This window comes from Terrapene carolina, unplaced genomic scaffold, assembly GCF_002925995.2.
Source record: "Terrapene carolina triunguis isolate 2854851 unplaced genomic scaffold, T_m_triunguis-2.0 Scaffold714, whole genome shotgun sequence".
In the NCBI taxonomy this organism is placed as follows: Eukaryota; Metazoa; Chordata; order Testudines; family Emydidae; genus Terrapene; species Terrapene triunguis.
In genome coordinates, this window is record NW_020665065.1 from 15,174,638 (window position 1) to 15,245,315 (window position 70,678).

At 50.7% G+C, this 70,678-nt stretch overlaps 2 protein-coding genes across 2 annotated transcripts; both read left to right on the forward strand.

Moving 5' to 3' along the window:
- Positions 1-4,025: 4,025 nt before the first annotated feature.
- On the forward strand, positions 4,026-29,052 carry ALDH4A1 (aldehyde dehydrogenase 4 family member A1; the record flags this gene model as incomplete). The annotated part of the gene is made up of 14 exons (XM_029913571.1): positions 4,026-4,235; positions 4,756-4,848; positions 6,376-6,423; positions 7,798-7,953; positions 9,495-9,644; positions 9,842-9,916; positions 16,519-16,706; positions 18,648-18,721; positions 20,358-20,554; positions 20,959-21,006; positions 22,044-22,196; positions 23,702-23,823; positions 24,588-24,706; positions 24,953-29,052. Coding segments are annotated over 14 exons (1,746 nt in total), but the record flags the coding sequence as incomplete, so codon positions are not given.
- A 14,008-nt stretch (positions 29,053-43,060) lies between these two features.
- On the forward strand, positions 43,061-52,127 carry TAS1R2 (taste 1 receptor member 2). Its single transcript, XM_024217280.1, has 7 exons — positions 43,061-43,194; positions 45,872-46,172; positions 46,651-47,409; positions 48,522-48,734; positions 49,641-49,761; positions 51,043-51,045; positions 51,199-52,127. The coding sequence occupies exons 1-7, from the start codon at positions 43,061-43,063 to the stop codon at positions 52,125-52,127; spliced, it is 2,460 nt and encodes an 819-aa protein (XP_024073048.1).
- Positions 52,128-70,678: the final 18,551 nt, after the last annotated feature.

Below are 70,678 nucleotides of genomic sequence, written 5' to 3' on the forward strand. Positions count from 1 at the left end.
TCCGTGTTCCCACCCAGCCACCCCGCGCTCTGCGCCAGCCCTTGGCACGTGCGCCCCTTATCTGCCCAACACCTCTGCTATCTCCGGCAGGGCTGAGGCTTATCTGCACTTCCTGAGATAGGCAAGTGGCAGCAGGTGACAGGCGGGCGGCTCCTGGGGAAGCAGATCTTGGCAGGTCTCAACCTGTCCTTCTCCTCTTCCCTCCCTGTTCCTGGCTCTGGGGCCCCACCCAGTTCTGGGGTGACCCAGGCAGAGGTGTGTCCCCTTTCGGGGTTCCATGGCCTCTCCCGTCTCTGGCTCATGCAACACGTGTGCCTGGGCCACCCCTTCGAAACGAACTGCGTATTGGCTGCTTTGCGGACATGCGGGTGCCGCCGTGGGGGGTGACGAATGTGGTATCACTGGACGTCTGGTACAAGGCCAGGGTTGCCTGGGTGACTCCGGGGTTGTATTGCCACAGGTTGTGCTGTAAACATGTTCCCTCTGCAATGCAAGCACCAGGATTCATGATGGCAGGAGACGCTTCTTTACCTGTTTTCCCCTGCCAGGCAGGATTCCAGTCAGTTTCCTGCTCTGGTACTATTGGGTATGTCTCGGCTGCACAGTTAACCCAGGCTCTTGCCTGGGTTTTAGTCTTAACTCCCCTAGTGTCCACACAGGAAAACCTCTGAGCCAGGTTTGGAGGTGCTGTAAGCTCTGCTTTTAACTTGAGCTGGAACCCACCCGCTTTGCAGTAAGTACACAGGTTAAATCACTGGAGAGCCGGTAGTCCTCCAATGCCTTCCCACAATTCTCCCCAAAGGACAGACAAGATCTCCCACAATTGACAGGGAAAGAATCCTAGAGCATCTCAGCACACAGAGCCAGGGGCTTTGCCTCCAGACAGAGACAAGCGAGTGCAGAACCGGTAAGGACACAGTAACGTGGGCAGGGTTTTGCCGTGGGGACACTCACACCCATGCTACGCCAACCCAAGCGTTCAGACCCAGCTGCCAATCACACCGGTTAACGGTGCAGTATAGACACAGCCGTTGTGTACTCTGGTCCCATTTCCGGGGGCTGAGCAGAGTTCTGACTCTTGATAGTTACAACTGAAAGAATATTGAGACTCTAGCTTTATAAAATAAAAATATTTATTAAACCCCCAAGGAATACAAACAGGGAATTGTCCACAGTCTTAACAACATGATGTGTCTGATGGTGTCTTTGATTTGATTACATCAGAGCTAACAAATATAAATCTCTTCAAAGTAACTCAGCCTTCCCTTCTCCTAAAAAATATAGGCACATCTCAATCCCAGCATACGTCATTACTGTGGGTTTGTAACAGATGTGGACAGCGCAAAACAAAGCGTTTTGGAAATTCTCATTCCAATAGTTCCAGAGCTTACGAATTTCCTCCTTCATGTGTTGAATAAAACAGTCTTACAAAAACGATTCAGATTTTGTTCTATCTTCTGTAGTTGAAAACATAATATCTAAAGATCTGTATGGGAGAGTGGTCAGGAATCCAGCATGCCAAAGGGGCAGGTTTTTTTTGGGTCACGTCTGTTTTCAAGAATTTCACTCAGTTTGTACAGTGAAAAAATAGGCTGGTTAGTTTCACTTGTTTGTCATTTTCACTTGGTTGCCTCTCCCCTAGCCTGCTGTTGCAAGGCTGGGCTACCGGGGAATGTTTTAAATCCAAACAAAATACTACTTCCAGTGCAATTATAACCAAACAAAACACAGAAATATTTCTCTTCATCCAAGGCTTTGTCACATCTTCTTGAGGTTTGTCCACAGCTAAATCAGTCTCTGTGAAGCTTTAGAAGGAAAGGCAGCTGAATTGTTGGTGTCTGTGCAGGGTTTGAGTGTCTACCAAACTTCTAGGGTCCTTTCTATTTCCGTTGCAGGGTTGAACTCGGAGGTAGTCAGAGGTAAAGGATTTGCAGCAGTAGCTTCATATTTCACTTTAGCTTCAGCCCATGTCATGTGACAATGTTCTTTGCTGCTTCCAGACTGGAAAGCCTGATATGTGACTGCCGTGATCTGAGCCAGGCTCTACCTCGGTCAAGACTGAGCATTGCCCACGGCGAATTGTAGCATCAGAGGATCGCACCTCTATATTAAAGGGGTCATGGCTACGCTTGGTTTACAGGCCGAACTTGGACCATCCCTGTGCTACTTACTGCCACTAATTCATCTTTCATGGCCTTTGCTTTCTCCTGGCATACTTCTCCCCAAACCCACTCCTGGGTCAACATCTTTTCTCTCTCCAGTACGTGGGCTCCTCCCCCTTTGGCTTTTGGTGGCTTGTTTTCTTCTTACTGCTGCTGGGAAATATTGCTGAGGTGGAGAATTTAATGCCAGACGGGGCCTGGGAAATTACAGCACCCAGGGTAATCTGCAGCTACCTGTTGAAGCGTGCACTGTGCGGACAAAACAAACCTGCCCAGCTTCTGCCCCCCTGTACTTTGAACTCTTCTAAAAGCAGGAGTTGCGGTGTAGAGCCATCAGTCCCATGTGGAAGCTGCTGTGTTCTGCAGCAGAGAACCTCCCACCGTGCTGGGATGTTGGTTCAAGAGCAACTCCGATGGAATAAAGCCCCCTACTGAATTGTCAGCACCACTTCCTGCATCAGTCTTCCCTCCTTGGAAGTCTCCTGTCTACGGTTTAACTTTATATTTTCTGGCAGAAACTGTTCTTGTGTCCCCGCATGCATGGTGGTCTTTCGGTTTATCTTGGGTCTTACGTGGGACTAGTTAAGCTGTATTGGAGGTGGTGTAACTCTGTTCTGATAGGAATTACATTGGTGAAGGGTTTGTGTGGGCACAGCCCCGTGTTGGTGTAACTACACTATTACAGTTAGTCCTCCCGTTGGCATCCCACGGTGCATTGGTTCACGCCTGGCCTGGCCTGCCTGGTTATCTATGCGCACTCCGCTGCTCCGGGAGTATCCAGACAGGATGTCCCACCCCTGTTCAGATACCACTGACGCATCAGGGGTACGCAGAGGTCTTCCTGGGGGTACATCAACTCATCTAGAGAGTTGCCCAGTTTTACAACAGGCTACATAAATAGCACTAGTGAAGTCAGTACAAACTAAAATTTCCTACAGACGACGACTTGTTTATACTGCGCTATAGACTAGACACTGAAATGTAAGTACAATATTTATATTCCAATCGATTTATTTTATGATTATATGGTAAAAATGAGAGAGTAAAAGCAATTTTTCAGTAATAGTGTGGCTGTGACACTTTTGTATTTTTACGTCTGGTTTTGTAAGCAAGTCGTTTTTAAGTGAAGTGAAACTTGGGGTACACAAGACAAATCCGACTCCTGAAAGGGGCACCGTAGTCTGGAAAGGTTGAGCACCACTGAGCTACGCCAATGGGAGAGCCCCTCCCATGGGTGTAGCTAGTGTCTACACTGCAGCTGTGCCGTTGTAGCGTTTTAAGTGTAACCGAGCCCTCAGACAGGTGGATTAATGACGACGGAAAAACACCTTCCGTTACTATAGGAAGCGTCTGCAGTGCTTGTAGTGTAGACAGCCAATGGCACCTAAGTAATTTAGGTTCTTTTGAAAATTCTGCCCTTAGTCAGTTTCAGAAAGCAAGTTTAAAAGTAGTTTCAACCCCCAACACCAGTCCTCTGGCCAAATCTTGTGGCTTTACAATCACATTGTCCCGTTCTTTCAAAATGGCTTTTCTCTCCCCTGCTGTTGCGTGAAAGATCCACACCACACACGGGAAGCTGACTAGGCAGTGAAACTGACTACCCACAAAGTGCCCTCAAATGTACGCAGTAAACAAACTGGGGAAAAGAGAGGGAAATTATTATTTATTTGCCACGGAACCTAGGACCCCAATGTGCTAGGAGCTGTACAATCACAGAACAACAACAACAACAAACTTCTCCCGACCTCTTTCAGCTCTAGCCACCGTAGTGGTTCCTTGGAGCAAAAAAACGTTCAGCGGGAAATGCGATCTTTAAGCGGACTGTCTGGTATAGTGTGTACCGCTGACAATAAGGAATGAAACTCAGCAGCAGTGCCTCCGTGGACGCCTGTCTCACTTCACCGGCCAGGACAGCCGCGGTATAGATTGAATGAAGACGACTGTGGCTTCTCAGTGTGTCTCTCTCTTTCCCTTCCCAGGCTGCGATGGCAACACCGCATAGCTGTAGAGGTGACCAACGAACCCATTCTGGAGTTCAAGCAGGGCAGCCCGGAACGAGCGGCTCTTCAGAAGGTACTGTCCTGAGTTGCTTGTTGCAGCCAAGAAACCAGGGCTCTTCTTCCCCTAGTGCAGTGTGTGATCTTCCAGCCTCACTCTAAAGTGGCTGAGTCTTTAGCTGAAGTGGTAGGACACCCTTCCCAACCCCTGATGGTTACCCTCTTGGGGAGAAGCCTTTCGCCCACCCCACCCTTCTTACCCCTCCCTTAACCCTGCAGATGACCCCCTTAACATGGGGATGTTCTCAGTCTGAACAGAGCTTGGTACTGGAGAAGTCCAAGGTTTACTTTCCCTGGGACGTGAGCACAGTGCTGGTCTGGCAGGCAGGTTCTAGAGGGACTCGGACATGGACCTTTGGCAGGGCTGTGGGTAGGACCATCAGGTCACCCGGTTTGAGAGTGTGGTGGGGGAGGAAGGCGGATCAAAGCCACGGCTGGCTGGATACCCTTTCCATCCCCGGGGGCTGCCTTCTGTTCAGCAGAGGGGGAGCTGCCAGGCTCTCACCAGTTCATTTTTGTTCTGACTCATCCGATAGGCGCTAAACGATCTGAAGGGCAAGACGGAGGCCATCCCGTGCGTGGTGGGGGGAGAAGAGGTGTGGACATCAGACGTCCGGTACCAGTTGTCGGTGAGTCCCAGTGGGGAACGCCTGGTTGCTAGGTGACCACTCCACGGCCTGGCAGAGCCCTGGGAACCTGCGAGGAACCTTTCTGACACGACAGGGGGAAATCCCAGTGTGTTTTATTCCCTTCCTGGAAGACATTCCCCTCCCCAGGGATTGCTCCAGCTCATTCACGTATTTCTCCCTCTGGGGTGTAGTTCTACCTAGTGTCCTTGTTAACCGTTGCCTCATAGCAAACCGGCCCATTACAGACACGAGGGCCCTTTCCCGGAGACTTATGAAAGGTGAGCTGCCTTAGCCAGGAGCTGGGTAATGGATGGATCTTTGGGGAAGTCCCTCATGGGACTTGCCAGACTGGCTCAGACCCACAGCACCAAATCCTGTCTCTAACAATGGCTGGTTCCAGCTTAGGAGGAAGGTGTAGGAACCCTGCCGTAGGGAGATTGGGGGGGATAATGTGCCCCCCCGCCCACACATTGGTCTCTTCCTGATCTCTGGGCTACCTCATTCCCCAGAGGAAGCCACCCTTCCTGGGACCAGAAAGCACCACCTGGGAATTGCAGTCTAAGCTGTTTCCCCAAACTGTCTAGGGGCCAGCGCTGACCATCAGATTGCCAGCAGATCGAGGGAAGAGATTATTCCCCTCTATTCGGCGCTGGTGAGGCCACACCTGGAGTATTGCGTCCAGTTTTGGGCCCCCCACTACAGAAAGGATGTGGACAAATTGGAGAGTCTCCAGCAAAAATGAATAGGGGGCTGGGGCACGTGACTTATGAGGAGAGGCAGAGGGAACTGGAGTTATTTAGTCTGCAGAAAAGAAGAGTGAGGGGGGATTTGATAGCAGCCTTCAACTACCTGAAGGGGGGTTCCAAAGAGGATGGAGCTCGGCTGTTCTCAGTGGTGGCAGATGAGAGAACAAGGAGCAATGGTCTCAAGTTGCAGTGGGGGAGGTCTAGGTTGGATATTAGGAAAATCTATTTCACTAGGAGGGTGGTGAAGCACTGGAATGGGTTCCCTAGGGAGATGGTGGAATCTCCATCCTTAGAGGTTTTTAAGGCCCGGCTTGACAAAGCCCTGGCTGGGATGATTTAGTTGGTGTTGGTCCTGCTTTGACCGGGGTTGGACTAGATACCTCATGAGGTCCCTTCCAACCCTGATATTCTATGATTCTATGATCCTCTCTGGGTAGGGTAGACCAGGGCTGGTGCACACGATTCGGTCCCTGTCCACACAGGCAAAACCAAAGCACGTTGCACATGAGTGTCCCCAACGTGGGTCATTGATGCGGGACTCAGGCATCTGGGTGAACCCAGCAGAAGGTGAATGGAGGTTGCTTTGGAGCAGGGTGGGTCCCTGGGGCTGGATACACACCACCTCTGCCTGGGTTTGAGCCCATGTCACCCCATGTGAATGGGGGACTGTTCTGTACGCAGAGGTGTTGCGGGGGAAGAGCAGAGGGGGTGTGTGGAGTTGGGGGCTGGGGGGAGGGCAGCTCTTTACAGCATTAATCACCCCAGGCTCTCCTCCTTTCAGCCGTTCAATCACTCGCACAAAGTGGCCAAGTTCTGCTATGCGGACAAGGTGAGTGTGGCGCATGGTTGTGCCCAGACCTGCCTCCTAGCGCCTGACCTGCAGGGGGCAGGCTTGAGGGCGCGTGGTCATGGGACACCGAGCTGTCCTTTGCCGGTGACAGACTAAACCTAGGGAGGGTTCCCCAGAGCCTGCAGGGGAAAGTGACACTTATCCCCTCTGCTTTAATGCAACTGAGCTCCTAACACGGGGCAGCGCTGTGGGCCTCTGGCTTGCCTGCTGCGGGCGCTTTAAACAGCGTAACCTAGGAGAGCACCTCACGCTGTGTTCGCAGCCGCTGGGCCTGCGCCCTGCACAGATCCAGCCGCACCTCCGTCAGGATTCAGCGCCCCTGCTCCTTGCTAGTGCAGCTGGGGGAGAGTGGGGCGTAGCTGCTTAAAATGAATGTGGGAGCGAAAGCCGGTGCTACGATCCAGCTGCTGAGTCGAGTCGTGTAGGGGGCTCGCTGCAGGAAGCGGGGGAGGCGACGCCGTAGCGGGTGGTCTTCCCTCAGAGCTGGCCCCCGCCAGATGCTAAATGAATCGTAAAACCTAGGCCCACAGTCACAACCCATCCTTGAATGGGGCATCCTGGCCAGATCCCAACTTGGGTTGTTATGTAGGCAGAATGCAAATTTCCCTAGCGGCTTCAGCTGGACATGGGAATCTTCTCCCCTTTCTGCCCTAAAATGGTTACATGGTATTAGACAGCTGCTGCCTTCCAGGCCAGAGGTGGTTGCATTACACTAGTGGCTGAAGAGACCCTGATATTTAGGGTTTGGGTTTTTTTTTAAATGAAATTATTTGGTGGTGCCTTTACCCCCCTTGCTCCTTCCTGGCAGGGTCACCAGGGCAGCTTGGGTGGAAAATTTTAACTACAGAGTAATTCCCACTTACTTGCCAGATAGTTGGAGACTTCCAAGAAATAACACAACACATAAAAATATATTTAACACAATAATTATATTAAACAGGCAACAAATATAACATAACAGGGTGAAACACTTCACCTACCTCGCCCTGGGATTGGGCAGCTTGGGGGATGTTTGAAATCCCTATCAGAACACACAGTGGTGGTATTTATTTAGTGTTGTAACCATTAGCAGGGAAACTGGAAAATCCTCTTGTCTGACCTGCTCGCCTGAGCGGTTCTTGACCCCCTGGTGTTCAGAGTCCTGGCATAATTGCAAGCTCACAACTATGGCCTGCAGCAAAGTCTTTGGGTTATTGCCGGGACCGCATATGTAGCGGAGTTGGGGTGGGGCTGGTTCCTCCCCCCGCAGCTGCTGATCTGAGCCATGAGGCTGCCGCGAGCCCTGGGGTGGGGCTGGGGGACTGAGATTCTGAGAAGCGCTAATCTGATGTGCTTCCATCTTCTGCTCCTCAGGACTTGCTTAACAAAGCAATCAATGCCGCCGTGGCCGTGCGGAAGGAATGGGACCTGAAACCCATCCAGGACAGGGCACAGATCTTCTTCAAGGCGGCCGACATGCTGAGCGGCCCAAGGCGAGCGGAAATGCTGGCCAAAACCATGATTGGGCAGGTAAGGCTGCAGGTGGAATGGTCCCCAGAGAACCTGCTGGGACAAACCATAATGCTTGGAGGGGGTGGGGGGGAGGTGGCAGGAAGAGTCGGGGGGAAGTGGCACAAATATGAGAGACGTCTGTGATTCAATGAGAACTTGGCGTAGCCTGAGTTCTTCCTTTGCGGCTGGAGCCGTGCGTCCGTCCGCTTCTGCTGGGGACGTTGCCCGGCTGTTTTCTAGCAGGCCCCTCCCTGCACCTAGAGAGCTGCGGGGGGATCTTTTTAATGGAGCGGATGTGCGGGCGCTTATCTCTGTCCCTTCCCACGTAGCAGGAGGTGGTTATAATGCCAAGGGTAGGGAGACGGGGCTGTGAGTGGGGTGGAAATACCCAGGAAGTGTGAGGTGAGCAGCTGATTGGGCTCTGGCTCCGCTTTCAGCGCCATGTTAGTGTCGCGTCAGCAGCAAAACTTCCCGGGCCAACCCGGGTGAGACAGTGGGTGAAACAGGGAAGGTGACGTCCAGGGTTGGGCTGATCAGGAGCGGCCAGTGAGACCCACAATTAGGGGGTTAGAGTCTAGCAGGAGCCTGATTTCCCCCTTCGCTTTTGCTGCAAGAAGGGGCTGTATGAATCCTGCAGGGCATCTGGCAGGGATCTGTCCTGATGCACCCGCTTCGGAGCATGGATGGTGTCTTCAAACAAAGGAGCCCCCCACCCTCCAAAGACAAGTTTGCCCTCCCCACAGAAACCCTGCGGGAGAAGAGGGGCCTTGTTCTGTTCTCTAAATCGCGACGGACTCCTGTTGTGTTGACCCAGCGAGGGAAGCAGACCCCAGAACCGAAGGCCCTTTGCTGAGTGCCCCCAGCCCTTTAAATCTGCTACCTTGAGTGCTTCAGTTGGTCCCTGTCACCTCAGCGGCATATGGGGCCGGGAAATGGGTCACTAGGATAGCATGGGGCCCAGGCTCATCGATCAGACAGCACTGTGAGAGGCTAGGAAGGGCCGTGCATGGAGGGAAAGAGAATTAACTCATGTATGATGCCTGGCCTGGCATTGCTGAAATGGACCGAGGGAGCAGCAAGGGGCTGTTGGAGAAGATTCGTGGCAAGGAGAGGAAAAAAGGGGATTTCCTGGGCGCTGATGTAGCCAGGGCACTCCTAGCAATTACAGTGATAGGGTCTGGTCTGTGTTCATTGCACAGGCTGTTGCGTGAAACAGACGTCATTCTGTGCAGGGCTGGTGACTAACTGGTGTGCCAGCGCCGTGAGGGACACCTGGGTTTGATTCCCAGCCCTGATCTTTTGCCCTGTGCTGGGGGTGGTCAGGGCTCTGCCAGGGAGAGGGAGGGGAAAGATACTAACAAACCCAGTCTGAGTCTGGGAGTCTGGCTTTCCTGCTGGTCGTCACCCACCCAGTGAGAGCAAGGGGGAGAGGCGGCATGGGGCAATGTAGCTTGAAAGAAGCCAAGCCCCTGTGTCCGTCAGCCCCTAGGGAGAAAGCCAGGCGGGAGTGTGTTTCGGGGCTGCCTGAGTGCCGCTGATCTCTCCCGTTTCCCTTTCAGGGCAAAACCGTCATGCAGGCGGAAATCGACGCAGCCGCGGAGCTGATCGATTTCTTCCGATTCAACGCCAAGTATGCGCTGGAGCTGGAGAACTCTCAGCCCGTCAGCATCCCCATCAGCACCAACAGCATGGTCTACCGGGGGCTGGAGGTGAGGGGAAGGGTGGGGTAGGGTGGCTCAGACATGCGCATCCAAGGTGTGGGGGGGCGTGAGACATCCCGGCTCAGACCAGATGCTCTCCCTGTGCGTCGCGAGCTGCAGTGGGACGTTTTTCCACGCTCCTGCGGCCTCCCTTGGGGTGTGCACATTACACTATGTAAATTCTCCCTTTCCCCCCCTGCCCGCAGGGCTTTGTGGCAGCTGTTTCGCCCTTTAACTTCACTGCGATTGGCGGGAACCTGGCAGGGGCTCCGGCTTTGATGGTGAGTATGGAGGAGGGCGCGTGGGTTTTCTTTACGCAACGTTGGGGTTTTGGATTAAACGGCTCTTTGCCCAATGAATCGGCCCCATGTGCTACCCCCAGGGATAGCTGAGCAACCAACACTCCACAATCAGGAAAGAAATTTGCTTTAATGGAACGCTAAGGTTGCAATTTCAAACACCCCAATGCTAGGAAATGCAAACATCAAGGTACTCCTAGTAAATTGCACTCCTCATTCCAGTATCCTGTCTCTGACGTTACCAGATGCTTCATAGGAGGGGGTAGGAAACCCTGTAATGGACAACTATGGCATCAGCTGCCTGTAGGGGACGCTTCTTCCTGACCCCCACCAGTTAGTGATTATCTCGTGCCCTGAAGCATGAGGGTTTATTTGCCTTTTATTCTTATTCAAGCCTCCCCATATGGATAATGGGTTACATTCAATGTCTTCCCCCCCCCCAACTCTTGCTAAGCTCTTGGCTTCAGTGACATATTGTGGCAGTGAGTTCCACTGGCTAGCTATGCATTGTGCAAAAATGTATTTCATCTGTTTTAAATCTGTTGCCCTTGACCGTCCCTTTGTTCTTTTATTATTAGAGAAGGTAGGTAGGCGCGCCCAGCTTACCTTGTATATTCCTGGCATGGCTGGGTAGAGCCTCTGCTACAGTGGGCATTTATTGGGGGCAGCCTTCGTGCTGCCCCCTCGCTGAGCATTGCCAGGGGAAAGGTTGGCGTGAGTACTCTGCCCCCTAATCAGCGTCTGCTGTAGAGCAGTGGTTGCATTAGGAGACTGTGAAATTAACTTGTTAATGAGGCTGCTGATTTCACAGTCGGGCAGTGTTACACAGGCGCTTGGGTCAGATCAGGCTGATACGGCAGGCTTTGTGTGAGCAGATAGGATTTCTTAGCGCCGAAGTGCAGCAAGCTGTTACTTGGTAGCCTCAGCTTGAGTCCTGCCTTGGGCATGAGGTGGGATATACCAGGGTTTTCCTAACGGCTGGATTGTGTGGGGGTGGAGGAAAGGCAGAAGAGGGAGGGGGTCAGAACAATCAAACCGCTGCAGTTTTGTGATGGTGGGTTGGCCTGGAATTCCAGCCTTGCGGTAGCCTCCTGGATATGCTTACAAAAGAAAGGGGGTGGGGGAAAGAGAGAAGTATTAGTGTCTAGTGTCTCTCCTGCACTGCGATCTGCCTGACGCAGGGTTGGCGGGGATCAAGGAACGCCTCCCTGATTCCTCCTGGGGCATTTGCACGTGCCCCTGCCCATCAGTGTAAATTAGAGCAGCCTACAGGCTGCTCTAGTTTATGCCAGCTGCGAATTGGTGTGGCTTGTGCTGCCACCTGTGCTTTGGGAGTGAGGGGGAAGTTTGGTGTAGGTGCCAGCTATGCCACCTGCGAGCTCCCTTATGCTGGATAATTCTCAGCTGGCCTGATTTCACCACTTTGTGCTGCTTGGTGTGGTCCAAACAGGAGGAGAGATTCGGGGCCAGTATTTGCAGTGTTTCTAACTAAGCCCTAGCCTGCCCTAAACTAGCCAGTGTCTGTGTTGAGTTAACCCAGATTTCCCATCAAACACGGCCAAAGGACTACAGAGTCCGGGTCAGACGTGACCAGTGCTTTTGGTTGCTTCCATTGTTGGGTGCTCAATTTGAAATGCCACCTGATTTATTGATTTCAAGTGCTAAGCACCTGCCCCGGGAAAATCTTTAAGGCGTCTCCCAGGATGGACACCTACAAATTGAGTGTGCCCTATCCAAAATCAATAGTCCCTCTTGAAAATTTAGGCCCCCTGGAAACATTCTCTCACCCCACCTCCCTCGCAGTAAAATGTCACATTAGTAGCTGCCAAGACTTTCCCTGCTCTCGTTGATATAAAGGGATGTAACCCTCTTTGCTGAACGGCCCCATTCAGCCCGGACGCTGCAAGCTTTAAAATGTCATTTTGCTTCGGTACGATGCCAACACGCCTGCAAAAGTAACAGAATCTGCCCCATTCTGCCCCCCTGTGTGGCTCTGCTTAATGAAGTTCGGGTGTTGGGGCTAAAGGGGTGACGATGATGATGGGGTATTGCAGTCACCATGATGCATGGTAGGCCAGGCGGGTTGTGTTGGGCTTGTCCATACAGGGAAATTCCACGGCATAGCTTTAGTGGAATAACTATTCTGTGGCAGCTGTGCCAGTCTAACTGCCCTAGGTGGGCACTCTGTTGTGCCCTAAAAGTGACTCTATTCAGGAATAATTACTCCTCTCTGGAATTGTTGTGCAACAGTGTCTGGGCCGGGAGTTGTACCAGCATAGCTGTAGTGGAATAATTCTGCGATAGCGATGCTGGTTAATTTCTCTGCGTAGACAAGCCCTCAGATTCTTAGTTTCCTGAGGACCTAGGTGAGGCAGAGACGGATTAAGGTTTCGTGGGGCCCTGGGCCAGAGCAAGTGGGGAGCTCCTCCCCACCCCTTCTGCCTACAATCCCACCCCCGTTCCGCCCCTTGCCTGCGGCCCTGCCCTGTTCCACCCACAATCTGCCCCATTCTGCCCCCCTGTGTGGCTCTGCAACCTGTTTGCTCCTTTCTGCCCCCTCACCCCCCCCCCACTGCAGCCTCATGACTGGAGAAGCTCTGCCCCCCCCTCCCTTCCCCCCTCGGCCACAGTGGGGAGTGAGAGCTCCCCCAGCCCTGCTGCTTCAGCAGGGAGCTAGAGCTCCTCCAGTTCTGGGGTCGCAGCCGGGTTCGGGGCGCTGGGCTTCCCTCATTGCCAGCACTTCTGCCAGGGAGCCGGGTTGGGGTGCAGGTGCACCCATTTTTTCTGGGCCCCCCCAATTGGCCGGGGCCCCTGCACATGGGCCCCGTCAGCCCATTGGCTAATCTGCCACTGAGGTGAGGCGCTCACTGGACTGTAATTATTGAGACTTTCCTTATTTATTTTTTTATTTATTTAAAGATAGAGCCAAGTGTGTAATGCAAAGGGCGTTTCCACTGAATAAGGCAGGCCAAGTGGGGCTCCATGCTAGTGACTTTGGGCTTTGGCTCAGGAGAGGGTCAGGAGAGCGGAGGAGAAATCTCCTCTGATCGTGGAAAGAAGAAGGTGTTTATAATCATGGAAAGGGAGGAAGGGACATACGGGGCTGTCTTTTTGTTCCGTGTTTGTACGCCACCTGCTCCAGGACTGGGGCTCTGTGGGGCTGCAGCCACCCCCATAATAAATAAATTCTGGCTCCTGGTCTAGGAAACGTACTGGTATTAGTTACTGGCCATGGAATGAGGTGGTGTTTGGGAGTTCACCGAGTAAGTAACGGACCATGATATGCGGGCAGTGCCTTCCAGGGTGTAACCCCAAGTGCGGATGAGGGGAAGCCCCTGGATATAATGTACCCAGATTTCAGCTTTCGGTAAAGCTCCCTGCAGGCCACTGAATGAGCTCAAAAATACCGGCAGCAACGGGAGAGGGCCCGAAAGTCACAATAGTGCTAAACTGCATTTTTGAAGTCTTCCAACTGAAAGGATCCCAAAGCGGTTCATCAACTGATGTACGTGTACCACACGTCGGCACTGCCTGCCGCTGAAGTGCAGCCACCTCTGGGGTAGAGCACGACAGCTGTTAAACATGGCACACAGCCGCTTACAGCTGGATGTGAAGAATACTGTGCCCAAGTAGAAGTGCAGCGGGATCGAGAGAGGCAAATGGAATTTGGACCAGGGCACCCGGTTTAACTTTTCTGCTCTAATGAAAAGTGTCCTGGCATGTTTATGGAGGGGATGGTACAATGGGATAGCCTAATTTGGCAATTAATTGATCTTTGATTATTAGCAGGTAAATATGCCCAATGGCCTGTGATGGGATGTTAGATGGGGTGGGATCTGAGTTACTACAGAGAATTCTTTCTTGGGTGTCTGGCTGGTGAGTCTTGCCCACATGCTCAGGGTTTAGCTGATCGCCATATTTGGGGTCGGGAAGGAATTTTCCTCCAGGGCAGATTGGCAGAGGCCCTGGGGGTTTTTCACCTTCCTCTGCAGCGTGGGGCACGGGTCACTTGCTGGAGGATTCTCTGCACCTTGAGGTCTTTAAACCATGATTTGAGGACTTCAATAACTCAGACATAGATCAGGGGTTTGTTACAGGAGTGGGTGGGTGAGATTCTGTGGCCTGCGTTGTGCCGGAGGTCAGACTAGATGATCATAATGGTCCCTTCTGACCTAAAGTCTATGAGTCTCTCTTTAATGACCAGAGCCTCAGACTCTAAATTCCGTATGGAAGACGGTGCCTCCAGCAGCACAGGATCCTGTACTGGAGCTGGAGGGGATTGATTTACGAGGAAAACCAACCCAACGTTTCGCTCTTTTAAAGTGACGACGAAGGTGGGGGGGACCCACCTACAAATGCAGAGGGTGTAAACCCCAAGGGGGGAGAGTGAGTGAGGCATAACTAAGAGGATACTCAGACTGTCAGCTCTTTGGGGCAGGGGTAGGTGCTGTACCATCAAAGGGTTCGTGTCTAGGGGCCCTAGGTGCTCCGGTGATATAAATAATAGCAATGTTAAGAGAGGAAGAACAGGGGGATCCTTCTGGTGGGGCGAGCTGTTTGTCTGGGGGATAGAAACCCCATCCCTTGGGCCATTCAGAGCTAATCCGGTACATAGGGGACAATTCTGGTGAGCTACGTGGTGGCAGATGGGACCTGGCAGGTCTGATCCGTCCCTAACAGCTGGCAGTCTCCCTATTTTCTGGTCTCTTTCCTTGTGTCTGCTTTTCACTTGAGGACAGACCCCAGCAGAGGTGCTGCATGCCAGGGTCTCTGCTTCCATTTCATAGGGAAAGCTGAGATCTTCTCGGCCCCTGGTGCTGGGCTGTTAAAGGGGAGATGGAGGAGGGGTCATGTGGCTCCTGGTATCGGAGAAGTGGCTAGTTTGCCAAGCCTACGTCCCTGCTTCGTGCACCTGGAATTAAAATGGAGAGTTGCGGGCCAACTCTTTATAATGAGTGGACATTAATTAGCGTCATGGTAGTTCGTGCTTTAGTAATTTACAGTGGAATTCCCATGAGATTAAATATCTCGGCCGCATGACTAGCTGGAGAGATCAACGCAATTAATGTGGGAGAAGGATTTCGTAGGAGCAGAGCTTTTGCCACATCAGAACAGACCAGCAGCCTGGCTCCTCTGCTCTCTTGTCCCTGACTGTGGCCTGTATTGGATTTCACAGGGACTTCAACATTTTGCTGAGTGTGATGTAGTTTTCCCACCACTCGGAGTGGAAGAAAGCAGGAAGAGGAGGGGAGGGTTTGTGTCGAGAGGCTCAGGAACTGAACGTCCAGTCCAGATGGACAAATGTTTATGGCCCCTTGTCCCCTCCTTGCTTTCCATCTGCTATGACTGTTGTCTTGGTTCACGACACCACTGCACTGCCGTGAGCGTCCCCGTAGCTCGCCCCTCGAGGGGCTGGCGTAGTGGGCGTAGCACAGAACTGGGTGGAACCTTTCAAACCTGGGAGCTCCCCTGGCTTCAGCCTCTTATGAACGGGAGTCACGCGATGAGGGAAGGTGCAGCACCAGGAGAGGATTAAGGGATCCCTGCTGGTCACATGGCTGCTTGGGGCCGAGTATAAAAGGAAGGGGAAGCTGGGTCAAAGGGAAAGGAGGGGGGGGGGTGTGTCCTCCTCCCCCGGGGGGGGGGGGGGGGGGGGGGGGGGGGGGACACCTCTCTAGGAATTATTGCCCAGTGTCTTTCAGTTGATTCACCCTCTTCTGTGGACAATATATAATAATATATGGAGATATACCTATCTCCTAGAACTGGAAGGGACCCTGAAAGGTCATTGAGCCCAGCCCCCTGCCTTCACTAGCAGGACCAAGTACTGATTTTGCCCCAGATCCCTAAGTGGCCCCCTCAAGGATTGAACTCACAACCCTGGATTTAGCAGGCCAATGCTCAAACCACTGAGCTATCCCTCCCCCCAGTAAAACCAGCCCTGAAGACAGCCTTAAATGGACTGAAGCCGAGAGCTTTATTTCCCTTTCCTGGCTGGTTAAAGCACCTCCTGGTTTACACCCAGCTTCAAGGAAACCTGGCTCGAGGAGGAAGTACAGTTGTGTGGCTGAAGCTGCTGGCGGAGACTCGGGTCCCATTCCCAGCATCACAGCTCGCTCTGTAACCTTGGACAAGTCCCTTATCTTCCCCGTGCCTCTGTTTCCCCCATCTGTAAAACGGGGGTGGCACCTACTGCCTACCCAGCGGTGCCAGGCTCAGCTGGCGGGAGATCTGCACAGGGACGGTGCTAGAGATAAGCAGAGGGTCATTATGGGGTCTGCCTGGTTTCAGTGTGAGCGGGAAGAAGTCTCGAGACTTCAGCTGAGTCGGGCATGAAGCTCAGCGCTGTTCGAAACAGAGACTTGAAGCCAAATGCAGGGGATGGGTGTCAATCCCATGCACCTCAGCGCTGCTGGACCCCCCGTAAACGCAGCTGACTTTCACTGCTCTGACCCCATCTGCTTTGCTGGCAGACAGGGGCTTTGGAGCCCTGGGGTCAGCAGCGAGGGGGTCCCTCATCGCCCGCTATCTAAGCCCATGGCCGCCCTCCGTGATCAATTGATTTGTTCCTCCTCCTGCTCCAGGGAAACGTGGTCCTGTGGAAACCCAGCGACGCCGCCATGCTGTCCAACTTCACCATCTACAGGATCCTCCTGGAAGCTGGTCTCCCTCCAAACGTCATTCAGTTTGTCCCGGCTGACGGAGCTCTTTTTGGAGACACGGTCACAAGCTCTGAGCATTTCTGCGGGCTCAACTTCACGGGCAGCGTGCCGTAAGCGGGCAGGGAAGCCAGCCGAGGGTCGGCGCTTCGGAGAGGTGGTTGGGTCGGGCAGGGTGGGGTCATGCTGCTGCAGCAGCATCTGCTCAGGTGTGATGCAGCCACATACCAGTGTTTTGCAGGCACTGAAGGTTACTTCAGGACTGGTTAATGTCCTGCAAGCAAGGTCAGGATAGAAAGGAAAAAGATCAGCCCTAAGTGGGCCCCATTGTCATCTCCTCCCTACTCCCCGTTTTCTCTGACGGTGTACGAACAACGTACCCTTGACGCATTATGGCAGCTGTGGAATGATGTTAATTTCCAGGGCATAATGAAACCTACGTGGACGTTACCAAAGCCCCCGCTTCTCTAGACTCCGAAAACTGTAAATACCTTGCTGTGGGGACTTCCTGCAGGGCTGCCGGGGGACAAATCCAGACTCCCATTTACACTGTGACCAAGGGACGGGGCCCCAGTTAAAAGCGGTGATGTAGATGGGACCTAACCTAGTCTGTGCGGCAAACTTAAAACTCTGGAGTATCCACCGTTCTTTCCCTACAGGGACTGTGTCTAGCTAAACCCAGGGTTGTGAGTTCAATCCTTGAGGGGGCCACTTAGCAATCTGGGGCAAAAATCAGTACTTGGTCCTGCTAGTGAAGGCAGGGGGCTGGACTCGATGACCTTTCGGCGTCCCTTCCAGTTCTATGAGAGAGGTATATCTCCATATATTGGGGGGGGAGCGAGCGATAGCTCAGTGGTTTGCGCATTGGCCTGCTAAACCCAGGGTTGGGAGTTCAGCCCTTGGGGGGGCCATTTAGGGAACTGGGGCAAAAAAAATAGTTGGGGATTGGTCCTGCTTTGAGCAGGGGGTTGGACTAGATGACCTCCTGAGGTCCCTTCCAACCCTGATATTCTATGCCCTCTAATAGGGAGCCAGGAGTTCAGATTCCTGATCTCATTCTGTGTCAGGGACTCCGGACAAGTTTCTCGAGAGAGGCACAGAGAGAGGTTAACCCTCATCTGTAAATTGGGGGTGATATTTACTTGTCTCGCAGGGACACCAGAGCTTCCGTTAATTGCTCGCAAAGCCTTTGGAGAGCTCCTTGGGAGAGCGATGCTGTAGGAAAGGGATGCGTTGTTTGTTTCACATTCGCCCTGCCGACAGGCGTTAAAGGGATGTGAATTAGCCACGTGAAGGACTCCACGGCCTGATAAAGGGCATTTCTGGCAGGTGCTCCCTTTGTCCATGTAGATTTGCAAACTCCCACTCGTCTCCCAGCACTTCAGGGTGAGTTATTCCCGCAAAGGACTCTGCTAGCCCTCCCCGAAGCGCCGCTCCCAAAGATGACAGACTATTAAAATCCGGGGGCCCCGCTAACCAGCCGAATGACATGGTCTGATGAGCATTGGGCTTTAAAGGTGGGAAGCTCATAAATTAGTATTAGTGGCTCTCTCTCCTGGTGGGAGCGTATTAGCATTTTTATTGTTTTGCAGCTCAGGGGTTTGTCACAGTCAGAGCCAAAAAAGGAGAGAAAGAAAAGAACTGGAAGCCCCTGCCAGACTCTTTCTATTTCTCCTTTATTCTCTTCTGTGCCACTTTTCTCTCCCCTCTTTCACTGTCTCTCCATCTCTGCCTTTTCGGTAGTGCCCATCACCTTGGTGTCTAGGCCCTGGTTCTCAGGTTGTCTCCCCTCCTCTCTCAAGGTATGAGCCAAAGCCTGTTGAAGTCAATGGGAGTTGTTTCCATTGGCTTCGGTGGGCGTTGGATCAGGCCTCTTGGCTGGAATGGGGAGGTGAAGTTTCTTTAGCTCGTGGATCTGGGGCTTTAGGATAATCTCCAATCTTCCTGGGGCCTGAGAGCCGGAGCCTGGTTCCACAGCTCTCGAGATGCTCGCTCCAGTGTGCGCTGAGTAACCGCGGTGTGGTGCCAGGGTCTCACTCTCTTCTGCCTTTCAGAACCTTCAAGCACCTTTGGAAGCAGGTGTCGGAGAACCTGGATCGATACCGCACCTTCCCGCGCCTGGCAGGAGGTAATGCCCAGACTTAGCTCTCAGAGGGACAAAGAGCCACGTGGGCCATGCCAGCTGCAGGGGAACTCCTCAGCAGGAACTGAGCAGCTACTGGGCAGCGTGTGTGGCCAGCTTGCTGTTCACTTCCATGGCTGTGTTGTATTTCAGGTGGTCTCCTACCAAACACGTGCACCGAAATAAAACAGGTGTCTGGAGAGAGAGCTGGGGAGGCGTGGGCTCCAGTGGGTGCAACAGGGAATTGTGAGTTAGGACTCCTGGGTTCTTTTCCCAACTCTTGGAGGCAGTGTGGTTTACTGTTCAGAGCAGAGGCCTGAAAGCCAGGACTCCTGGGTTCTAGTCTCAGGGCTCTGCGAGAGCCTTGCTGGGTGGGACCCTTCATTTAACTGCTCTGTGCTGTGCTGAGCTTTAAGTTGGGGCCAGTAGCCCTTCAGTGCTCAGAGGTTAGGGGAGGGCAGAGGGTGGTGATGTGGACACCGCAGGGGCCTGCGCTCAGGTCCCAGGCACTGCAGGGCAGAGTCCTCGTGTGCCCAGCGATGCAGAGCGGTGTGGGGCTGTACAGGTCTGTCTCCTACACGCTGACTCAGTTGGGACCCCACAGATGTTTTCCTTCCCCTGTTCAGGTTCGCTACGGCCTAGCTGACACCCAGTGTTCCCCCGGCCGTCCTATTCCAGAGCGCATCCTTAGCGGAGCGTGCTCTGCCCCGGCTGAGCTGAACGGGCCGAGGTATTTAGGGAACCTGGTGCCATTTTGAGATCAGCTTGGGGAGGTCTCTTGGGAAGAGCAGCTGGCACCAGCGAGCCTGGGGCAGAAATGGCTGGGGCTGCTCTGACGGGATGCGGTACCCATCTCGCTGCAGGAGGAGTTGGGTAAAGAGCAGAGGATGGGTGGTTGTGGGGCTGTAAGGGGCACCTGGGGCAGAGCATGGGGGGGTAGGGTGCCGACAGCTGGTTGGTGCTGTTGAAGCTATTGAGGTGGGTGGTTTGTAAGGCTCTTGCTCCATGCTGGGTTGGGCCTGCTCCTCTCTCTGCTCACTCATAGGAGCCTACAGCAGATGCTGTACTCCCATATAAACCCATTGCTCCCCTCCTGCTAATGGGGCGATGGTCCCTTTGCTTTGTACCTAGTGAGGGAGAAAGGGAAGAGACGGGGTGAACCCAAAGGATTGCAAGGCTGGAGGGAAGGCTAGGACTAAGGGAACAAGGTTCAGACTCCAGTTCTGTCACTGACCTGCGGGGTGACCTAGTGTGAGTCACTGCCTCAGTTTCCCCAGCTGCAAAATGGGTTTGATAATTCTGACCCTCCTCACCGGGCCGCTGGGAGACACTTGGCTGGAGCAGAGCTAGGCAGGTGGTTCCCATGTTGTTGGTATTTATCCCTCAGATGTGTTTTCGCTTAGAGCCAGCCCTGCGTCCCAACATGCATGGGGCAGGGTAATTCAGACAGGTGAGCCGGGTAGGCAGACGCTTGGCCTGGCTGATGAGAGTGAGAGTGCGGTGTCTGCAGCCTGCGGCTCGAGTGTTAAGTGGGACTGTACACGAAGCCAGCTGGTGCTGGCCGTAAGTTGCTCTGTTTGGAAGGGACGAGGCAGTGACTGCTCTTCCCACATGGGATGGGTTGGTCTGTGTCTCTCCTCAGAGTGCGGCGGGAAGAACTTCCACTTCGTGCACAGCTCAGCCGACGTGCCCAGCGTGGTGAACGGGACCCTGCGCTCGGCCTTCGAGTACAGCGGCCAGAAATGCTCGGCCTGCTCCCGCCTCTACGCCCCCGACTCGCTGTGGCCCCAGATCAAAGCGAAACTGTTGGAGGAGCACGGGAAGATCAAAGTGGGAGACGTGAGTGGAGCTGCTGGGCTTTGCGGCTCAGCGGGTGGCTGATGGGATTAGAGGCTGCAGTAGCCGGCTGCTAATTCCTATTGAACCGAGCTTTTTATCCACTGGTTCTTCCCCCCCTCATCTTTTTAGTGATTAGAAATTAACTTGTAGCCAGCGCTGCGGAGGAACGATTGTAAGGAACTGTTAACGCCACAGCGTAATTGAAAAAGGCCGGCTGCTCCCTCTTAGGGGTGTGGGGATGTGCGATATTAAAGAAGGGACAAGTGTCACTCGGGGGATTTAGATTCTCTTTCTTCCTCCTCTTGCCTTCCGAGCTACCTGCCTGGCGCTCCGAGGCAGCTGATGGCCTGTGGAGCGAAGCAGCCTGCTCACTCTTTCACCAGCTCCCCTTCTTCCTTCCGCAGCCTGCCCAGGATTTCGCGACCTTTTTCTCGGCTGTGATCGATGACAAGGTAAGACCAGTCCCCTGCCCCAGTCCCCTTGCTGGCTTGACCGCTTGAGTCCCTCCAGAGGGCGGGCCCTGGCTGCTACGGGGAGGCTCTGGCATGCAGGTGGGCCTTTTGGCCTATGTGCCATTGCTCCCTGTTGCCCGTTTGGCTTGCCTACCTGTGATCTCCTAAGCCAGCTTTCTTGCTGCTCCCCTAGAGGCCTCACGTGGTTTCCCCAAGCCAGCCAAACCCTCCTGGGTATTGATTATCCCTTCTCCCTCGCCCTGGGCCTCGTCAGGGGCTGCACTTCCTCCCCTTCCGTCGTTCCAGACGCAGCTGAGCTGGCAAGTGCTGTCTTAAGTGTGTTTTCCTAGCTTGTGGGCAGGCAGCTGGCAATACAGGTGGCTTTTTGGCTGCAAATCCCTCTCATCCACTTCCATTGCAGAGAAGGGGCCTCTGCGGCACAAGGCCTGCCCTTGCTGTAAAGGCTTTGGGCAGCCCCTTGCGGTGCCTGTCTCCCTACTCTGTCCTTGCCCCATGGCGTGGCCAGAGCACTCGCCACCTGAGACTGCAGTTGCTCATCTTCATACAGAGGTGTGGCTGGCTATGCTAGAGGTCCCAGTGTGCAATGCTCCACTTTGCTAGTAGTCCTTGGGTCTGTGTCTTCCGTTGGCCGTCTCTCCAGGGCCAGCTGCAGTGTGCAAAGTGTACACGGCTTTGGGTTTCTAGCCAAGTCTGGACACCCCCTGCCTTACGGCACGTGCACCTGTCTGAGACTGCCGTCCCCAGTGGCCGTCCCCAGGGACAGTCGTCATGCTCTTGCCCAGAAGGGGCCTAAGATTCTAAGTGCAGGGATGCTCATGGGGCATCTTCCCGGAAGCAAACCCTGGGGCATGCAGCGAGATACGGACCCAGCGCTGCCTTCTAGGCAGCACTCCAGCGAGTGGCTTCACGTGCTGCAATAGCGCGTCTGCCGCTGCTGGATCCTGCCGGCTCCAAGGGCTAGCGTCGCCGACGGGCAATGCCCCCTTTCAGACTCCTCCTCACACTCTGGTTTTCAGTCTTTTGCACGTATTAAGAAGTGGATCCAACATGCCAAGACGTCGCCCAACCTCAGCATCCTGGCGGGGGGGACGTGTGATGACACCGTTGGGTATTTTGTCGAGCCGTGTATCGTGGAGAGCAAAGACCCAAAGGACCCCATCATGGAAGAGGTGAGTATCCCTTTTCTCTCCTGCGGGGGTCGAGGTTGAATTGACAGCGAGAAGAGCAGGAGGATTAGCCATTGCAGAAGCACAGATCTTTGAGAGAGAGAGAGAGAGAAATCTGGCCATCTAAGCCAGAGATTCCCATCCTCTAGGATTGATCCCATAGGACTCCCTCCCCTTAATGAGTAACCTGCACTGCTCCTCAGCGCGTGTGTTGCTGCCTCCTGCCTAGACTGTAGCCGTCCCATTGGCCTTGAGGTGCTCTCAAGACTGGGCCTCAGAGCAGCGCAAGCTCCATGATGAGCGTGCAGTTAAATAGGAGGCCACCGGCGCAGCGCGGTAACTGGGGCAGAATTGTTCCCCACGCTGTCTTTCCCAGTGCCTTAGCTGCTCGAGTGACGGGGCATCCACAGGTTCCGGGAGGGGTCGGTTGTATAGGCTAGGAAGCCCTTCCTGATTGCAAGCTGAGTGTCATTCCACCACTGCTCTTGGCTCACCCTAGCGATGGACGGAAACCACAGCAAACAAAGACAAGGGCTGTGTCTTTGTGAAAGGCCAGCTGGGCGGGCTCCTCAAACTAGAGCCCATTGAACTAAAGGAGAAGCAGCAGCCTCATCCCGAGCCCGTTCTGTGGGCCCGGGGTTAGGGCTGGCTGCTGCCGCGCCTAGCGTTCCTCTCCCACACGCTGCCACTAACTAATGAAGCTCAGAAGCAGGGGCTTACCGGAGGGCCTTTTGGTGTATGTCTACACCGTGAAGAGAGACCAGTGCCAGATGACTCAGACTGTTGGGGCTGTGGCTGCAGCTGTTTCATTGCTGTGAAGGCTTCCAGCCTCAGGCTGAGCCTGAACTCTGGGACCTTCCCACCTTACAGGGTCCTAGAGTCCTGGCTCCAGCCCAAGCCCAGACGTCTACACAGCCATGAAACAGCCCCACAGCCGGAGCCCTGCAAGCCCGAGTCGGCTGTGTCTAACTGCTGTGTAGACATAGCCTTTGACAGCCAGCACTGCAGTGTATGTGCAGCTGTTTCTTTTCTCCATCCTCTGCAGACCTATAATTATTTACTGAGCCAGAATAGCGCTGATCCTCAGCTCAGGACTGAAGGGGATGGAAGTGTGTAGGGGAATGGCTCTAAGGAACATTCATCCATCCAGGTTGGGAAGGACGGGGCGCTGTGTGGGTGGGAGTCTGGCCCTAAACACCTTAGATAACAATGAAGGCACACTGCTGTCCTTGGCAGGAACGGGCGGGAACTGCCTGCCAAGCAAATACTACACTTGAGCAGCCTGATGGGCTGGGAGATGGTGCTCTGCCTTCCCCCGGAGTCCTTCCCTGCAGGAGTTGATTGTGCTCCCCCTGCTTTCACAGTGCTGGTCATTTCTCCTGTTTCACACCGGCGATTTGTTCAAGCAGCAGGCGCTGCCGTCAATAACAAGCAGCGATTGTGGGCCACGCTCGCAGGCACGCAGACTCGGCTGCTCCTGCCCTGACAGCCTTTGTTTTGCTATGCAGGAAATTTTTGGCCCAGTCCTGACTGTCTATGTCTATCCAGAAAAGCAGTACAAGGACATCCTACAGCTCATAGACACCACATCCCCCTACGGCCTCACGGGGGCAGTGTTCGCCCAGGATAAGTAAGTGCCTGAATTCTCACCGCTCTAGCAGTGTGCGCTAATAGCTCGCTCTCTTTCTTTCCAGGGTGCACTAGGGGGCGAATAATTTTAACCCTTCGGTTTCTGTCATGCAGAACCAGCACGTGTATTACCTCCATTTTCATCACTGTCTTCTGCTAGAAGGAAGTCCTGGGCCAATGGCCCCTTACCCCTTCCTGGGTAGGGCTTTGCACAGCATGGGCCGAGTAGTGATTTAGGGCAGGGAGGCTCCTTGTCTGAGCCCCTTGCCCCTTTTCCCTAGAGGCTCTGAAGGGTAGTTCAGGGGGTTTCCCTCAAGACAACACTCCTACGTCCTACCAGCCCCAGATGGCTCGTTAGGGCTGCCCCATGGCCATCAGAGGTGGTGAACTTTAAGTGGTGCAACTCTCTGGGACTGAATGGTACAGGGGATGGGTTTGGAGCAATGACACATTTCACATCTGGGGTTGAGCCCAGCCTAGGGCAGCAGTAACTAAGAGTTGACCAGCTATGTTGTCCGCTTCAGCACAGAGGCCAGGGATTGACTGGGCTCTGCAGAGTACCCCAGGAATGCTGAATCTTCTAGGCCAGAGCAATATTGGTAGGGTGGGTTGCTTTGCTGGGGGTAGATGTTGGGCTGGGACATCTGGCCAGCACTATGTTCTCTTGCACACGGTCTGAGGCCAGGAGGCCCACAGCAGATTGAAAGGACGATGACCTGAGCGTGTCCTCCTCCGCTGTGTCACTGCTCCCCCCATCTCTCCTAGGCACGTCATCCAGGAAGCGAGGACGCTTCTGAGGAATGCAGCTGGCAACTTCTACATTAACGATAAGTCGACGGGCGCAATTGTGGCCCAGCAGCCATTTGGGGGCGCCCGTGCCTCAGGTGAGAGGGGAATAGCTGTCAGCTGATCCATACACAGTGGGGTGTGAATGTTCCTCTCTGGGAACTAGAGCCAGGCGCTGGGAGTGAGCAGGCCTAGGTTCTACTCCTGGCTCTGTGCCGCCATCTCCTGAGCTGTGGGATGGGGATCTCTCTATGGAACCTCCTGCAGGGCAAAGACTGGAGTCTGCTCCCTACTGGGGAATGACTCCTTCTTCCCGTAAAGAGCCTTTCCTGGCTTTCCTACAGGAACCAACGACAAACCGGGCAGTCCCTTCTACCTCCTGCGCTGGACGTCTCCCCAGGCCATCAAGGAGACCCACGTGCCCCTCGGAGACTGGCAGTACGCGTACATGCAATGATCGCGGCCCAGTGCCTTCCATGCTGGGAGAACGCCCTCTTACTACTGACTCCCAACGCAGAGCGTAGTTGCCGATCTCATTTCCAAGCTACGGCTCTAATAGTATTTAAAGCATTTTGTTTTTTCAAACAAAATTTAACAGACTGTTACCCAGCAACAAGAGCAACCCTTGTGATTTCTCAAGGCCGATGTAGAAGATTAGTCTAAAGCAGGGTTCTTCTGTAGGCTGCAGTTTGTTCACGGTCCTCTAGCAGGAGGAGGCTGCTCATCAAGGTATCTTAGAACAGGAATGCAGCAGCAAGAACCACAGGCCTGCGAGGCAGTAGAGGAGAAACGTTCTGGCAAGAATGAGATAACGGGGGTTCATGCTGATCTGTGCTAAACAAATCCATGAAGCTTGCCCTCCCACTCCACGTCCCATAAAATCATAGAGGAACATGCCCGTGGAGCTGTTCTTGTCCATTTCTCCCCATACAGTGGTCTATGCATGATTGTGGTTTTCCATCTAGATCTCAGGGACAGAGTGTCTCCTGCTGCAGGTATGAAGCCAGTGCCCAGTCTGCCCTTGGAGAGGGAACAAATCATGTTCTTTAAAGGGCTTGGCCATACGAACACTTATTTCTCCGCAAGCTGCGGTGTAAATCTACCCTGCTGGGCACTAAGTGTCTGTGTGGACCTTGCTGCCGCCTGCTAAAAATTCCCTACTGCGCTTTAATCTACTCCAAGTGGGGGTAGATCTAAGCTCCGTAGGAAACTTTTAGTGCATGGTAGATTTACATCCCAGCTTGCCATAAGCTAAGTGTTTGTGTGGACAAGCCGTATGTTTTATCATCAAACAGGGTAGGTGATAAAATGCCTTGCATTAACACTTCTGCTGTAAAACCTTTGCAGAGTTGAGAGGGACGAGGCATTTAGGGGAAGTAATGCATGAAAACAGCAACTGAGTTGAGACTGGGCAGAGCCCTTGTCTTCCAACTCTGTCCATCCTTTTTTAAAAGCAGCCTGTAACACCCATGTCCCTCTCCGCCAGAATTGGGACCAATTTTGCTTTCTCCCCCTGAACTGAGATTCCTGAAATAATTAAAGCAAGAGCTCTGTGACTGGTACTGGAGCAGATAATGGCATTAACAGGATGGGCTTGCCCCTGTTACTTTCAGAGCTGTATTATTTTCCAAACACTTGTTTTTAGTTTAATACATGGGCCATGTTACCAATCATGCTTGTTGGTTAAGAAGCCCTGTTCCGGGGAGTAGGGGGAAATGTATGTGAACTCTGGCTTGAATTGATCCAGAGAACTACACCATTGGACTCTAGCTGCGCACTTTCCCAGAGTTCCTTGCTGTTAAGATCAGAGACTTTGCTTAGGCTCTAGTGTGAATAGCGTAGTGACAGTAGCTCTATTTTGCATGTAGCACTGAGGGGATGCTGTTATCGCGCATACAGCTATTAAACCCCTTGATTTAAAAACGGATTCAGGGCTAGGCACATGTTTCACCTTAGTACAGTCACGAGCTGTGCTAAGCCAAGCCAATGGCAAGGGTTAGCCATACAAATACTACTTTGCAACTGCGTCAGTAATAGGTGCATTAAGACTTTTTAGGTCTGCGATTCACTAGCAGCTATCCCAGTTGGGCAGGCTACTCCCCGGTGAGGTTCCCTGAATGGATCCAGAGAGCATCTCCTCTTCCCTGGCGTGGGTCTCATGTTAGTAACAAGTGCGTGGCAGCAGCAGGAATCTTATCGACTGCTCAGAGGGAAAGAGATCTGATCACAATGTTAAGAGTCCATTTTGCCTCTGTTGGCCTTAGCCGCTTGCCATGTGCACAGTGAACACCCCTGACTGTATGTTCCTGTACAGCCTGGGTAACATATACCCACCTGTTCTGAGGCGCAAAACTGCTCTAAATTGCAAATGCTACCGCAGTCGTCTTAGTAGGTTCTTACGACGTGTCCACTGAGCTCTCGTATCCAACTTTCCGCATCCTGATTGGACAGGACCGTCTAACTTCAGTTCTAATTTAGAATGTTCCTTCAACAGCAAGTTGTTACGGTTGACAATTCCACAGCCAGAATTGTGAAACTGTAGATAATTGACAGTACAGTCAGTTAAATGTTAACCTCTACTGTGCCTTGGCTAGTATTTAGCTTTCAGGTCAATAATTGTCACTGCCACTGAAGTCAATATCCACTTATTGCAAATGCTGAATCATGAGACAGATAAGTTGTTGCCATAACTTAGTTACACAGACTTGTATGCATTTTAAAAGGTAACTCTTGAAGCAAAGGTTTGTTAATGACTGATTCTACTAGCACTTTTTGGTTCTAACTGTGAAAGCTTGAAGGAGTCCACTGTGTTAGATTAAGTATTTGATTCAAAGAAACACATTTCAGATACTTATTTACCTTTTATCGCTATGTAACAAAAGTAATATTAGACAAGATTAATGTGTACCAGTATGCACAATAGCAACAAGGTTTTGCATATTAAAATAAATCAGTAATTTATCCAGTAAATACAAACATTCATGTGATTGATAGCTGGAGCTACTCTATTTTATATAGGTTTGTGAGGTAAGTTTGCATAACGCTGCCGGTGAGAATAAATTCTCTTCCCCTGATTCTGCATTTAGTCCTTGTCTACACAGTACGGCCTACAGAGGTGTGAATTGTAGCACACACTAAAGTTTAGTGCTGTAATTACCCCACATAGATCTTGCTAGCATGAACTAAGAGATAGGGTAGGGCTGTTTTAAATGAGACTACATTGCTATGAACTAGGTACCTTTTAGTTCGAGCTAGCAGGGTCTACTTACAGCATAAAACTTCAGTGTGTGCTGCAGTTCGCACCCCTGCAGTCTGCAGTGTGGAGTCATGTAGACAAGTCCCTTAGAGTATGTCTACACTGCAGTTAGATACCCAGGGCTGGCCTGTCAAGAGATGATGTACCAGGCCATGCCACTGCTGGATCTTAGCCAAGATCCAGGCTCAGGGCCTGTTTAATTGTGGTGTAGACTTTTGGGTTTGGCCTGGACCCAGTTAAACAGTCTCTTACCCCGAACTGAGTCACTAACCGCTGGTTTTTAATTGCACTGTAGACGTACCCTTAGTGCCGAGTGACTTGGGTATCTCTCCTCTCGGCTATCCTTGCCAGGTCTTCACTTCCTTCCTAGCAGCTCTCTCTCAAGTGCTCGCAATAGAATCTACACCCTACCTCTGCCTGCTTCACGGCTTGTTCCATCCCTCGTTCCTTGTTCAACTTAGATCAAAACTGCTGCGTTAGCTCAGTAGCCCCTGCTGTCGCAGCCCTACGGCTCCTAATCCTACCAACTTCCTGGTGCACTGATGTAGTTTCCCTCATTTGATCCCATTCCTTTCCACATACATATGGTGGAATCCGGGATAGGAGATGACCTGGCTTTGTACCTCTTAAAAACCAGTGAGCTTTAAAAGCCCAAAAGCTTTTAAGCATGGAATGACCCTCTTGGAATAACAGGTGTTTCCTAGCGTAAGGATGAAATAGGGTGGTTCTTTTGGACTCACTGATCCTGCTTATCATGCAAGAAAGCACCTGGGTTTGTTTTTAGTTGCAAACTCCGTCCTGCTTCAAGCAACCCTGCCCCAGTTTGGAATCCAGATGAAACTCATCAAGTTAGCTTGAGTGCCACTTTGATTTTTTGGGGGTTCAAAGGAACCCGCACTCTCAGACTCAAGTGGTGCAAATCCCATGGATCAAAACCAAAGAGGTCGCTTGCATACAACCCTGTGGATGCAAACAGAGCCACTGCCACAATAAGCAGCTTGTCGTCCCCTGTGCAACTCACTCTCCGGCCCAGTGTATTGCCGTGGTAGTGACGGAGACGTGCGAAAAACAATTGTTTTGCTCCTTCCCAACTATACATGAATGTCTTCTAATATTAGAAACTGCTGCTAAGAATCCTTTGCTATGTTTGCCACACAAGGAGAAGTAATAAAGTCTTGTTTAATCCTACCCTCCAGTTTGCCCATTAACTCTACCTTCCCTCGCCAAACACTGGCCTTGCGTGATCTATAATGGCAAATCTCCACCGCCAAAAACTGGGAAGGGAACCAGCATTTTCATACTCGCATTATAAGGAGCTGGGGCTCCAGTTGGTTGATTTTTTCTTAGTAATAATTTGAATGCTGTTGTCTACACAAGAACGTGGTCTGTATCCTGTTGATGGCATGTTACCTGAAATGCACTGCACAGAGAGCAGTGTTGATCAGACAGAAAGCTCAGTGGGTGACCAGGTTGTTCATAGCAGAAGGACTTCAGTTTAGTAGGTCATTGGTCTGGCTGATCCAAACAGCTGTGAGTGTTTGCAGATGATTCACTGGTTGTGCTCGTTGGATCGCTCTTTGCTGCAGCTCAACTCGGGCTGAACGCTGCAAGATATTTTCAATGTGAAAGGTCGCGGCTGCCGTCGTCTCACCTGCGTGGGAGAATGTATAGTGTTGAGGGATAAGAATAATACTCAGGATTGGGCAGGTATTGCTAATAAAAGACTTGCAAAGCACGGCCATGACCTGAAGAATTCTTTCCCTTGCCACAAGTTTGGCTTGAGGGTTGGGGATTATTTCTGCCTGACCAAACAGCCGCAGGGCCGGCTTTTCGAAAGGCGTTTCAGCACCTAAAGAGGCAGATGGATTGAAAAATCCCACTAGGTGTCTCTCTGCCTTTTTAGGTGCTAGAAATACCTTTGAAAATCTGGCCTTCTAAGAGACTGTTCCTGTGAGGTGCTGAGCTCTCCCCCACTGCAAGTGCCCCCTGAGTTCAAGTGGATTTCAAAAAGGTAATAGGACACCACCCCAAGGCTGTAAACCAGTAACCAGTGCCTATGGCGTGGGTGTACTGCAGTACTTATACTAGTAGGTTCAGTTAAATAGCTCCTCTCTGCAATCCACCACTCCTTAAGTGAAAGGCAACAGGCCACCAAGCAGCCTTGATAAATTGCCATGGTTACTTTTGATGACATCATCTGTTGTTTCAGAGGGTTTGGAATCACAGAGAAAATCCTAGTGTTATTTACTGGGCGAACACAAGAGATGATGTACCAGGCCATGCTAATGTTGGATCTTAGCCAAGAACCATCAGGGAGCATCTAACAGCTCCTTCTGGTTTTCATGCTCCTGTCAAATCCTTTCAAGTAGCATCTCACCCTTTTAATTCACACATTAGGATGATCGACGTTAATGGCACCGCAATCTCTGCTAACACCTTCTCGGGATCCGGCAGCGGGTTGCTCAGTGCTTACGAGAGAAGCCGATCTGCATGCCGACACGTTTCTCATCGTGTGGGCAAATAGAGGTGCAAGGAGAGCTGGGCTATTAATGGATTTATGGTTTTTTGGTTCAGGGGCAAATCTGAACGAAGATACATTTCAGGTCAAACCAAAAAAACCCTGAAGTTTTCTGAAATTTTCAGCAAATCAAAAAAAGTTTTGGCTGGACAAAATGCTTCATTTTGATTTTGACCATTTAAAACCTTAATTTCCTTAAATTTTTTTTGGTCACACAGTCATTTTGTACAAAAAAAAAAAAAAAAATAAAAAATTTTTAAAATATTTTAATAAAATTTTAATTTTTTTTTATTTTTTTATTTATTTTTTTTACTGAAACAGTTTGGTGAAACTGACACAAACCACTTTGGTGTTGCTGAAGCTAGATGGTTTGCTGAACAATTTTTTTGGTTTAAAACAAAAAACAAAAGTCACCCAATTCTAGTTACATGCAGTAGCTAGTCTCCCCTTTCCCTACATAAACATCACAAAAGATTGGCCCGCTTCTAAAAGGAATTTCACTCTGTAGGCCTGGGACCTAACTCACCCCCTACTAAACTAGCCTTGACTGGATGCCCTAGATTGTGTGGATAACAAAAAATGGCTTAACCTCCCCCCCCAGGAAGTCAGTCACCTAAGCAGAGAATTTACCCTAGATTTCTAGGTCTACCTTGTGCTCATAAAATGCCTTTTCTCCAACCACATTCCAAATGCTACTGAATTAAATGCCAACACCCGTGGGAGGCAGGTATATATCAGCCCATTTTATAGAGGGAGAAACAGGCTCAAATTTTCAAAACTGGTCTCCAAGTTTGGGTGACACCAAGGGCTTGATTTTCAGAGCTGCAGAGCACCCACAGCTCCTGCTGACTTGACTTGAACGTGTGGGGGCTCAGTGCTTCTGAAGATCAGACACAGGGTGCCTCATGAGGGGGGGGCAACCAAAATAACTCGCAAAAGCCATCTTTGAAAATTTTGCACTAAGTAACTTCCAAGGTCACAGGGCATGTCTGTGACAGAGCCCCAGGAAGCCAGATAATGGGTCCCAGTCGAGTGCTTCAACTCCAAGATCACCCTTCCTTTAAGAATATTAATTACATTTAATTTAACCATACAATAATCTCCCACTCACCCAGCTCTGCTGTATGGTTCAATTGGAAGGCTCTCCTCAAATGGCTTTTAGGATGTGCTTCTCCCTGACAGTAGAATTGGTCACATTCAGACTGGAATTGTTCATCTGAAAAACAGAATGGCCTTATTTCAATTTGTGGTGCAAAGGTGTCCACAGCCCAAAGACCATCTAGGATTCCCCCCCCCCTTGCTGGCAGCCACAAGGGGAAGAACAAAGACCGAACTGTCCTTTTGTTGTGTGTACAGCGCCTAGCGCAACGGTGTCCTGGTGCAAGACTAGGGCTGTAATTATAATACAAGCAACAATAAACGGACAGAATTCTTCCACTCTACTCCGTGCTGATTAGGCCTCAGCTGGAGTATTGTGTCCAGTTCTGGGCACCACATTTCAGGAAAGATGGGGACAAATTGGAGAAAGTCCAGAGGAGCGCAACAAAAATGATTAAAGGTCTAGAAAACATGAGCTATGAGGGAAGATTGAAAACATTGGGTTTGTTTAGTCTGGAGAAGAGAAGATTGAGAGGGGACATGATAACAGTTTTCAAGTACATAAAAGATTGTTACAAGGAGGCAGGAGAAAAAATGTTCTCCTTAACCTCTGGGGATAGGACAAGAAGCAATGGGCTTAAATTGCAGCAAGGGCGATTTAGGTTGGACATTAGGAAAAAGTTCCTAACTGTCAGGGTGGTGAAGCACTGGAATAAATTGCCTAGGGAGGTGGTGGAATCTCCATCATTGGGGATTTTTTAAGACCAGGTTGGACAAACACCTGTCAGGGATGGTCTAGATAATACTTAGTCCTGCCATGAGTGCAGGGGACTGGACTAGATGACCTCTCGAGGTCCCTTCCAGTTCTATGATTCTATGAAGATACTGAACTGTCTTTTTTTAGTCCTAGAGGTACCTAATCTAGAATAGCAAAGCACTTTACAGAGAAGGAGCTGGTATTGCTGCTACCTTTGCTCTGCCTGGTCTTCTGTTTGCCAACGGCCTTTGGTTTCCATGGCTATCGAGCTCATTTTCTTTCCCCTTTCAGGAGAAAAGGGTGCATCCGTTTCACACTCACACGCCTCTTGCAAGAGAGCGTAAGAGAGATGACTCGCCACTGGGGCAGCAACACAAGGGACTGCAAGTAAACCAAAATGGAACCAGATTCATAGAAGATTAGGGTTGGGAGAGACCCCAGGAGGTCATCTAGTCCAGCCCCCTGCTCAAAGCAGGACCAATCCCCAACTACATCATCCCAGCCAGGGCTTTGTCAAGCCGGGCCTTGCTGGCAGGTAAAATCAGAAAGGTTATAAAGGAGGGCTGTGGGGGAAAGCCGACAGGCGCAGAGGAGCACACAGTTTGGACAATGACATCCGATAGGGAAGGATTTATTAAAGGGGATACTCGATATCCTAAAAAAAGAGGAGAGTTGAGCAAAACAGACAAACGAAAGGGAGTCCCATTCATTTACATCACATGAAAGCAGACACCTGAATACTGACAAATTTTGTAAGTGCTTGTACACAAATGCTATGAGTCTAAACACTAATATGGGTGCTCTTGAGTGCCTGGCATTAAAGGAGGATGTTGATATAATAGGTACCCCAGAAACTTGGTGGAATAATGATAATCAATGGACCAAGGTAATACCAGGGTACAATATATAGGAATGACAGTAAGTTGTGCTGGTGGAGTGGCACAATATGTGAAAGTAAGCACAGAGTCAAATATAGTAAAAATCTTAAATGAATCAAACTGTACCCTAGAATCTCTCTGACTAGAAATTCCATGCGTACATGATAAGAATATAGCAGTAGGAATATACTACTGACCACCTGATCAGGATGGTGACAGTGATGGTCAAATGCTCAGCGAGGCCACAAAAACAGAAAATGCAAGAATAAGGGGGAATTTCAACTATCCCCATACTGACTGGGTATGTTACTTCAGGAAGAGATGCAGAGATAAAATTTCTGGACATATTAAATGACGGCTTCTTGGAGCAACTAGTCCTGGAACCCACAAGGGGCGAGGCAATTCCTGATTTAGACATAAGTGGAGCACAACATCTGGTCCAAGAGGGGAATATGGCTGTCCCATTCGGTAATAACGATCATAATGTAATTAAATTTAACATCCTTGCAGGGAAGAAGAAATACCAAAGAAACCCAGCACAGTAGCATTTAACTTCAAAAAGGGGAACTGCACAAAAATGAGGACGCTAGTTAAATGGAAATTAAAAGGCACAGTCACAAGAGTGAAATGCCTGGAAGCTGCATGGAAACTATTTAAAAAACACCATAATAGAGGCTCAAACTAAATGATCTCCCAAAGGGGGGAAAAAACCCCATACGAGACCCCCCAAAATGCCACCGTGGCTAAACAGCAGCGTAAAAGAGGTAGTTAGATACAAAAAGGCATCTTGAAAAAAATTGGAAGTCAGAACGTACTGAGGAAAATAGAAAGGAGCACAAATTCTGGCAAGCAAAGTATAATTAGGCAGGCCAAAAGAGAATTTGAAGAGCAACAAGCACGAGCGACAAAAACAAACAGCAATTTTTTAAAAATACCTCAAAGGCAGGAAGCCTGCCAAACAATCAGTGGGGCCACTGGACAATCGAGGTGCTAAAGAAGCACTCAAGGAAAACAAGGCTGTTGCAGAGAAGCTAAATTAATGCTTTGCAATTCTTCACTGAAGAGGATGTCAGGGAGATTCCCACACGGAGCCATTCTTTTTAGGTGACAACTCTGAGAAACTGTCCCAGATTTAGGTGTCAACAGAAGAGGTTTTGGAACAGGTTGATAAATTACACAGTAATATGTCACAAGGACCAGAGGATATTCACCCAACTGTTCTGAAGGACCTCAAATATGAAATTGCAGAACTACTAACTGTGGTATATAACCTATTGCTTAAATCAGCCTCTGTACCAGATGACTGGAGGATAGCTAATGTAACGCCGAGCTTTTAAAAAGGCTCCAGAGGCGATCCTGGCAATTATAGGCTGGTAAGCCTAACTTCAGTACCAGGCAAATTGGCTGAAATTATAGTAATGAAAAGACATATCAGCTACACAGATGAACATAAAATACTGGGGACCAGTCACCACGGCTTCTGTAAAGGGATATCATGCCTCTCCAATCTATCAGACTTTTGTGCAGGTGTCAACAAGCATGTGGACAAGGTGATCCAATCAATATAGTGTACCTGAATGTTCAGAAAGTCTTTGACAAGATCCCAAGCCAAAGAGTATTAAGCAAAGTAACCAGTCATGGGATAAGAGGGAGGGTCCCCTCATGGCTCAGTAGCTGGTTAACATATAGGAAACAACAGCTAAGAATAAATGATCAATTTTCGCATGGAAAGGAAAATAGCAGGGTCCCCAAAGGATCTGTACGGGGACCGGTACCGTTCAACATACTCATAAATGATCTGGAAAAGGGAGTGACCTGTGAGGTGGTAAAATTTGCAGGTACAAAATTACTCAAGACTGTTCAGTCCAAAGCTGACTGCGAAGAGTTACAAAATGATCTCACAAAACTGGGTTACCAGGCAAGAAAATGGCAGATCAAATTCAAAGTTGATAAGTGCTGAGTGCTGCACATAGAAAAACATAATCCCAACTATTCATACAAAATGATGGGGGTCTAAATTAGCTGTTGCTACTCCAGAAAGAAATCTTGGCGTCATAACTAGCTCACTGAAAAGATCTGGTCAATGTCAAACAAGCTAACAATGTCAGGAACGATTAGGAAAGGACTAGATAAAACAGACAGTATCATAATGACACTATATAAATCCATGAGATGCCCACACCTTGAAGACTGGGTGCAGGTCTGGTCACCCCATCTCAAAAAAGATATTTTAGAACTGGAACAAGTACAGCAAAGGACAGTAAAAATGATTTGGGATGTGGAACAACTTCCATATGAGGAGAGATGAAAAAGTCTGGGACTGTTCAGCTTAGAAAAGAGCTAACTCGGGGGTGGGGGTGGTGATAGACGTCTATAAAATCATGAATGGTACGAAGAAAGTGACTAGGGAAATGTTATTTGCCGCTTCACATAATACAGGAAGCGGTGTGTGTGTGTGTGGGGGGGTCACTCAATGAAATTACTAGGCAACAGGTTTAAAACAAACATAAGGACATGTTTCTTCATATAACGCACAGTCAGCCTGGGGAATTTGTTGCCAAAAGTATAATTGGGTTAAAAAAAGAACTAGTTCATGGAGGATCTGTCCATCAATGGCCATTAGCCAAGATGGGCAGGGATGCAACCCTATGCTCCAGGGGCCCTAAACCTCTGACTGCCAGAAGCTGGGACTGGATGATAGGGGCTAGATCACTCGATAACTGCCCTGTTCTGTTCATTCCCTCTGAAGCATCTGGAACTGATGGAGGCCGGGCCACAGTTGGAGGACAAGATATTGGACTAGATGGACCATTGGTCTGACTCAGTATGGCCAGTCTTATGTTCTTAAGTAGCTAGCTGGAGAGGAGCATATGACCCAGGTAATTCAAATACTTCAGGGATGTGTGCAGGACAATATACAACCCTAGCTACTTGTGGCTCTGAAGAGGGGAAGGGTACTGTTATATAGCCAGTGGAGTTTTCCTGTTGTTCTCTAGCTCTGGGCATCTGATGACTTGGGCTTGGCAAACATGAGGAGGGATTCAGATGCAAAACAACCTGATGTGTTCAAGCATTCTAGCGCAGGGCCATGCACGCAAGCAATTATTCTCTACTTTGGAAGCCACTGCTTACTGCACATTGGATGAAAACTCGTTATCAAAGGGGTAAAAGATAAGCTTTGGGGGCTGAGTGGTGGACACATGAAGACAGTCTCCCAGTTTTAGGGCCCTCTCCATAAGGAACTAAAAGACGCTATAGAAGCAGAGGTCTCAGCCACTGAACAGGCAGTTGGAAGAAGCCAGGAAAATATATGTGCCTCTCAAAATTCTCGTCTCTGTGCCAAAGATCAAATCCTGCTGACCAGGGAAATTTATGCAAATATCCCACATCCTTTGATGTTTATTCCTGGGCTAGTGGAACATTCTGGTAACACTGAAATAACCTTTGGCTCTTTAGAGTAGTGGGAGGGTGGGGGGGGTCTTTTGGTTAAGAACCCTCTCCTCACCCTACTGCACATGCAGTTACTGACTGAGTTGACCTTTTTAATAGCAATGCTGCATCTGCTGCCAGCCAGAGACTGGGAATGTGGACGTATGTTATAATACATGTAGTACGCTTCCCAGACCTGAAGAAGAGCTCTGTGTAAAAGCTTGGAAAAGCGATGACTAAGGGGGGACATGATAGAGGTCTAATAAAATCATGACCGGTGTGGAGAAAATAAATAAGGCAGTGTTATTTACTCCTCATAACACAAGAACTAGGGGTCACCAAATGAAATTACTAGGCAGCAGGTTTAAAACAAACAAAAGGAAGTATTTTTTCACACAAGGCACAGTCAACCCGTGGAACTCCTTGCCAGAGGATGTTGTGAAGGCCAAGACTATAACAGGGTTAAAAAAAGAACGAGATAAGTTCCTGGAGGATAGGTCCAACAATGGCTATTAGCCAGGATGGGTAGGGATGGTGTCCATAGCTTCTGTTTGCCAGAAGTTGGGAATGAGCGACAGGGGATGGATCATTTGATGATTCCCTGTTCTGTTCATTCCCTCTGGGGCACTGGCCACTGTCGGCAGACAGGATACTGGGCTAGATGGACCTTTGGTCTGACCCAGTCTGGACGTTCTTATGTAAGCTCAAAAGCTTGTCTCTCTCAGCAACAGAAGTTGAGCCAATAAGAGAGATTACCTCTCCCACCTTGGCACTCCCATGGAACATGTAGCCTCATGGAAAGTCGTAATCAGGCTGGATTTTGTATAAACCAACCAACCTATATACAGATCAGTTCCGCCAGCATTCGAGGACTATGGCTAGGAATAAAGTGGGAGGGGATAAAAGACTAGAGGCAACATCACAGAGCGGCAGTGAAATACCTTGGGCCAAGAGATACTTTCTCCTGGGTATCAAACTTCAGTACGGAGCAGCTACCTAACATTGTACCAGTGCAGACAGCCAAAACTACAGACAGATGGGGAATCTCTGAGGTTGGGAAAATGGCAAATATGCCCTGCTGGAGATCTCCTCTCCGTATCTCTACCCTGTCTTTGGAACAGCCAAAAGGAGAGAGACTGTGACCCTTCCTCCGCCCCAACTCCCCGGGAGTCCAACATAGGTTTTACACTGAGCCCAAGGCTACACTGCAGGGCTCTGAAAGTCTAGTCCAGGCTGTGTGGTTACCCATGTAGTGCAGATGTGATCGATGAAGTTCAGAGTCATTTACGTCACTACTGAGTCGCAGCGCCTCGATTGAAGGAATTCCCCATTGGGGCGACTACTGGGGTGGGTGTGGATGGTTCCACTCTCCCCCACCCCGGTCCACCCCCCAACATGTCATTTGCTCTCTCCCTCTCACACACATAGACAACATTTTCACTGCTGGTGAAATCTCCCACAAGAGCGTGTGAGAGAGCGAGCGCATGCACACACATGCACGGATATAGCAGCACTCATCTCAGGATCTGGCAGGGCCACAACAGATCCACATGCACCTAGAGCAGCAATCCCAAAACAAGAAGAGCAGGAAGGCCTGAGCATATTACTGACAAACCGAGAGATCCTTCATTTAGTCCTGACTCTGCTACTCGCTTCACTGCTCTCTGACTCTGCATCTCCTGCCAGTAAGAGAAGAGAGTGCAGTACTTCACCATAGCAGGCTGCTGCATAGGGTGACCAGATGTCCCGATTTTATAGGGCCAGTCCTGATATTCAGGGCTTTGTCTTATACAGGTGCCTATTACCCCCACCCCCATCCCAATTTTTCAAACTGGCTTTCTGGTCACCCTACTGGTTCAAGGCGTTGCTCGTTCATGTTCCTAAAGTCCTTTTCACCCCTGCTCCACAAGGGTTGGCAAGCTGGACATTTCACTGACTTTCAGGTTTCCAGTTGTTTAGTCACGTTATCTCCTACAGCTGGTTATGGTAACATGACCCCACCATCTTGATGGATGCCAGGGATTGAACCAGGGGCCTCTGGAGATAAAATGTCGAGTCTCTGCAGTTTGACCAAAGATCCAGGCTCTGCTGCTGTGAACAGTAGCAGAATCACATCCTTGCTAAACTGGGCAGAGAGGTGAACACACAGAACCGTGGGTTATAATAAATCTTGATCTGGGTACCAGACCACAGATCCAGGGCCCAGTTCTGACACCCTCAATCACGTAGGGCGACTCATGAAGTAAAGTAGATCTCAGTGTGAATTGGGGCTGCAAAATCAGGCCCTAAATTAGCATCTCCCACTGTTTTAGGACCAGACATTCAGATGCTGGCCTCCATTTTTGTGAATGCAGTTTAGGACATTTAGATGCCTAAATTCTTGATTGCGCTAACAAACTGGGCAGTTTATTATTACTTATCTGCATCATGGTAGCACCTGGAGGGAGTAGGTACTGTATAAACTCATACTAAGAGACAGTCCCCTATCCTGAAGAGCTTACAGTCTAAATAGCCAAGACAAAGAGCACTAGGGGAAACTGAGGCAGTGATTTGCCCAAGATCAGAGGCAGGGCTAGGAATTGAACCTGTGCTGCTGACTCTTAGTCCAGTACCCTATTAAGCAGACTGTGCTGCCTCTCCAAACTGCAAGCACAACGCAGCACGCAATAAAAGGAAGGCCTGGTTATGGCTGCACTGAAAATGTAGGCTTTAAAACACAACTGCCTATATGTCCTCATGTCGCTATCTGCAAACAACAACCTACCTCTTACGGATGTTCCCTACATTTAGTCTATTCCCAGCCTTTGACTTCAAGAACAAATTTTGCCAGCTCATGGTCCTGTTTAACATGCACACAAACAAAATCCGATGCAAATGTGAGCTACGAATACATTTCCATGGTGAAGGCACTGGTGCTTTGCATGCAATGGGTAAAAAGGAAAGGGTCAGTTTTGGCTGAAGACTTTAATTTTATTATTATTGTCTTACCATAGTGTCTAGGAACGCCAGTCATGGCCCAGGACTACATCTGTGCACAGAACAAAAAAACTAAAGCAAGTTTTTAACAAGTTGTCTAAAAACAAGGGTGTTAAAAAGCATTCTGCCTTCAAACCATGCAATTTTGTGTTTGCCTTAGTTTCACTTTTTCCTATTCGGGGGGAAAGAGGGCAGGGTTTGGGTCTGTGTGGTACAGGTGTAAGCAGGGGAATGGTCCTGCTATTGTGGGGGACTTTCCTGGTTTATACACTACCCCGGTGAAATGGGCTAACGAAAGGATCTGAGTCCTCGCTCCCACTTCCTTTACCCGGAGGCCTGCCTGACCACAAGGACCTTCCCCTTCCACTCTCCTGGGTGGGTGGCAGAGACCTTGTAACCCTGACAAGGCTAGGCCCAGGATTCCTGGAGGCTCGACTCCCCACCTTGTCATGGTCACTTAGGACAGGGGCTAGGGTGTCCCCCAATCCAGGGTGCTCTGGACATTTCCCTGACCCACTGATCATGGCATACAGTTCAAAGCAAATACAATTTATTAAAGGGAAACCAATTAAAAAAAAATAAGGAAAAAAAAGGAAAAGGTTAAAGGAAAACTCATCAGCCCGCTCTGTGGCACGGGGACATCATAACCAGCCGTCTCTGGAACATAAGGGAAGTTCAGTCTGTCCCTCACATGTCCCAGGCCTTCTCAGGCCCTGGCTGTGCTGCAAGGAGGCTGCCGGTCGGACACTTGCCTTCAGGTTCTAGGTCAGGGGTGGGCAAACTTTTTGGCCCGAGGGCCACATCTGGATGGGGAAATTGTATGCAGGGCCATGAATGTAGGGCTGGGGCAGGAGGTTGGGGTGTGGGAGGGAGTGCAGGGTGTGGGAGGGGGTGCGGTGTGCAGGATGGGGTTCAGGGCAAGGGGTTGGGGTGCAGGAGGGATGCAGGGTGCAGGAGGGAGCTCATGGCAGGAGGGTGGGGTGCGGGAAGGATGTGGCAGGGGGCTCAGGGCAGGGGTGCAGGAGGGGGTGCAGAGTGTGGGAGGTGGCTCAGGGCAGGGGTTTGGGGTGCAGGAGGGGTTCGGTGTGCAGGCTCCGGGGTGGCAGTGGCGCGTAGCAGGGCTAAGGCAGGCTCCCTGCCTGCCCTGGCCCCGCACCGCTCCCGGAAGTGGCCAGCATGTCCGGCAGTGGCTCCTGGGGGTGGAGTGGGACAGGCGGCTCCACCGTGTGCTGTCCTCGCCTGTGGGTACCGCCCCCGAAACTCCCATTGGCCGCGGTTCCCCGTTCCCAACCAATGGGAGCTGCGGGGGGGCGGTGCCTGCAGGTGAGGGCCGCGCATGGAGCCCTCCATCCTGCCCCTCCCCCAGGGGTCACAGGGACATGGTACCAGCCGCTTCCGGGAGCGGCGCGGGGCCAGGGCAGGCAGGGAGCCTGCCTTAGCCCTGCTGCGCCACGGGGCTGGCAATCCCGTGGGCCGTAGTTTGCCCTCCCCTGTTCTAGGTGGCAGGGCCCTTCTTCCCAGCATCAGCAACCCCCCCACAAATCTGGCCTGCAAGGCATCTTGGCTGGGGGCATCTCCCTGAGCTGGGCCCACTGCCCAGGGTCCCCCCTTGCTAGAGTGACCAGATAGCAAGTGTGAAAAATCAGGGCAGGGGATAATAGGCGCCTACATAAGACAAAGCCCTGACTATCGGGACTGTCCCTAGAAAATCGGGACATCTGGTCACCCTACCCCTTGCTGCTCCAGCCCCACTCTGCGCTGCTCTTCTGGCCTCTGGCTCTGGTTGCTGCAGCTCTGCTCCCAGCACTGACCTGCTCCCTGGGCTACTTCTCTGGTTCTCTCTGGCTCAGGCTGCCGCGGGCGCAGCTCTGCTCCGTCTCCTGCTCTCTCCTTAGCTCGGCCCCGGCCAGGCAGTTCCAGCTCACACACGGAGGATGGGACCCCTGGCCTCCTGACTCTCTCATTAGCCTGCCTGCTTTGTCAATCAGGCTGGCCTGGAGCGTTGGCCTCTCCCCATTGCCCCTGGGGACTGCCAGTCTCAGGGTCCTGATTTCCCATCGACCCTTCCCCTTTGTTTTGGTGCTGGGAGCTAGCCAACCAACCCCCCACCCAACTAAATTTTAGTCAGTGGCCAACTGTCCCCTTACACAGGGGTTTGGAGTAAGGGCTTCTACTTATTAGTTGTATTACAACAGCACCCAGAAGTCACCTGGATCAGAAAACACAGTTTGTCCTGCAAAACATTTCAAGATATTGGGGGGGAAAAAATTGGGATGAAACTACATTTTCGTCCCCCCCCCCCCCCATTTTTTTCCAAAATGAAATTTTGTTAAAACTGAAATGATCGTGGGGGAAAAAACTGATTTAATCAAAATGACTTTTTCTGCCAAGAAACATCTCAGCCATTGCTCACAAGAGCGGCTTTGAAGAGCTGCGGTTGATCTGCTCAGCCATCAGTGCTCAATATCAGCTTGTGCTTAGGGTACGATATCCTGAGCGCACACAGGGTCCTGCATCAAGCCAAGGGTCCTGCATGAAGCTAATTTTCAAGGAGACCCACCTGCAGGTGTTACAGGAGGAACAACCCCCCTCTGCCAATAGCCATAGTTAAAGTGATACCATCACAACTCAGCCCAAGCTAGTGATTCTGGGTGCCCCAAATGTAGCCACCTTTAAGATTCTCGAGAGGCTAGCACTCAGCACTTTCTGAAAATCAGGCCTCTTTAAACAGTGCCTCTGATTGTGATGCCCAGACTTTAAGACACCCAAAAATCACCAGATAATACTGTAAATGTGGACCCTAAATAAATAAATGTTGTCTTTGGATCCCATGCCTGCTCTTGAGTCTCCCTGTTAATTGTTGGGGCTTTGTAAACATGTTTTCCTATTCTAAATATATATATATATATATATATATATATATATATATTTCTTGAAAATAGAGGAAACTGATTACACAGGGGCAGGGAAAATGACTACACACGCCATCGTCTTCCGACTTGCAAGTCTCAACCTGTACAGATGTACAGGGAAGCGAAGAGACTTGCCCAGGCTCATACAGTAGGCCAGTGGCTAAATGAAGATCAGAACCCAGATCTCCAGGCCAGTAACCCTATCAATTAGGCTACGCTGCCTCCCACTTGATGAGGACCGGATGGATTTCTGCAGAGCACTGGCAAATGCACAGGCAGAGCAGTCCCTTAACAAACATCAGCATTACAATAATTGCCTTCTAAAAGGCATTTCCTCTTCCAAGCAAGGAGTGTCCCATCTGATGCACAGCCCTGCTGGCTTTAACTGCCCATGGCAATGCAATAGTCCATGAAAAATGTAAACACACACAAATCCTTTCGGGCTGGCCCCTGAAATGTATGTAAATAAGTCAGCAGAAATTTGTGAAAACGAGCACCAGACCCAGCGACTGGCAGAGCCTGGGCAAGAAACCTACTCTGGGTGCTCCTCAGCAGCTGGTTATGAAGGCACCATAGAACCATGAGGAGCACAGGGGTGATAGCTATGTGCGTTAGTGTCTTGCTGACCATGGCCGTCTCAGAGACGCAGTATTCTGATTTCCATCTGGCTGGGGATTACCTCCTCGGGGGGCTTTTCTCGCTGCACACTGAAACGATGAGCAGCCCCCATCTCAGCCACTCGGCGGTACCCACGTGTCAAGCGTAAGTAGGAAACAGGTGTCGCCGGGGCTGGGGAGGGCGATGAAATAGTTTGGGGCCGCACTGCAGCCAGCATTGGTTAGTTCCTGGTGAAGGGGGAAGGAAGAAAGGGCTTTTGTGGCTGAGGTACCTAGCTGGGACTCATAAACCTGGGTTCTTTTCCTCGCTCTGCCACAGACTTCCTGCACGTGACCTGGGACAAACCATTTAAGCCAAAACTTTCACGCCTAAGTGCTGGACTACAGGCACCTAAACCAGCAGCCCCCTTGTCAGAAGTGATGAGCTCCCACAGGCTTTAATGAGAGCTAGGGGAACTCAGCCCATCAGATAAGGAGGCCATTAGGTGTCCAAAATTAACCACCCAATTGGTGGTGGCCCTCAATCTCTATTCAAATAACTGGTGTCACCACAGATGCTTCAAATGAAACAAAACTGATCAGCTGTTTAACAGTTGAAATGGATCTCTCGTGATGCTTTGCTAGTCTATCACTGCCTCGCTGTGCAAGCCCTTTTCCATCCCACTCCTTAAACAAATGGTTCTTGCCCATCCAAGCAGACCCATTCAGGCTAATGGGACTGCCCAGGAGGAGGATTGCTCATCATGGGCCAGTGGATAGGCTACTGGATTGGGAGCCAGGAGACCTCAGTCCCAAGCCTGGCTCTGCCACTGACCTGCTGTGTGACCTTGGGTATGTCACTTTGTCTCCCTCTGCCTCTGCTTCGAATCCCAGTCATGGTCTGTCTTGTCTATTTAAATTGTGAGTTCTTCAGGGCAGGGTCTCTTGCGTACTATGTGTACACCCAGTACCCAGCACAATGAACAGGGGCAGAAGGCTGGTACATGGGAAGTCAGGAGACCAAAGTTCAATCTCCTGCTCTGCCACAGATTCCCTGTGTGACCAGAGGCAAGTCACTTAGGCCTAGAACCTCAAAAGTTTTTTAGGCATAGCAGTGAAGCTGCAGCAGCATGGGTTTCAGCGGAGGCTGTACAAGCCTGCCCAGGACCCTGGGTACTTATTCAGATGCCTAGTGTAACCCACACACCTCCTGGGTGTGGTGCTCCGTCCCCTCTAGTGGCACCAAGACCACTTAGAGATTAATGATCCTCTCCTGTATGAGCTAAAAGACACATGGCTCTTAGCTAAGGCTGTAGCAGACTCATTAATCTCTAAGTGGTCTCGGTGCCACTAGAGGGGACGGAGCACCACACCCAGGAGGTGTGTGGATTACACTGGCTACATCAACTCTAGCTCGGGTATGCCCTACTGACGCTGCAATCATACCTCCGGTGGCAGTGTAGACATACCCTTAGCTGGCAGCCTACTCAGGTGTGCACCTTGCCCGCTGCTGATGGCCAGCATTCCCGAATCAGACACTCCTGAAGGTGTTCATCGGGACTTTTGCCCCCGGGACACACAGCACAGCTGAACTCCTAAGGGACGCTTCCTAAGGTCTTTGCTCAGGCCTGTGCAATTTCTCCTCTCACCTCCCAACTTTTACCCGGGCACATCAGGCCAAACGGGGGCCCTCCCCACCACCAAACTGACTTCAAGAGGAGTTTTGCCTGACGAAGGACAGGACACCAGGCCAGACTGTGCTGTTAAGTCACAGGTTCCATGCTGGAGGCAGTGGGGAGCCGCTCGGCCTCAGGAGGGGCATTCACAATGCTTCCCCAGAGCGCCGCAAGATGCAGCAGGAGCACACAAGCTGTGCCACTTCTTGGATGGGGACAGCATGTACCCTCCTTTGCAGCCAGCCAGCGCCAATCAGAACACTTTGCACTTAGTCTTATGGGGTGAAATGCAAGCACAAGGGCTGTGCATTGCCCCAGTGGGGCTTAAGTGGTACATAGGCTGAATCTCACTCACACTGCATAGTGCATTTCATCCAAAGATCTCAAAGCCCTTCCCAAGCATGAATTAAGCTAGAAATCAAAAGTCCTGGCTTCCAGTCATGTGATCTTAACCAGAAGATAATCTTGGCCCAGGTGGTGGAGGAAAACACTATTATAATCCTGCCTTTAGTGGCAAGCATAAGAAACTAGCAGAGTGTGTGTCACATCTCCCCACTGGTGGCTGGACTGCTAGAGGATAACAGCCTACTACACTAATTTAGGAAGTTACTCCCGTAGTTCAACTGGTAGAGGCCTGTGCTGAGGGGTTGGGGTTCAAACCCTGATAACAACAAACCCTAACTCTTATATAGAACTTTTCATCAGTAGATCCCACAGCGCTTTACAAAGTGATGTCATTATTGTTATCCCCGTGTTACAAATGGGAAACTGAGGCATGGAGAAGGGAACTGACTTGGCCAAGGTCACCCAGCAGGTCAGTGGCAGAGCTTGGAAAAGAATCCCGGTCCCCCCGAGTCTCACTCCAGTGCTCTGTCCAACAGACCACGCTGCTTCCCATAATGATGGCCCATTACCCACCTGGCTCCCATTGACTCCTATAGGAGCGCTATATTCAGGGTAGAATTTGGGGCCCAATCCTGAAGCTAGTGGGAGTTATGCGTTCTCAGCACCTTACAGAGTTGGGCCCAGGGTCATAAGACTGCAGTGCTATGCAACACTACGGGAGGGCATCCTCTTTGAGACTCGCTGCATAAGCCCAAAGCCAGACGCGTTCTCTCACTGGATGGGTTCCTGCACCCATCGCTCATCGTTTTACACTCCTCCTAGGTACAAGCTGAAGATAGCAAGCTACAGCCACCTCCGGGCCATGAGGTTCGCAGTGGAGCAGATCAACAATTCCAGTACCCTGCTGCCTGGTGTCTCCCTAGGCTACGAGATGGTCGACGTCTGTTATTTCACCAACTCCATCCACCCCATCTTGTATTTCCTCGCCAACGAGCACTCTGTGGTGCAGCTGCAAAACAACTATACACACTACCAGCCACGGGTACTGGCTGTTATTGGCCCAGACTCTTCACAAGCAGCTGTTATAGTGGCCCATGTATTGAGTCTTTTCCTCATTCCACAGGTACGTTGGCGCCCATATTAGGGCTGGACAAACCTTCCAGGGCTTGCCTCACTAACGATTTCATGAACATATCCCCTGCGCTTTGGTTTGAAGTGAGTCAGCCCCCTGTAGCTTCAGCACACTCAAACCTCCCTGTGTCACATGCTCCCCATTCGGTGGCAAGCAACAGGCATCCCATATTTTCATTGGGATAATCTGGTCACTTTATACATAAATCACACCAGATGTGTGGAGTGCTGCTGCTGGACTTCTCACTTGGGCATCTCCTGGCTTTCTGGATCTCAGACACGCTCCATTTCTGTAGTTAGACCAGCCCCTAATTTGTGCATTATGACAGCATTAAGTCTGCACTCCAGAGAAAACCAATCCCTAAGTCAATACACCCTGTCCAAGTCCAACGACGCCAAAGCTGTTGTACCGGGTGTAAGTCATGTCTGTATATTCACTTTGTCCCTTCCCTGTTCCTCCCTGCCCCTAGATCTCCTACAGGGCAACCACTAATGAGCTGAACGACCGCGAACGCTTCCCCACTGCCTTCCGGGCCATTTCCAGTATGGAGCAGCAGATTGTGGCCATGTTGCTCCTGCTGAAGGAGTTTCAGTGGAACTGGATCAACATTCTGTACAGCGACGACGATTACGGGCGGCAGAACCTGCAGCTCCTGTGGGCCAGGGCGACCGGGATCTGCGTGGCAATGCAGGACGCCATCCCGGTGCCCCGCAGCAGCCAGCGGCTCCCACTAGAGTTGCAGGGAAAGATCAAGGCCATTGTCAGCAAGGTCATCCACAGTACGGCCAAGGTGGTCATCGTCCTGTCCTTGGACCTGACGCTACCGTTCTTCTTCCAAGAAGCTGTCCGCCAGAATGTCATGGATTTGGTGTGGATTGCCGCTGAAGCCTGGGCCACTGAGCCCACCTTGTACAACATCACTGACCTCTGGAGGGTGGGCACCATCCTGGGGGTGGCAGCAAAAGAATTCTCCATTCCTGGTTTTGATGACTTCAGGGTCAGCCTGGCAAAAGAAGACAATGGGCAGGCGAGTGACCAAACTACGTGCAATCAAGCGTGCGACCAGTGCCTCGGAGCTGCCCGAGACGCAGACCAGACTATGAGGGCCCAAGGGGAGCGCACAGACTTCAGCGTCTACTCTTCTGTCTACATCGTGGCTCGCGCTTTGCACAGGCTGCTGGGCTGCAATACCACAGGATGCCACAAGCGGATGGTTTACCCCTGGCAGGTTGGCTACATGCTTGCATTGAGAAATCCAAGCCACGTTTTAAGGGCGCGGGACCACATGGCTTGGGGCATTGGGAGAGTGCTGTAGAGTCTTTTCCCTCCAGTCCATGTGGCTAGGAACAGAAAGGTGTTAGTCTCTGATGGCTGCTTGGTGGTCTGCATCAGATGGGTCAGATGACAACTGTCCATGTTGCAGAATAGCTTGCCCCCAGTTCCATGTGGTTGTCCCAGAAGCACAGTCAGATAGATCGCGCCTGCATCCAGCTCAGTTGGTCAAAGGAACTTTTGCAGAATGACAGCAGGTACCGAGTCCCAAACTCACGCTAGGGCAGAGAGCCCACCTCTATGCAGGTGTACATGCCCTTACCCTAGTCTAATTTTGGCCCCCCCATCCAAAGGACGGGATCTCTGTGAGAACAGTGCCCACCTCGCACAAACACCGCACTGGGCGTGTGTGGCATGGGTCAGCACTGACTCAGAGGAACAGCAACATTACTGCATTTACCACGACCACTTCCTGCAGCACCTTTTGGAGCGCAGTTCTGTTCTGCAAAGTGGGTGTCAAAACGGCAACATCTTGCTCAACAGACCTGCTCCATGGTCTTCAGAGAGTCAGATCCACATCCCACAGACCAGAGCGAGGATGGCAGAATCTGCCACTCTCTCCCCTTACTCAACCAGCAGTCCCATTGTGATCAATGGGATGCAAGATACTGCTCAGCATGAACATGGGTGGCAGGGTCTGGCCCTCAGGGGTTTTAGATCTTTTGCAAAGCCAACATAGTTCAAGGGAGCGTGCTGGCTTCTCTTCTGACTCATGCATCAGCCTGGTTGATCGAGTCCCAGTTGCAGAATCTTTGGGGATATGTGAGCCAGAAGAGCCCAGTTTGACTTTCTGATCCAAGGGTGAGTTTGCCATGTTGGCTCTTAGAAGAAAATTTCTGCTGACTGAGAGCATTTGACCTGGAATTACCAAGTAAAAGACCCATGGCTACTCCTGAGGCAGCGTCTCTTTTCAGAGCAGAACCAGACTTTCAGGAAGTGACCCCAATCTCTAACTTCAGTGCCTAGCAGTACGTGTGCACTGTTCATCTCATCCTTCTCCATTTGCAGCTAGTGCCAGAGGTGAAGCGCGTGGACTTCTCTCTGCTCGACAAGAGGATCAGTTTCAGAAAGAAAGGCAACACTCCAAACAGCTTCGAGATCATCCAGTGGAAGTGGGACCAACCCAACAACCCTTTTCAGAAAATCGCCTCCTACAGCACAAAGAACCAGAAGCTGCTGTTCACCACCCAGAACATCTCCTGGCACACCCCAAACAACACGGCAAGTTCCCTCCACCCATTATCACACATGTGGGAAAGTCATGGAACTACATGAGCAAAACCCAAGGCAGTAGAGCTTAGTCGATAGAGTACAGAGCTAGACCTGGGTTCTATTTGCCACTGGCATGCTGGGTGATCCCAGCCAAGTCACTTCCCCGCTGTGTGCCTCAGTTTCCCAGTCTGTAAAACAGAGAGAATGATACTGACCTCCGTTGTCAAGTGCTTTGAACTCTTCGACTGTAAAGTGCTATATAGAAGCTAGGGATTATTGTGCCATAGTTACACACACAAATGGGATTCGAGCACGTAAATCCTATCACTTGGGCAACAAAATGACAGGCGACAAAAAAAGCGGTCAGAATGGACTGTGTGTGCCAGACTTGGGCATAAACAAACAAGGCCTGAAAGTCTGGCTCTTTGCTTTAATATTCTAAATTGCCTCCTGCCAGAAGAATGTTCCTCCAGCTGTTTGTCTGGTACAACAGCGACATCCGGTGGCTCGTGAGGTTATTCCCAGATGAGGGTTGCCTTTGTGGCTATGCCCATCCCTCTTCTCTATTTAAAGGTGATGCAGTAGTTAGATTGATCCTAGGAATGTTTTGCTTCTGGCCATCCCAAGAAATCAATCCCCGGCTCTTTGCCATTGGAACATGGTAAACTTGCCGGTAAAGTTATAGCAGGTACGCATGAATCCCAAGAGGGGCCCAGTCTAAACCCTGCTCCCTATTTAAAGGTAAAGCATATTGTTTGGTTGGCTTTATCCTAGCTGTGTATCCCCTTTCCGGTCTATGCTGTGGCTGAATTGGAATTGGATACCAACTATTATGGAACATTTACAAGTTCTTCCGGCTCACCTGGAAGTTGCTATGAGATTGTCATTGTTTTCCTCCAATTCCCTTTTACCCAGGTCCCCATTTCAGTCTGTTCCCAGGAGTGTGAGTACGGTCAGCGGAGGAAGCCCATACGAGTTAGCAGCTGCTGTTTTAAGTGTATTGACTGTGAAGCAGGGACTTTCCTCAACAACAACGGTAAGGAAAATGCAACGTACAAGCCTAAACGCACCTTGTTTTCATATCAATCCGACAGTGCTTGTTCCCTGAAGAAGGCCTATATTTAAGTTAATGGGCTCTAGATAGGGGTAGCTGAGTGAGACTCTCTGGCCTGCACTATGCAGGAGGTCAGACTAGATTATCTAATGGTCCCATCTGGTCCGAGAATCTATGAAAGGAATGAATCTCCTACCCAGAAGAGTTGGTTTCAGTTCCTGGCCTTGCCACATTTCCGGTGTGCCCTTGGGCAAGTCACTTAGTTCTCTCTGGGCGTCAGTCCCATATCTATAATATGGGATAATAAATCCTTCCTTTGTCTTCTTCATTGGGATTGTAAACTCTTTTGGGCAGGTACTGCCTCTCACTATGTGTTTTTACACTAGCTGGCACAATGGGGCCCCAGTCTCGGCCGAGATCTCCATTACTGTAGTAATAATCCCCACAAGGCCACGCTTCCTCTCACGGATTCAGATTCTCTGTGTGTGGCGTGTGTGTGTAGGGAGCGGGATCTGGCATGGGGGTAGAGGTGTAGTTAGAAAAGGGGATGAAGAGTCAGAAGACCTGACTTCCATTGTCACTTCTAACAGTGATTCACCATTTGACGGTAGGCAAGTTACATGGCCTCGCTGTGGCTCAGTTTCCGCATCTGTAAAATGGATTTCATAACACCTTACCTTATCGGGGAGCTGGGAAGCTTAAATTAACGTTTGCAATGTCATGCGAGATCCTCAAATAGAAGACCTTAGGTGTTATTTATATCTTAAATTTGCATAGCACCGTCTATCCTGAAGGATTCTAAGAAGCTTGACAAACTATGTACTCTGAGGAAATGTGGCCACCGTTGAAGTGCAGTCACCTCTAGGGTGGAACACAATAGGGTAACGGTGCACAATGAAACTACTCCAGCAGGAAGGGAAAAGGAACACTGACTCCAACTTCAAGTTTAGGGGGAATTTTGGGATGTAGAATGCAATTACCCGGATTGGAATTTAGCCAAGACACTAGGGTTAAAATCCCTACACTTGCAAAGAAAAACGAACCAAAACAAACCCGTGGGATCACTAAGGACCGTTAGTGGCTTTACCTCTCATTTGAATGACTTCACCTCCTACAGCACAGTGTACCCCTAAGACCAAGCTTATGGCACTGGTTCACATGTTAATCAGAAAGAAGAGTTTTAGCTACTGTACAACCACCACTACTTTGGGGTTCCCATGGAGGTCTCCCAATCCAGAATTGACCAGGTCTGACCCTGCTTAGCTAGTGAGAGCTGACAAGACAGCAGCCTGAGCTAGTATGGGTGCAAAACCTTTAGCATCACTCCCATCAGTTATGCTCTTACCAGACATATTGACTATTTACAGACAGGACAGCCCTTGCTAGGGTCTTTCAGAAACACCACATTTTGTTTTGCAGACCCGTACAACTGCCAGCCTTGTCCAGCTCACCAGTGGTCCAGTGCCAGAAGTCAAGAGTGCTATCCAAGGCTTCTGAAATATCTGGAATGGCAAGAAGGCACTACAGTGGTGTTGCTGCTATTCTCGGTGCTGGGCCTCATAGCCACTCTAGTCATATCTGTCACATTTGCCATTCATTCGCAAACCCCTGTGGTGAAGTCCGCAGGAGGCAGGATGTGCTTCTTCATGCTGGTGTCTCTGATCATCGGTTTCATCAACGTCCCCATGTACGTAGGAATCCCGACAGAGTTCAAGTGCGTGTGCCGGCAAACAGTGTTCAGCCTCTGCTTCACCGTGTGCATCTCCTGCATCACCGTCAGGTCCTTCCAGATCATCAGCATTTTCAAGATGGCTGCCTGGCTGCCCAAAGCCTACAGCTACTGGATGAAGTACAACGGCCAGTACATTTTTATAACCGTAATTTTAGCTCTGAAAGTCGCCATCATTGTGACCAACGTTAACATCAACCCTCCTGCTCCAGTTCTGGTAGATCTGAAGGACGACCCCTCTATAGTAGTGCTGCAATGCAACAAGAACTACAAGTTGGCCTTGCTAATGAACGGCAGCCTAGATACATGTCTCTCTATTCTGTGCTTCTATTTTTCCTACATGGGCAAGGAGCTTCCCAAGAACTACAACGAAGCCAAGTACATCACACTGTGCATGACCTGCTATTCCGTTTCCGGGATTGCCATTCTCCTGGTCATGTCTGTGTACAGTGCTGTGCTGGTGACCATGTGCGATGCCATGGGCGTGGTAATCAATTTGCTTGGGATCTCCATGGGTTACTTTGGTCCCAAGTGTTATCTGATATTTTTCCATCCAGAACGCAACACGGCTGCTTACTTCCAAACTGCCATCCAGAGCTACACCATGAGACAGGACTAACCAGGTACCTCGTCTTTGTATGGAGACAGTCCCCATAGTGAAAGAAGCCCCAGTTCCAACCCGTCTGTGTTGGAGGAGAGTCTTTATCTCCTCAAGAAGTAGATTGTACAACTGTATGAATCTTGCAAATTTCCCTCCTACTCCCTCAAACAAGGCAACACGTACAACAACTAGAGTTGGCTGGAAAACAAGAGTTATATTTTACGAAACAACTCGAGGTTTTGACATTTGTTTTTGTTCTGCATCAGAACAAGAACTAGACCGGTCAAAGTCTTCTGCAAAAAGAGAGTAAGCGACTCACTCCAGACTAGCCAACAGCCCAGGAGTGAGGGCACTTCCCTGGGATCTGGGTACAAGGTGCGTGTCCCTTCTCTGAATCAGAGCCTCACTCCCATATCCCAGCTGAATGCCCTCACCAGCAGGCTATGATGTCAAGTCTCTCTCTCAGTCTCTCCCATTGTAGCGGTTCCATTTTGTATAAATAATTAAATATTAATTGGGCCAGATTCAAAGAGACTGACTCTATACCCTGGTCATTACATCCCTCCCCCCCGAACGTAGGACCTAAATTCCATCCTGGACCGGAGAAACCTTCCCAATGGAACTTTCATCCAAAGCAATACATTTCCACAAAGAGTTTTGCTTTGGCTGATCTGGCCCTTCACAACAATAAAGTTGTCACGAAGTTCACCCCAGGTCAAGACATTAAGGCCCAGCATTTCCAGAAGTGGCTAGTAATTCTGGGTGCCCCAGTTAGAGGTCTGTGGGGCCTTGTGTTCAAAGCTGCCGAGCACCTTCAGTTACCATTGACTCCATGGACTTGTGGGTGCCCAGTATCCCTAAAATAAACCGGGCCCCCAAAGGGTGCTGAACTGAGCCCCAAAACTCGGTAGCCATTAGTGAAAATTTTGCCTTAAACAACCAAAGCTGGATAGCCGTGTCCATATTTTGAGTTAGTTTCTTCTAGCTGATGAGGCCCAAGTGCATTGCTACATGACTCTATGCAACTAGACAAGATACTATTAGCTTGGAGCTGGCATAAAAAGCTTTTGAAAGCGGCCTGGCAAAATGTAGGATTAGCAGCTAATTCAAACCAACAAATATGGCTGGAACTTAATGGACATCCTCGTTCCAGGTGCACGAACCTGATGCTGTTACATTTTTCGGTTTGCTCCTCTACCATAATAAAGGTTTTAAAAACTGACTTGATTTGCTCTGATAACGTTACGATTTCGCTGAAGGGCTAACGGTCCCAGATTTAGGATTATGATGGCATTTAAAGCTCCTATCTGAGATTGGAGTGCCGTTGTGCCAGGCACTGTAAAGTCATAATAAGAGACAGTCCCCCTCCAACAATCTAAATAGACAAGACAAGCAGTAGGAGAAACTGAGGCACAGAGAGGGGAAGTGACTTGCCTAAGGTCACCCAGCAGGCCAGTGGCCCAGATCTCCTAATTCGCAGCTTGATGTTCTACTCACTAAACTGCACTGCTTCTCCTCGTACAACCCTGCAATCTCGGGCTCCAAGAGAGGCAAGCGCACATCGCAAACAACCCGGATTCTGGAGCGAAAGATGCTCCTGTGCTCTCAGAGCTCGCAGACTGACGGGAGTTGGAGCTGCTGGGTCTCAGGACTAGCCCCTGGGGAAAGAATACGCTTTCCAGCCCAGTTCCCAGACCAAAGCGGTTCGGATCAGCGTCCCAAAGCCAATCCGAACAGCATCTCTGAACCTTCTGAGTTCAGGCCATCAGCTCGTTTAAATCTCATTAAGGGATCTGACTTGCATCCCTCCCCCAGCCTGCTCGGAAGCCAGGCAGCTCTGAGCACTCAGCTGCTGCCTTTGACTCATGCCTTTTATGACTTAAGGCCAGAGTGTCAAGTGGATTTTTAGCCTTAACTCTGAATTTCATGGCTTTTGTGACTTTAAATCAGGCCCTTAATGCTATTTAAACAGTTCTCTTTTTGCAGCTGATAAATGCTACTGCATGTGTTTGGGGAAGGTGGGGCGACGAGAAGGAGGCTTGCAAGGGGGGGAGGGATGGGAATTTCCAATGTTCTGATCAGACAATTGAGATGTTCTCCTGCCTGCTCAGATGCTTCTAGCATTCTGCCCAAGATGAGGGAACAGAAATTCTTATACCCCAGGGGAGGGGAGGGTGCAAGAGAAGGACAGCAGGGGCTAGTTGTGCTGCTTTACATAATCCCAATGTACAACTCACACAAAATAAAGAGGAAACAGGTTAAGGGCATCTTCTTCGCTCATGTTCAGTGCCACACCCATATGAAGCAACAGCAGCCACCGGCCTTCCACCAACCTAGGTACTTACACATGTCCCCACCCCCCTCTCCGTCACCTTTGCATCAGAGCACCCTTAATTGCTCATCCTCACTCCTGCATATCTAAGACCTGCTGCTGCCGCCTGGTGATTTTAGGAAGGGGCATTCAGCCCGGCTCTCCCACTCTCTGGGAAAATGGGAAGTGGCAGATTTTTCCGTACGATAATGTATAGATCCATCTGCTTTCGGTTAGCAGCTCTGACTGAGGCTAATTGGCAGATCAAACCATGTGATGTACCATGTTAGATAAGTAGTTATAAGAGCCCAGATTGAGTATGACACTTCTTGGATGGATCCCAAAGTCATTCCTCCCCCTCCCACCTCCGCCAACCACAGATTGCTCATGGTGCTAATGCAACCCAGATTGAATGCACAGAAGCTGCAGGGGTATTAACAAGTGTCAAAATACTTTGAACTGTTCCTGGCAAAGGGCCACGCTACATTCTTCACACTGAATGGACCTTCGTGTTAGGTTCCGAGACAAGCAAGTGAAATTTAAGATTTAAAGTAAAGCAAATGAGAAAGCAGGGGCAGTGCACACCCAATAAGATGGGGGCAATAAATGGGAGAGATGGAAAAGACACGGCAAATTCCACTGTAGAAGACATGAACTTAGAGATCATTTAATTTTTCTACCAAACTGAGGGGATGGTGTTTTTCTGGCTTTCAGAACAGTATTGCCTACCCTGAGCAGGCAAAAGGCATGAATCAGGCACCAACAATCATGAGATTGGCTTACAAATCATGAGATTGTCAAACATCATAAATCTTGGGGTCACTGAATTGCTTTCTGGTTATCGTGCCACTAGGGGTCATGTTTTCAAGCTCTTCTCCACAGCCACAAGGGCTAGATTGTGGTGGATTCTCCATCACTGGCAATTTTTAGTTTAAAATTGGATGGTTTTCTAGAAGATAGGCTGTAGCTCAAACAGGAATTATTATGGGCAAGGTCAGATCAGATGATCACAATGATGTCTTCTGACCTTGGAATTATGAATCTAAATGTACTTTAAACAATGGTGAGTCTCACATAATCACATGACTCCAGGAGCTTCAGCACCAAGAAAAATGCCAAATACCATGAGACTTGCAGTAAAATAACGAGTACTGGCAACACGAAAACGCATAGATACCTCTAGCAGAGCAGATTTACAGCTCAAGTATCAATGCAGTAATTATACAGACATACACACAAATACTGACTGGCTGCAATGTCAATACCAGTGAAATATTGTCCAAGGGGCAGGATAGTCCCTGAGACTGTGGCATACGAAGTGCCTGAGAGCACAGCAGACAAACCCCCATTATCTCATTGCCTTGGGATAGCTAAAGCTCTAGGTAAATCAAATAAACACACTTCAGAATCAGCAACAGATATGCAGTTCAGAAAATCAGGGTTGAGCTAACTGGGGTTTCACCATATTACATGGAGGGGGATCATTAAATTGGGGTCTCTCTGCATTGTACAGTCAGGGGGAGTGGGGTCAGCTAATCAGGATCTCTGCACTTCACTATGTGTGTGTGCAAGAGGTAGGCATGGGAGGTTCAACTAATTGGGGGGCTCTGCATTGCGCTCTTGTGTTCATGCAGGGGAGGGGAGATTTAGCTAATTGGAGTGCCTCAGGAAATAGTTTGCCCAGAGATAGCATTTTATGTATGTATGTATGTATGTACTGTGATCAACGCTGGAGACTGCTATGATTCTCATTATGATTTCTGGGGCATCCTGCTCTCTCAAACTACCTGTTGGGAAAGAATCTTGGGGCTTTTCCTCGTGGCAGGAGGAGTCTGGAAGGTAGAAGAAGCAGGGTCTCACCTCACAAGAGCAGTCTTTATCCAAAGCCCAAGCACTGAACAGAGCAGTCTACATGGCTTGTCCTACACCAGTGGTCTCCAAAGTGGGTACGCGCACCCCAGGTTGGGTGACCAGACAGCAAGTGTGAAAAATCGGGACGGGGGTAGGGGGTAATAGGAGCCTATATAAGAAAAAGACCCAAAAATCGGGACTGTCCCTATAAAATCGGGACATCTGGTCACCCTAACCCCAGGGGGTGCGCAAGAGGATCCTTCGGCAGTTCGGCCGGGAGTCCAAGCGGCTTTTTTGTTTTGTTTTGTTTCGACAGTTTGGCCGGGAGCAGGGGGTGCGTGCTCAAAATTTTTTTACTGATGGGGTGCGCGATCAAAAAAGTTTGGAGACCACTGTTCTACACCACAGGAGCAGTCACGGGGAGGAAGCTACTGTACCCTTTCCCACCTTGCAACAACTGGGCCTGCTTCCACAAGGCAGCAGGAAGCAGCCAGGCTACAGTGCCAGCCAGTTTGTTTTCCCTTTGCCTGGGTGGGTGAAAGTGGATTGTGTAGCAGGCTCCATTTTGAGCTACTTGGCCTAACTGCTGCACTTAAGGCAGCTCTGTGACATGTTTGTGCTGTACATGGTGGCTGCATTGGCCGGCTCGCTAAAGCAGGGACTTGTGCATAGAGGCTGCTGCAGTAGAAGATAGAGTCTGTAACCCTGAAGTCTAGGCATTGCTTTTGGTTCTGTGCATGTGTCTCCTCCTCAGGCTCTAGCAGAGGTGACGTAACTCTTGATGATAGTGAGGGAGGCAGAATTTAAAGGGGGGCCATATGACCGCCCCACACGTCACCTCTGGCCCCTTGCTCACCCATCTAATCACCCATTGCACCTGCCAAAAGTTGGCTGTCCTTAAGAGTGAGATTTACAGCACCAAAGAGTGAGATTCTAGGCCAAAGAATGACCCTTCCCAGGTGGAGTGTTAGGTCATTGCTTAAAAAAGGGACTCATCTTTGGTCCTTTGCAATACCCAATAGTCCAGGTTTTTAATCCAACCAGGCACGGATGTTAACAATATGATACAAACAGTGACTGGATTTTTTTGTGACATAAGGATTGCAAGTTTGTGTCTGTGTAACTTTTTATAGGTACCATACTGTATTTTAATAATCCTGTCGCCTTAGCTAAAGGGCCTCAGCTAAATTAATTAATTAATATTTAACCCTCATCGGGACACATTGAAAACTGTACAAGAAACAGAAAATCTTGGACCCAATAAAAATTAATTCATAAAAACAATCAAAACTTTCTGAAACCATTGCAAACAGAGTTTCTGACAAAGTACTAGGAATAAATCACTGTACTACCAAAAACCCCCCCAAAAAACCCCAAAAAAGTCAGCAAACAAATTACTGCTGGGAAACCCAAGTGCCCTGAAAGCGTTAATAAATAATAATAATAATAATTTATAATAATTAACAATAATCATAATTATTAAACATATTTGACTTACTTTATCAGTGAGGGATTTGCCACGGGTACAAAAGGAATTTGTGGCTGTAAAGCCATGGCTCTGCTATTTGTGCAGTGTATCTCACTCCCCAGATGACGCGTTATATCTTTTTCTCCTCGATGACCACAGGACAGCACCTGGCAACACAGCGTACATTTAAAAAAACAATAGAAGCCTTGCCTGCTACCGGGACAATGAAGGGCCATGAATTTGTCCAGTGGGGTTTAAATTTTGAACTGTAGTTTGCAGAACCAGCTAACTTTCAATCAAGTCCTGCTTGTTTTTTGGGCAAACTCATATTTTTTTGACTGTCAAGTGTTCACACCCACCAGAAAACCCCTTGGGTAGCCTCTTCTCTCCTGCCTACAGATTGCAGCCCTGTAGTCTCCCTGATGGCCACAGTACATAAGCTTGCAAAGTGGCTTTCCAAGCTCTAAGCCCCATGCTTGGGGCCCAGGCTGTATGGTTGTCTCTTGCAGTGCCTGAGTAAAAATAGTTTAAACCTTGACATATTTGCTCAAAATGAGTGAGATAAGCTTAGAAACGTGTGCGAGAGTGAGCTAGCGTGCTAGTGAGTGAGTCACACACCCAATGAGTCAGGCTTGACGTGTCTCCAAACTGGTACCACCTTGCCCCCCACTTCCCTCACAGCTCCTTCCCCACTTCTCCCATTGCCTCCCTGCATGGGCGGCACATGAACCCCCACTTTGGGGAGGCCAGCCCCCAGGCCCGCCCCTTCCACCCGAGGCCCCGCCCCTACCGTGCCCCCCTCGCCCACCGGAGACCAGAGGTCTCCTCCCCAGCGGCCGGAGGAGCACTGCCCCAGCTGCCCCAACCTCTGGTTGGCCAGACCCCCAGGCTGGCCCAACTCCTGGACCGAGCACTGGTTTGACCCCCAAGTTGGCCTGAGCCACCCCAGGCCTGGCCGCTGGCTGCCCCACGCTGGGCTGCTGGCCGACTTGAGCTGCCAGCCTGCTCTGAGCCCCGCCCACCTTGGGGTAGAGGGGGCATGAGGGCGGGGCCTCAGGGTGGCGCATGGGCGGGGCCACGGTTAGAGGCGGCTTAGCCTTCCCTGGCCTATTATACCCGCTGCCAGCTCAGTCTCTCTTGCCTGCTCCTGGCGCCTCCTAGCAGGACTCCGCGGGAGTGCAAGGTGCTGGTGCCTTTCCCAGGCATGTCCCCCTCAGCCGCACTCAGGCCGACTCCCACCCCGGCAGAAATCGTGGGGGGGCATGTGACCCCCACATGTCACCTCTGGGTTCTAGCTATTACCAGCTGCAAGGCACGTAACAGATCTTTTCATGCTGCAGCTGGGGGTTCCCTGTCAACATCTGAATTCCCTTAGACGAGTCCTGAGCATCACTTCCTAGTCAAACAGGTCAGTCTGTGTTTTAAAGGAAATGATTAGCTGCCGACAATGTTATTAGCCCCCTATAGGGACTGTGTTATCTTTAGCTTGGGCCCAAGCCAACCCCCCACATATGAATCCCCCTGAGCTCTGCAGCCCTGCCATTCCCTGCTCAGACGTCTCCTGGAGATCCACGTCTTCCAGGAAACCTCTCAGACCACGTGCAGCTGCACTGGTTCTGAAAGCTATTGCACTACACTGCACCCGCCCCAGCCTTTGGGCTGGCAGTCCTCGGGGGCAGGGACTCTGCTGTTCTCTGGGCATATTTACGCTCTGCAGGGCACCAGATACACGTTTCTTGGATATAAGTAACCACGTGCGGTGTGCAGATCCATCCTGGACCATCGGTAACGACCCAACACGTGACCCACTGCAGGTGAGGTGTAGAAATTTGCTCCCTTCCTCCTACAGGCAGGGCCAGTGGGATCTGCTCTTTGGGACAACCGCATTCTAGGCACCCATTGTGGTCACAGCCTCAACAAAGGTTGCTCTCCCCATGCCAGAAAGGAAGAGTTACCCTCCGTTGCACCCACCCTCCCTACCCCCCCTGGTCATTCTGGGACCAATTTATTCCCACTGCAAGCATAAATTCTTGATGTGCCTGCTCCAGCATGTCCCCACGACTGGAGTGTCATCGAGTATGGCTATAATGCACCAAACTGTGCCCCCGCAACTGTATACGTTGGCGGCGTGGTAGCTGGCGATGACCCCCGCCCAGAGCCGGAGGAGCCCAGTATCCCCGGCGGGCATCAGAGGCTGAAGTGGGGCTGCCAGGCAGAGGACAAGGAGAAGGGGCCGGCCCTGAGAGACAGCAGCTCTCAGGTCAGCTGGAGGAGGCTGGAAGGTTTGCGGCCATCCCCACTCTGAGCTGCCGCACCGCACGATCCATGGCTGTCGGGCCCCCTGGAGTATCAGGGGCCCCTCTAGGGACCTGGGCTCAGCAATGCTGCTCTGTTTCCACCTGGACAATGCCGTGATCGGGACCATCATAGGTAACAGCCAGGCTCGGCCCAAGCGCCTGCCTCTGCCGGCAGTGGTGCCCCCGAGCCCTTCCCTCATTCCCAGGCAGTGAGGCACTCCAGGGTGCTGGGTGGGTGACTGGGGCAGGGCTGCCAGGTGACCAACTCAAAGCACTCAGCGGGCTGCTGAGGTGGAGGGTGAGGGCAGGAGTTGGCTGTGGCACCTGCCTGGCCCCTTTGCCCTCTCACTGGCCCTGGTCCCTACTGAGGTGAGTCCCATGCCCCGCAGAACTGCTGTCCCTGATGGAGTGGGCTGTTGCAGCTGCATGGGTGGGCCTCAGGGAGGAAAGGTTGGGGACCCCTGCCTCAGCTAAACACTCAGTCTGAATGTCTAAGCCCCTGTACTAAGTGGTATTCCACCTGCCTCTCCTGCTTCCCCAGAGAGTGTCCCCCCCAGCTCGATGTGACAGTCTGAGGCTTCCTGGGAAGGAAGTCTCCTCACAGTCACACCTGCCAGAGAGTGTCAAGCCAATTTCTTCCCCCCTTCACACTATGCTGTCAGTGAATGGCTTGGTTTGGGTCCAGCTATGGCAGAGGTTTTCAAATTGTGGGGCGAGTGGCGATGCCAGGCTGTGGGGTATGGGGAGGGAGTGCCACCTCCACTCCCTGACTCACCTCAGCGGGCCACCCGGCCTGTGGGTCACCTGATTTCTGCTCCCGGCAGCCTCCAGAGACCATTGCATGCACCTTCCCCAACCCTGAAAACCCAAGCGGGAAGAGGCAGGTATTGGCCCTGCCCTAGGGGTGCAGCCTGGGTGCAAGGTAGAAGCAGCCCACTGCTGGGCCTACAAGTAATGGGAGGGAGGGGATGACAAATTCCATGAATGGTAAGGGGGGGGGGGGGCGCGACTGGGAAAGTTTGCACCCCACTGATCTGTGGGCATTTACCATGGGTCAGCTGTGCCTGCACAGGTTCCTGAACATGCCCTGCCCTCTACTGGATGGGATATGCCAGGCCTGCTCACCTGTATTAATCAGTTCCTTCTAACAGCCAGACTCTAGAGGCTTAATCTTGTGTTCTCCAAGTAGAGAGGCACGGTTTTCAGGTCACAAACTGTGCGTCCTATACACGGCTGTCACAACCCCGTAGGGCACTAAAGCTCCCCCTGTCATGCATTACAAGGTGCGATAGCTCTGGTGGATCAAACAGTGGTTCTGAGATGTTCCCAGGCAGGAGAGGAAGGGGGAACCCTTTCTTGGCTGAGAACAGCTGCTGAGCACACAGGCAGACAGGAATGCCCAGTCCTGTCCTGGCCGATCTGGTGTTTCAGGCTGATAAGGGCCCTGAGGCTACTGGGAGGAGGGGATAGCAGAGAGACTCCCCAGGCCTGTCCCTGGAAGTTAGGGAGGAAGAGGAGAGAGTCATGGAGGGTGTGACAAAAGGAGGAGTGTGGGCCACAGACCTGGGACAGACTTCCTCCATCAGCTTGGTACCTGCAGCACTCCCCCGGGACAGCATTTCAGCCAGCCCAGCTGGGCCCTAGAGGGGTTTGATGTGAGAGAGGAGGGGGAAGCAGTAGGGCACAGAGTAGCGGGGTGGAGGAGGGACAGAAGAATGGTGAAGGGGAAGTGATGGAGGGAAGATGGGGAAAAGGTGGCAGAGACTGAGAAAAGGGGGAAGGAGAAAGCAGAGATGGATGATGAAGGGGGAGAGGGAAAGGGGAATGAGGAAAGGAAAGAGAGAGGAGGTTGCAAGGAACATGCTGGGGGTGGGAATCAACAGGGGGAGAAAAATATGAAGAAGAAGAGAGAGAGGGAGAGGAGAGGCAAAGGAGAGAAGCAGACAACGGAAAGAAAATGGAACACAGTAGGGGAAAATATCGGGAGTAAAACAAACACTGGAGAGGATTTGCTAGGGGACCGAAGGCCTCTCTGTCTGTCCCTCTGTCTTTCTGTCTCGTGCTTTCTGCGTCTCCCTAGTTCATTGTCTGTTGCTCTCTCTCTTCCCATCTCTGTGTCCCTAGTCTCTCCCCATGCTGTGCTGCCACCACTTCAGTCCTCCACACCTGGAAACCTAAATGCGGGGAAGTGGTTCGATACCCAGTTTTGGGAACTGCCAAGGACTCCAGCTGCATACAGTGCTAGGATCAGACAGCAGATGGTGCTCTTTACCCCATTCTCCACCAGATCAGGGAAAGGTGGCCTGCAATCCAGCCCTCATTCAGATGGAAACTCGGACGCCGGACTTTAACCCAAGAGCGGCTCAAGGTGCAAAGTTAGGATCAGACCTCCCCTGAGTCTGAAGGGATTGGATCTGGGGGTGGGGAGGAGTCCTGGGTCAGCCTGTTATAGAGAGTTAAGGCAGCCACAAAGGTCTGCTTAAGATCCAAATTTTCACATAGTTCTGGGGGGGTAACAAGGACTGAGGCTGTGACCCAGGGATGCACAACCTCTATGAGTAGAGAAATAACCCTGGGTAAAACAAAGCAAGGAGGGGACAGGGTTTTAATGAGCCAGTTCCCCCTCCACAACAAGCACCGATTCTAGGGCACATTGAAATTGCCTGCCTCCCCCATTCTCTTTAAAACATGTGTGTAGTAGCGTTGCCAGACTCGTGTGAATTTATTTATTTATTTGGTGCTTTTCTGGAAGCCCTAGTTCCTGCAGTCACATAAACGCGCCAGCATCTCACCTTTCATTACCAAACCAAACGGGAAAGTTTCTAGCCCTTGTGGCTGTGCGGACAAGCTGTGAAACGTGATCCCCAAAGGGACAAAACCCAGAAGGCGAAGAAGAATCCAATCTTTATTATTTTCCAAATCTTGTCATTTAAAGCCAATCTCATGATTATGTTGGGGCTTGACTCATGATTTTTTTAATGCTTGAGGTTGGCAACATGGGTATTTAGAGCCCTGGAGATCGGCGTCTCCTAATCTATCCACAGGACAGATATAGCCAGAGCAGCGTGTAAGTTTCCTGCACATGTCACCCTGCCAATATGCCTCTTTGTGGCATAGAGGGAGAGTATCTGTGGCCTCTCCGTAGGGGTGGTTTTGGGGATGCAGACACTTGGTGGTAAGAAGATTCAGTCCCAAGTCACCTGTGCTACATTTGAACCCAAGGCAAAAGGCAGCACCGCTAGTTAACAGTGCCCAAGTCTCCCAGTCCCCTGCACATCTAGAACATTGCTGTCTGAAAGAGGGTCTTGCTTCCCTTGCCGAGTTGGGTCCCTGCTTGCAAAGCCCTTGCCAGATGCTGCTGCTGCGCCACAAGGGACGGAGGTGGGGAGAGAGAGCCAGAGGCTACACCCAGCTTGCATTTAGGGCAGACAGGTTATCGGCTCACAGAGACATGGACTAACTCTGGTCCGACGGGTGGGCAGAAGGTACCCAAAGGATATTACCTGTGTGCACATCTCCCCCTGCTTCAAAGCTGTTCTTGGGAGCCTTAGAAACAGAGGGCCAAATTCTCTGCTGGTGTCAATTGGCAGAGTTCCATTAAATCAGTGCAGCTGATTACACTGAATGGGAATTTGCCCCTCCGTTTGCATGTTGAGAGGCTGGGTGACTCAAGGGATTGTCAGGGGGTGCAGAGCTTTTCAGCTCCTGGTTGCCAGGTTAAATCCAGCCCAGGCTGGTAATGGCTGATTGTATAGTGTTGCCATCTGATGGCTCTTTGGTGGCTACCATGAAATAGGGGTGCGTGTGTGTGTGGTTCCCAGATGGCACAGTTGATGGTAACTGGCCTCCTTGTTAGCCATGTATACAGAAAGGCTGGGGGCAGAATGGGCCATGGAGATTGAATGGCCTTCTCACGCCCAGTGGAAGCCCCTCCAGGTTAGGGTTAAGGAACATTGGTGGGGAAGCTTGAATTACATTGTGGTACCTGTTCTGGGGACAGTCTCTGGGTCTTCCACGAGTGCTAAATTCACTTGGTATTTGCATCAAGGGATTTCTGTTTGGGGAATGGCTGCTCCTTTGTATGAACACCTGTGGTTTCTATTCAGAAAATTCCATCTGTCTAATCAGAAAGCAGAAAAAATATCAGGCTACCGGGAGGACCAAGCACACGGCACGAATACTTTGACCAGCAAGTGGTCGAAGCGGCTGCTTTGCAAAGAGCTGCTCAGGCTGAGAGTTGTTCCTCCAAAATGCCTGTTCCGCCAGTAATTACAAAGAGATTAGACAGCATCAAAGTCACTTTGTGAACTGAAACTTACCCCTCCCCGTTCCCAACCTGGGACTGGACAGAGCACCTGATTTCCTGATCATTATGGAATCCAGGTCATATGCGACACACAGAACCTGGCCATCTACTTCCACTGACACTCCGAGTTCTGAAAGGCACTGACTGCCATGGAGAGGTGGGCAACTCTGGCCAGGAACCACCCTCCAGAACGGAGGTCTGAATTTCTCAGAGGGACCTGCTCTTTGGGCACAGAGGTGGGAAGTCTCTGGGTGTGGATTGGGAAGGGGAACGGGAGAAGAACATACCTACCCCCGTGTTTCTCAGCGTGCCCCAGGGAGGCCTGTCTGGATTTCTGATGCCTCGGAGCCAGGCGGCTTGAGAAGAATAACAGGTGAACGCTGTCGGCTCCGCTGCCAGCAGATTCTGTCTTGGAGCCTCTCCTCTTATGGCTCTCTGGGGAAACCCCCCCTGAGATAAATTATTTGTTATTGTCTAAAGACCTCAAGGTTGGTTCACATGGCAAATAAAAAGGCTTCTGACAGCCCGGGAAACCACAGCAAAGTTGGCCCAGGGCGGCTTGGGATTAAGAGCAAACTTCTCCATCTGCCAAGCCTCTGAATTCCCCCCGGTGCCTTCATCTCAGCCTTTCCTACGCCAGCTGCCCCGTGTGTTGGCTGCCTCCCCTGTCCGTTCAGGCAGTTTTGCATGGTAGATGGGGCTCCCAGGGCAGGGGCCGGGGGCAGCCAATCCGAACACTGGGCCAAGCCAAGAGTCTATAGAAGCAAAGAGTGTTTACTTAGTGCTGAGAGGCAGCTGTAGAGGGGATCGGGGCCGCATGGGGGAAGTGATAGAGTTGGTCGGGGCGGCCTTGAGAAGACAAGGAGCTGTTGAAGTGAAATGGTGAAGAGGCCAAACCGTCTCCTGAACCCAACTAGCCATTTGAATTACGGGCTGGTGAAAGGCTATCGCTTAACTGCAGGGGGGAAAGAAGTCCTCCGTTAACCTGCAGGATGGGTACAGCCTGGTCAGTGGTAGTAAATCTCCCTGCCCCACCGCCCCACCAATGCACCTCCATCCTGACCTAGGGCTGGTCTACACCCAGCCGCTAGTTTGGTGGCTGGGGATCGAAGTTCCGGGTTCGATTTATCGCGTCTGGTCTGGACCCGCTAAATCGAACCAGGAAGTGCTCGCCGTCGACTGCGGTACTCCAGCTCAACGAGAGGAGTACCGCGGAGTCGACGGGGGAGCCTGCCTGCCGCGTGTGGACCGCGTCTGAACCGCGGTAAGTTCGAACTAAGGTATGTCGACTTCAGCTACGTTATTCACGTAGCTGAAGTTGCGTACCTTAGTTCAAATTGGGGGGTAAGTGTAGACCAAGCCTGAGAGGGGCCATGTCTCCATGTAGACATAACCCTTGGCCTTTCTGCTGAGACTGCTAAAAAGGCAGCTGGTGAGTGCCAACGGCGAAGGCAACATATGTGACAAGGACACTGCCCACTGGGAACTGGACTGAGACCCACCAAATAGCCAGGAGATGGCAAATAGCTTTAAGTTACTCCTAGCCTGGTGACCCACCAGTGATATGACGCGTATCCAGGTCTCAGTATACCAAACCCCCTGGAATGCCCAGGGTGAAGCTGTCTCTATGCCTGGGAGTAAACCTGCCTCGGCTCTCAGTGGCGTTGCACCATTGCTCGCTGCTAAGTGTCAACACGGGGAAGACAAAGATGTGCCCTGATGGGGGCAATAGGGATATGCCCCAAGGACTGGGAGGAGCTCCCCGTAAACATGCCCCAAACTAACTCCTCCTCCTCCAACCCTGCCCTTCTGCTGACAAAACTTGACAACAGTTAGGCTGCTGGTGCGCTAAGACCATTGCCTGTGTTGTTGTTCCTTATACTCCCGTCTGTCTGTACCCCTCTTGTCTTATGCTTAGATTGTCAGCTATTTGGGGCAGGGACCATCTTCTTGTTCTGGGTTTGTACAGCGCCTAACACAAGGGGTTCTGGTCCATGACTAGTGCTTCTAGGTGCGATAGTAATAATAATGATAAGGTTAACCTTGATTAAGTCAGTTGGTGCCAGGCCCTGTAAGTGCCTTCAACACTTTGATCTTAGCCCTGGGGCAGCTACGCTGATCGCTGGCTACAGATGAGTGCATTGGGGCTTTTCCCAAGTGCATATGTGGCCTTAGATTAACAAACTGGCATCAACACCTGCCTTTGAGCCCAGCAGCTGGAAGAAACAGCTAGCAGCCAAGTTTGAGAGGCATTTTCATACCATCTCACAAGCAGTGCTGATGTTTTCACATCGTCCCGTGGGTGGTTCTGGTGTTCTGAATGCTGGCACTGGGGTGGCCTGGCACCCGGCTGGCCCTGGTGTTTGTACATTGGTTTCACCAGTAAATGAGACTGGTGCTAAGGGGCTGCATTCATAAGGGCCTCTCTCCAGCTCCTGCTGCCGTCACGCCTACAGTAGACACATGCTGGCGGAGACATAACTCTGCTGTCTGTCAAGCTCCTGCAACAATGCCGATGTTTAACCTAGAGGCTGTCGTGTGGAGATCCAAGTAGCCCTGTGCTCCAAAAGTATCAGCCAGACTATTAGCCCAAAGAGGAAGAATGGCCAGGGGTTAGGATGCCAGCCTAGGAGTTTAGCAACTTGGGTTCAGTTTCCTGGTCCATCCAAGACTTCCTGAATGACTTAGGGCCAGCTCCCATGGGAGTTAGGTGCCTAGATACCATCAAAGATCTGACCCTTAGTCCCTTTGGGCTTCAGTTCCCCATCGGTAAAATAGAGATGACAGCACTGACCTGGTTCATGAGGGTGTTGCAAGGATAAATACAGGAAAGATTGTGAGCTGCTCAGATATTTGTAAGTACCTTAGATCATTAAGACAGATGGATCGTTCCTTAGATTGCAAGGGCAGGGATCATCCTGTCATAATGTGTGTGTACAGCTCCTAGCACCATGAGCCGTGATCCTGAATTGGAGCCCCTGTGTGCTACTGTAATACGCTGAAATAATCATGATGAGAGTCTTTCCCAAAGGGAGTAAAAGGGCTCATTCATTCACTCACTTGTTCATCACCAGCCCCTGGCTCTGAGTAGTAAGTTATTAATAAATAAACGTAGGATGAATTGTTCTTTGTGTACATGATGGTCAGGCGGTTCCATAGCTCTTAATGACAAGCTGACCTTTTACAGCGTATCTTTCACTTCTGGCTTCCCTGGGTATATAACAGAATAACGGTGCTTTGAACACAACGGTTAGAATGAAAAATCCCTACACCTGCGTGTACCACATCCGGGGAGATCTGGGTTCACATTGCAGTTAGGTTCTGAAGTGACACCAGTTTGCTAGTCTCGGGCTAGCTGCTCCATTTCTAAACCGCCATGTCATTGGGTGGGATTGGCAGGAGAATTCTTCTGATAAGAGCAAGGGGATGTTACCCCTCAGGTGCGAGGGGCGTTGGCTGGGTTGTGTGGAGAACCCAGGACAGGACAGTAAGGAGCTAGAATGGAAGGCTAGCCCAGTGGTTAAGGTGCTATTACAGGTCATGGGGAAAACTAGGTTCAGTTCCCTGCTCTGCCCGTGACCTTGGGTAGGTCGCTTAGGAACGTCTACATTGCAATTGCCGTATGCATGGGCTTGCCCAAGCCAGCTTAATACCAGAGGCAGCAAAGCCAAGGCTGTGCAGGCTAGTCCCCTGAGCAATTACCCAGGTTCCTGGGCAGCCTTGTATAGCCCATCCTGCTGCAGCCCCATTGCTATCGATACCCGGGCTCGCTCAGGCACGTTTACTCCTGCTGCAGTCACACTGCCTCACTGCAGTGTAGCTCTACCCTTAGTCTCTCTGCGTCAGTCCCCCCAATTGTAAAGTGGGGCTCAGCACTTCCCTACCTTGCAGGGGTGTTGTGAGGATAACTAGATTAAAGGCGATGAAGTGCTCGGATACTCCAGAATCGGGGCGATAGAAGTACCTAGGCTTGACAGAGAAGCGTGGGTGTAGGTAGCCCAGAGCTAGAATAACAGGGGCTCACACGGTAGGACTGAGGGCCAGGGGCAGAGTTTGGAGAGACAGGGTCGGCAAAACTAGTGCCAGACAGAAGCCAATTCTTCCCTCCCCAGCTCCAAAATTCACTCTGTTCTCTCCCCAAATTAAAAAAAACAACAACCTTCCCTCTTCCTCTAACCCACTGGCCTTAAACTCCCCCTTCGCTTGGCTTCGCTGCCTTCACTCCAGGGCCTGAGGCAACCCGGCTATCTGCTCCAATCTAATGCTTAGTCTCAGTATCGAAATGGAAAAGTGCTTTGCAATACAAACTCTTCCCCCGCCCCGCGCTCCTTGCTCCCCCCTCCGCCCCCACCTTCATCTGAGTGTTTAAAATGTATCTAAAGTTTCATCTCGGCTGCTATTTTCCATCCTTCAGCGATAAGGCATCTGTGTGTGTACACAGCACCCAGAAAATTACTTACAACCATCAGTCTCCTCCATGGCACTTTTTTTTTTTGGTATCAATTATTAATATTATCATCACAGTTCCCAACCTGCTCCAGTGTTGTTTTCATTTAAGATTTCTCCCCCTCCCTCGCCCCCCCCATTTAATTTTTTCCCCCTGTGTTGTGGTTGCTGATTTAAGATCACAAACCTGACATTTCAGTGCCTGCTTCACAATGCCAGGAGGGCAATGCTGCCTTGAACAATTGATTCTCTCTGCATAATCTATCAGTACCATCCAAAACATTTAATCAACGCAAGATCAACCCTTCCGGCGTCTCTCTCTCCTCTCGGTTTTTTTCCAGCCCATGAAAATACAAACCAAAAGATACCCCAAAGTGAAGCCTGTTGCGCAGGATTGAATTGCAGGGCTCTGCATCTTGAGGTTTAAGGCTGAGAAGGGGAGACAGCTGAAATATTTCAGAAACTCTGCTAGGGGGTTACGGGTCAAATGGATCAGCTGACGGGGCCTCGTGGGGTCCCCTTAACGTCAATTGGTGGTTTCTTTATCTGGAGTCACTTCCCCCACCCCACTCTTCTGTGCAGGAAAGTCCACCTTTTGGATGAATCCAGGCCGTGCTATTAGCCGTAATCCGTCTCAGGTTGGGCTGCCCTGTTTGAATCAGGAGTGAGAATTGGACTAGGACAGGATCCAGCGCTCGCAACACTCAATGGCCACACTCCCATTGACTTCAGCGGGGCAGGATTGAGAGTCTGACCTGGATAGCACATGTATCTATCATAATATCTGAGCATCTCCCAATCGTTAATGGATTTATCCTCATAACCCTGTGAGGTGGAGTTCTACCTGACAGCTAAGTGCTATGATGTCTATTATACAGTTGGGGATCTGAGACTCTCAGAGGCTAAGCGATCTGCCCAAGGTCACACAGGAAGTCTGTGGCAGAGCAGGGACTTAAACCCAGGTCTCCCAAGTCCTAGACTGGTTCCCTCACCACCTTGCTCTTCCCCCCCTTTGCTGGTGGAATCACCCCAACCTGCACCCCCACAGCAGCTCCTCAGGGTGCAACCACAGGCTAAAATGGCTAAGCTCATTTCACAAGCGGCCCCTCCCCTCTTTTGTAGCTTGGTCCATCCAAATGGGATGGTTTCCTGTGCAGCCCAGGGCAGTTCACAGTTGAGAAGCTCCACTGACATGTTTTGTCACTTTCAGTCTTCAGTTTACACTTTTTAAATGGATAATAATGAATTAACAAAACCAATTAAGATTTCATCGTGCCCGCAGTGGACCCTTTTAATTTATTCCTCTCCTCCCTCCTCCCCAAGCAACTTCCTAAAGTCTAGATAATTCTGCCCTAACGTGCCTGACAACCACTGCTGAGGCACCGGTGGATAGAGGCACTTAGCAGAAGCCCCCACCCCCCAGATGGATTACATGGGCCTGATTTTCCTCACACACTGGTGTAAAGTGGGAGGAACTCCACTAAAAATGGAGGAGTCAAACAGATGCAAGTTCAGCATTAGGCCCAGTGTGGTTATAACAATCTCACTGCCCTTGGCCCATCAGTGGAGTTTGAACCCAGGCTGTATGAGCCTCTGTAGAAACCTGCCAGCCATAGTAGATGGTTATCCTCTTAGTGGACCAGACACTAGAGAGGGACAAAGACTCCTAGTATAGATTACACATGGCTCCTGTGTTGCCACAGCTGGGGTCTGAACCGGGATCCTAGCCATCTAGAGGTAGCAGCTGACCTAAACCCAACTCTCCTAGTCACTTCAGTAGGATCTGGGTTAAGCTCATCTCAGGTGGAAGATGCTCTTGCAGAACTTACAGCTAAGAGAAGGTGAACGTTGGATTTTATTTCTTAGCCAGGGCTGCGTTCCCAGACTTTC

What these genes read in the sequence shown, in the direction of transcription:
- TAS1R2 (XM_024217280.1), top strand. Translation starts at nt 43,061, where the DNA reads ATGGCCGTCTCAGAGACGCAGTATTCTGATTTCCATCTGGCTGGGGAT. An exon ending in GCGGTACCCACGTGTCAAGC is followed by an intron (nt 43,195 to 45,871) that starts GTAAGTAGGAAA and finishes CACTCCTCCTAG; the next exon opens with GTACAAGCTGAAGATAGCAA. An exon ending in GGCACACCCCAAACAACACG is followed by an intron (nt 48,735 to 49,640) that starts GCAAGTTCCCTC and finishes CCTTTTACCCAG; the next exon opens with GTCCCCATTTCAGTCTGTTC.